Below are 72089 nucleotides of genomic sequence, written 5' to 3'. Positions count from 1 at the left end.
CATAAATAGGTTTGAGCTCTATTACAATATATAAGACCTATGTTTAATTTTCATCAAACAAACAAAATGGATTTGAGATGGGTTTTTAATGTGTAAATATAACGAACGCCTTTTTCATAATCTTTTTTATGTGAGAATTATTCAACTTTATTTTTATCATTTAACCTTGTTATGGGTCGAAAATTGAGAGATATAATTCGATAACGTCAAACAGGGCGTTTGCCTTCAAAAGTTTACCCGCTGAAAAATTTTATAATTACAACACAAAATCATAGCCGTCTAAATTGTCATACCCTTTTCTGTTGCTTGGTAGTAGTATGCACATTTTTACTACTGGAAATGTTTATTTGTAAACTTTTAGTCAATTTATGTTAACTAAATATTGTGTGGTTTACAGTCGTCGTCGTCGTCTAACTGCTGCTAACCCCTTAATTAAGACTCTAATGCTAATAGACTTACCGTCATAAAGTTGTAATGACCATCACTAGCTTTTGAAATCAATTTCATACTTATATTGGTAGTGGCTTTCACATTTACAAATAAAAACGCGAATAACATGTAGTTGATCATTTTGTTTGACAGTATGCCTGTTTAGAAAATAAATTAAATTTATAAAGGACTTATGTGAACGATATGCTTTTTGTTGCACATTAAAATTAATAGCAAACTTTTAATTTCAGACGTAACTCTAATTCTTTTTAAAAAAATAATAATTATAATTTGAAAGAGGATTGAATTCGCAAGTGTTTATAGTCAATACTAAATTTAAATGTTATCACATTCATGTCTGTTCATAAACTGTTTTTTTTTTTAAATTGTATAGATCATTGAAAAAAGTTATGCTCAAAACAGCAAAAAATAAGTTTAAAGCGGATCAATTTAAATATGTTAATATGACTTTTTGAGAATATTGTATTTTTCAGATGCCAACGGCAACAGATCTATCTCCATACACATTGTCTTTTACACATGCAAATGGTCGATCTAATTTAAGCACCTTTAAAACGGTGCAGTTTATTTGAGGCCACGGTTACGAAGGTCAGTGTTCGGTCACCTTAAGCGTGATTACTGATATCGCTATATTTTACCGGCTAAATTGAGGCTGAATAACGCCCTTTGGCTAGAACAACATCTGAAACTTTTAAACGTGTGAAATTTCGAACAACGCCTTGGGTGTATTTCTAATTATGGTATAAACATCATAAAACCTGATAAATCGCGTCATAAACAGTTGTCCTAATTTTGCGGAATTTTACTTATTTAATATAATGTCAAATTTCTTCGGTGGTTATGTGCGTGGTGGTAAGCCAATGTGGGTTATAACGAGTAGATTTCTAACCAACATCTATACAGTTTTTAGCCTGATTACACTATAAAAGCTGTCTAAGCCCCTACTTTATATGAAAAAATACAAAAAACAATATGTAGGTGAATACAGCTTTGATTTATTAATTTATTAATTTAATTATTTTGGATTTTTAACTGTTTGCTTTTTTTTGGCAAACGAAGATGTTCTCTTGGTTTTCATAATATTATATAAGTAGGCCTACATAATCAATGCAATTATCAAATATTTCAATAGTCTTTGGACTCCAGTATAGTGAATTGTTCATAGTAAGTTGTATCGAAATAATATTTTTTATTCTAACCGAAATTGTTTTTGAGAAGAAAGTCACGGACATTTCCCCAACAACCACCTATCTTGTGAAATTTAAGGTTTAAAAAGTAAAACAAACACTATACATATTCTTAGATAAAAAAAAGTATACGCTTTTATGATATGTATTAAAAACGGCCCACGACGAAGGCCAAAAGAAACCGGTTCTGTAACACCGTGACCGGATTCAAACAACCTGTATCGATCACGTGACTATGACAGTGATTACAGTACTATGATTAATAACAAAGGAAAAGTATTAATTCAACACATTGAGTCCTCTGTTTCATTTTAATATAATTGATTTCAGATTTAGATTACAAAACATGGAATAATTATCATTAAAAATTAATTAAAAAAAACCACTTTTTCTAATTCAACTAAAAAGTAGAGCCAGAAGAGGGAAAGTACCGAACCTTGTTTTTATCAAATTACAATTACTAGGTTATGTCCCTTTTTTGTACAAATCAATAGGGTTCTAAAATGATCAATAAAATTTTTATATGGATCAATTGGATCAATTTAATAATAATAATAATTGAATATTGTATTGTCATCGGAAACAAAACTTCCCTGAAAATTTCAGCGCGCTAGCTAACTGGGAAGTGCCCGAAATTTTGATTGCAAGATTTCATGGAAAGACAAACAAACAAACAAACAAACAGACGCGAAAGCAAGTTAAAGAAAACGTGGGAATAACCTCCTTTGCTACAAGTCCTAGGGTGCGCATCTAATATATAAAGCTCAATTCTGTATGTAAAAATAAGTTTGTCGTGGATATTTCAATGGATTTAAGTGTTAGATTAGTATAGTGCTCACGGTCTAAATTTATGAGTTAAAAAATTAATACTGAAAGTGTTGGGAAATAATTTTCATTTTTCAAACTGATAGTAATAATTGTCGGCATGTTCATTAAACACAATTTCAAAAAAAATATCAACTTTTACAAAAATTCTAATTATGTCTGAAAATTATTTATATTTAGTCCTTTAGCACTTACTTTCCTTTGATAAATTAGGAAAACACAATTACTTCCCTTTATAAATCATTGACGCCTACGTTCGTTTAAGTGAGTGCAAAAGACTATGAATAAGTTGGGGTACTATAGTCGTTTATTAAGCTGAAACAGGCGATTCCGCCCCGGGCTAGACTGTGAGCACTTTGCGTTTATGTTCGCGTTAGTGTTTTCTTTTTGTTTAGGTTGGGTTTGCGTTAGTGGCTGCGTTTTGATTTGGTTCGTTTTTGTTCTTTCTTTTTTTCGTTTTCGTTTGTGTTTTTTTCTTTGGGTTTGTGTTTGTATTTGTGTTTGTGTTTGTGGTTGGTTTTGCGTTTTGCGTTTGGATTTGGTTTGTTTTCCTTTGCTTTTTCGTTTGTGTTTTTTTCTTTGGGTTTGTGTTTGTGTTTATGGTTGGTTTTTTGTTTGGATTTGATTTGTTTTCGTTTGCTTTTTCGTTTTTTTTCTTTGTGTTCGTATTGGTGTTTTTGGTTGTGTTTGGGTTTGTTGTTAGGTTTTTGTTTTCGTTTGTATTTGTAATTGTGTTAGCGTTATGTTTGCGTTTTGTTGTTTTGGTTTTGGTTGGTTGTGGTTTGGGTGGGCAATGCCGGGTTTATGATGATTACTAAACACACAGACACAAGCAATGGTCTTTAACAGAAAGGTTTTTCACAGAAGCCAGAGCAGGGCCTGGCCGGGATGGCTAGTAACATATAAGATTAAATTGCATAGCGTTCGATTTTGTTTTACCAAATGAGCGAAAATAATGTTACTGTCAATAGTAAATAAAAACTTAATTTAGGAGCCCTTGGTGATAATTTCGAAGATAAATATTTAATGTACCGTGAATGCTAAGTTTAATTTTTCAGATAATTCTAGTTGAAATAATTTACATAAGTCATCCTTGATATTAAACTTCAGCCACCACAAATTCAAATGTAAATTATATAAGAATCTAAAATATTTTTTTTTTAAATATTGAATATCCGCACTTTTGAACATCAAATGTATTTATATTGTAATTATCGGACTATTGATACGTACCACACGCAACGAACACCATCCAACAAACTGAACCACAACACCGCACACCCCACCACGCAAATAACACTTTGCCACCTTTTCACATAAGCCTAATGTAAAAAGCATGTGTGTGGAAAAGAGTCACGAGCAAAATGACTTCTAAGATTATAATGAAGGCTATATCAGTGTTTTAGTAGCCAAAGCAAGTCCCTGTAACTAAGACAAACATTTCTGTACCTCTAAAAACTGTTTTGGTTACCAGTTTTTTTTATGTGCACGCTCTCGAGATATGTAAGGTGCCCATAAATAAATCAATAAAAAATGTTCCTTCATGTTATTTGTAATACTTGAACGCAATTGAATTGACAAGTCAACTCGTACATCAATACGGCTATTATTTTTAGTTCATGTTCTACGTTTTTAAAGCCCTCGAACACGATAAGCGCAACACCCCCATCCGATCTATTTTTGCTGTTATATCTAAGCTAGGTTTGTTTTTATCACTAACCCAATATTTGTGTTGTGTATACCTATACAATATTTTAACAGCAACCGACACACCTTAATATTAGTACAATTGCTCTGTTCGGTTTCATTTAGAGATTTAAAAAATGTATTTGTCTATGCATAAGATCTTTATATATAAAAATGAAAGTATGTGAGTTTATTTACGGGTGTGTTTGTTCTTTATGCATTAAAACACCTTTACTCCGATTGCCGTGTAATTTTGGTAAGCTAGTTCGAAAACTGCGGAAGAGGTGCCTATAAACAAAAATTAATTTGCACAGGAGGCGCCTCGGCAGGATGCGACTAGGCGCTTCAAGCTATCCTCTAAGCCAGGGGTTCCCAACCCTGTGCCCGCGGGCGCATGGCGCCCCCTGAACGATTCGTTTGTGTCCGCCTTTCACTATTCGGCAGAGACAGATTTTTTTCATAAACATTATTTTAAAATAAGATTTATTTTTATTCATTTGTTACAGTTTTAATTTTTTTTGACTGCCAAGGTTTATTAAATATGTTCGATACTTGTCCCAACTTGTCTAGCGGCGAGCCAGACTGCATTATTTACGCTAGCCTGCAACGGCTAGTGCCATTTGCACATCACACCTTGTACACGCAGAAAACCCGAAGTGAACAAATGGAACGAACGCCACGAACTGATCCGATAAACGCCGATAAAAGCGGCATATAAAATTGAATCATTTTTCGGTTCGACATATTTAGGCGAATCATTGTTTTCAAACTTGGCCCTTTTTTTCTAGTTCCGCCACTGACCACACCCTTACCCCTACCCCTACCCATACACCGTACACCGTACACCGTACAATGTACACCGTACACCGTACACCGTACACCGTACACCGTACACCGTACACCGTATACACTACACCGTACACACTACACCGTACACACTTCACCGCACACACTACACCGTACACACTACACCGTACGCATACACCATGCATCCTACGTATACGCATACATGCACCTGTACCTGTACCTTCACATATACAGGTACATGTGTAGGTACAGGTACATGTACAGGTGCAGGTACAGGTACAGGAACAGGTACAGGTACAGGTACAGGTACAGGTACAGGTACAGGTACAGGTACAGGTACAGGTACAGGTACAGGTACAGGTACAGGTACAGGTACAGGTACAGGTACAGGTACAGGTACAGGTACAGGTACAGGTACAGGTACAGGTACAGGTACAGGTACAGGTACAGGTACAGGTACAGGTACAGGTACAGGTACAGGTACAGGTACAGGTACAGGTACAGGTACAGGTACAGGTACAGGTACAGGTACAGGTACAGGTACAGGTACAGGTACAGGTACAGGTACAGGTACAGGTACAGGTACAGGTACAGGTACAGGTACAGGTACAGGTACAGGTACAGGTACAGGTACAGGTACAGGTACAGGTACAGGTACAGGTACAGGTACAGGTACAGGTACAGGTACATATCGAATTAGAGGTAGATAAATTGATAACAATTGAGATAAACATGTAAAATTGTTTCTTTACAACAAATACGAGTGGTTTATCATTTTGAAATCCATAAATGCAGTGTTTGATATATTAAAAAAGATCAAATTAACATGTGTTGAAAATCAGTACATGGTTTAAATGTTATGTAAGAGTTAGTCGAAAGCCCGCGAATACAAAACATACGCTAAACTAGGAAGTATAGATAGAGGTAAACTGTAGTCGTAAATATATTACCTCTAGAGATGCAGATACTTGAGTGTTTACTCTTGAATTAATAATTTATTGCAGCTTTGAAGGACACTTATATCTTTCATGAAAACTATATAGGTTCTATTTTATTCGACTGTACCCCATAGAGTGATTAGAAACTGCCAGAGAAAAAGAGCACCATTTAGTTAGTGTAAGATTGCTTTCGTTCCTAGAACTATTTATACAATTGTTATCATTAACTTAAACATCATGGCCATGAGATCATCGCAAATATTACTTTTATTTGCCTTTTGTTTAATGAATTTCTCATCGAATGCGGCTGAAATTTTAAAGGAAACCTTTCAACTGGATGGCTTGGACAATAACAAAGTAAGTATAAAACTGTGTGCGTAAATCGTTAAATCGTAGAACGAAATATCCTTTATTTCCCCATTCAAACATATAATGGACTTAATTTACGTGAATATGGGCAGCAAGGCTTAGTTAAATCTAAAAAAAAAAATAAAATACATATTTATTGTTTGTTATAATCTTTAAACTATAAGGCTCAATAGATAATAATGCTATATTTCTAATAAATTTAGTCAAGAAAATTATTGAACATGGGTATAGACTGTATGCGTATTTTTGAAACGTTTTTAATATTCTGTATAACATGTATGAGCCTTTATTAAAAATCTCAGTATTTTAAATTAAATTTAATTAGCATTACCCGTAACTTATAAAATTAAAAGAATTATACGTGTTCTTGAAAAAAATTACAGTGCAAGTTGGAATCAGGAATTACTTTAGAAATGTGTCACTTGCCTAAGACATCTCTTTATTTGGAAACGTCCGATCTAGTTCCTGAAGGAACTGTATGTGTCAGTCAAGAAAATGGAACACATTTAACATGCATAACAGGAAATTGGGAAGCGCCAGGTAACACATTAATGCAAATAAATGAATATTTAAGAACAAAAATCAAGCTAAACTTGACCAGTATGCTTAAATGAGATTGATGTATCTGCTATATATTATTATACAATAATTGAGAGAAGCATATAGGTTGTAAATGTAGGTGTCAAATTTTTACTGAAATATATTAATAGTCGTAATTTTAGTTAGAGACACGGAGAAAGCTCCGAACACATTTCATGAATATTTTAGCGTAAAAATAAAACTGTTTTATTTTAAGATTTGAAACATGATGAAATTTGAAAAAAAAAGTTTTAAACATTAACTCTAGTAAATAAAAATAAAAACATTTGGCTAACGTAGTTGGCTTAGAGATCATTGCATTATGACTAATCTTATATCTATTTTATCTCATTGTATTATGTTGGTATATTGTTTTGCGTATAAAAGTAGGACCAGTAGTTGGAATGAAGCATGTTTATGACGGAATGGACGTTAGGAAATAGAATGGTTGGTAGTGGAAAACTATTAATCGGCTACTGTGGTTTTATGATCTCGTTTTTTGTTAAGAGCAGATTTCACATTAAATCTGTAGAAGAGGATTTATGTTTGATTTTTTATCAGTGTCTATAATATCATAAAATGTTTACTTTAATTACATTGTATTAAGTACAGTTTACTTTTGTGCCCGCCTATCGCTTGGTGAATTTATTGCGTTGAACCACCCTTTCCCGACAAATACTCGAATGGACATTCGCCTACATAGACAACACCTTAAATTTTTTTTTTAATCTTAAAGATAAAACGTATGTGGGATTTTTAAAACTAATTTTTTTTGTTGTAAATTGTAATATAAAAAGTGTAAAATACAAAAAAAAAACGGATTTCTACCAATATACGGAAATTAAATTTTATATTTTTTTATTATTTTATCTCAGACTGTTTTTCTAAAAGGTACCTACTTTATTAAGTGATCGCCTTAGTACAGTATTTAAAAAAAGTATTTTAAAAGGAACCACAACTGCTATAATTCCTCCCCTCTATTTCATAGAATACGTCAATTATGCCAATGTCTATTTTCAAAGTAATTTATATTTGTGTGCCAAATAATGTTCTTAATTTTTTTAAGAACTCAAGAAGATTCGTGGTGTGTAAATAATGATATTTTTATTAAAATGTTAATGCTTATAAAAGGAGGATGACTCGCGGTCCGATTTCAGTATTCGACTGAAATTGAAACTTATAAAATTTCCTCTCTTTCAATATACTAGCATTGCGGGTGAAATGGGGAGTTTTTTTATTTCTAGATCAGTAACAGATTTATTTCCAATGCTTATATTAGACGACAGACATTTTTCAACCTGAAACTGGGTCTTTTACTAGCTATAATTGCTCAACAGCCAGACCCCAGCGAACCACTATACTTTTATTTATTACCAAACAACAGTGCCAAGCTTTGGCCTACTACGTTGTCCTGCTTCAGCTGCGACAGGGTTACTTTGCTCATAATCCATAACTGTTATTTCTATCTTCCGTATGCATAAGCTTAAATAGAAAAGTTCTTAATCAACATTTATTGTTACAATGTCCATATTTAAGTAATTGTCAATAATAATAAATCATGTTTTAAAATCAATATTTTCACTCAACAGATAGCCTACGAAACAAAGTTCTTGTGAAACATAGACATAAACGTTTTTGGCTTTTGCCTATATTGATTGCGTGCTATTTCTTATGCAACAAAAACGATGATCCTCCTTGTGAGTAGGCCTATATCTTTTAAACCAGCAATACCCTTAAAATAATGAAAATTATATTTTTAGTAAAAATTTAAAATAAATACATAATTCATTTCTTTTAGATACATTTCATAGAAATCTGTTATGGCGTAGTCGAGAAGTCACGACTGCTAACCCGAACTAAGTTTCGAACTCGGATCTCGGACTCGAGTTCGTAGTAAGTCTCTAAGTCCACACAGCTCTGACAATCGCCTTACTAACGTTAGTGAAAGTTAACGTTGTTAGGCAAATACTGAACACACTATTCCTTGATATGCAGAGGTCTCATGAAAAGGTGAACTCTACCTCAACTGCCCCATTGGACGCCTAGTCCGATACTTAACTGTAGTTATTTTTTATATATTTTAAAATATTGATAATTTATTTCTCTAAGCCAACAAAGCGCCTTCAATATCATGCCCTCAAATAGACGGTTCAAATTACGACACAAATAAGCTCGAGACGTCGATTCCGGTATCTTGGGAACCAGCTACTGCAAGTGATAACGAAGATGGAAGTTTGGGGTAACTAAAGCAGTATGGTGGCTTAATGTATAACGTATCTTTCTAGAAATTGTAAATTTGAAAATTACTTAGCCTGCAGTTTTATGTATTAAAAATGAAACGCGTTTCAGAGCTTTAAATTGCAAGTTTACTGAGCTGAGATTTCAAGTATGATGAAAGGCTAATATTTTATATTAACTTTTATCGGCTATGTTTAGCTCAAAAAATGTATACCCAAGGGACAATTTTAAATTGTGTGTGTTTGTAAAACGTTTTAAGACAAAAGTCTGACGATATATATGTATATATATATATATATATATATATATATATATATATATATATATATATATATATATATATATATATATATATATATATATATATATATATATATATATATATATATATAAAGCAAAGTGGTCAGGTGCCCGATAGGGCACTTCCCGGCGCCGCAGGCGCGTCAAGTTTGGCACGATGGTGCCTTGGAGAGATAGAACACGAGGGACGGTGACGGTTTGGCAAAAATTCTACGGAGAGAGGGTCAAAACTGACCTCGACTGACCGGCGCCTAATATGGGCTATATTACGAAAAAAAATTTCCTCCGACGACCCCCCTTGATATTTTGTGAGGTGGTAGAAGAACACCTAGGGGTGTCACAAAAAACTCGGCATATCTGGGAAAACTTCGTAAAGCGGTCAAAACTGACCAGTTGTATTTCCCTATATAATCTTTGTATTTTATGGGAAAAACAGAGGGTCATTTCAACGCAGACTTTAGGGTACTTAAGCTCAGTATATCTGGCTAATTTTTTGCATGCTCCTAGGTCAATGGCTTGACCTTTAGGGAAAACTGTCGGTTACACTCAAAGCCCTAGACGAGGGCTAAAAAATGACCGCGAGTGAAATTCTCTTTATATGAGCTCTATTACGAAAAAAATTTTCCTCCGACGACCCCCCTTGATATTTTGTGAGGTGGTAGAAGAACACCTAGGGGTGTCACAAAAAACTCGGCATATCTGGGAAAACTTCGTAAAGCGGTCAAAACTGACCAGTTGTATTTCCCTATATAATCTTTGTATTTTATGGGAAAAACAGTGGGTCATTTCAACGCAGACTTTAGGGTACTTATGCTCAGTATATCTGGCTAATTTTTTGCATGCTCCTAGGTCAATGGCTTGACCTTTAGGGAAAACTGTCGGTTACACTCAAAGCCCTCGACGAGGGCTAAAAGATGATCTTGAGTGAAATTCTCTTTATATGAGCTCTATTACGAAAAAAAATTTCCTCCGACGACCCCCCTTGATATTTTGTGAGGTGGTAGAAGAACACCTAGGGGTGTCACAAAAAACTCGGCATATCTGGGAAAACTTCGTAAAGCGGTCAAAACTGACCAGTTGTATTTCCCTATATAATCTTTGTATTTTATGGGAAAAACAGTGGGTCATTTCAACGCAGACTTTAGGGTACTTATGCTCAGTATATCTGGATAATTTTTTGCATGCTCCTAGGTCAATGGCTTGACCTTTAGGGAAAACTGTCGGTTACACTCAAAGCCCTCGACGAGGGCTAAAAGATGATCTTGAGTGAAATTCTCTTTATATGAGCTCTATTACGAAAAAAAATTTCCTCCGACGACCCCTCTTGATATTTTGTGAGGTGGTAGAAGAACACCTAGGGGTGTCACAAAAAACTCGGCATATCTGGGAAAACTTCGTAAAGCGATCAAAACTGACCAGTTGTATTTCCCTATATAATCTTTGTATTTTATGGGAAAAACAGAGGGTCATTTCAACGCAGACTTTAGGGTACTTAAGCTCAGTATATCTGGCTAATTTTTTGCATGCTCCTAGGTCAATGGCTTGACCTTTAGGGAAAGCTGTCGGTTACACTCAAAGCCCTCGACGAGGGCTAAAAAGTGACCGCGAGTGAAATTCTCTTTATATGAGCTCTATTACGAAAAAAAATTTCCTCCGACGACCCCCCTTGATATTTTGTGAGGTGGTAGAAGAACACCTAGGGGTGTCACAAAAAACTCGGCATATCTGGGAAAACTTCGTAAAGCGGTCAAAACTGACTAGTTGTATTTCCCTATATAATCTTTGTATTTTATGGGAAAAACAGAGGGTCATTTCAACGCAGACTTTAGGGTACTTAAGCTCAGTATATCTGGCTAATTTTATGCATGCTCCTATGACAATGGCTTGACCTTTAGGGAAAACTGTCGGTTACACTCAAAGCCCTCGACGAGGGCTAAAATGTGACCGCGAGTGAAATTCTCTTTATATGAGCTCTATTACGAAAAAAATTTCCTCCGACGACCCCCCTTGATATTTTGTGAGGTGGTAGAAGAACACCTAGGGGTGTCACAAAAAAACTCGGCATATCTGGGAAAACTTCGTAAAGCGGTCAAAACTGACCAGTTGTATTTCCCTATATAATCTTTGTATTTTATGGGAAAAACAGATGGTCATTTCAACGCAGACTTTAGGGTACTTAAACTCAGTATATCTGGCTAATTTTTTGCATGCTCTTAGGTCAATGGCTTGACCTTTAGGGAAAACTGTCGGTTACACTCAAAGCCCTCGACGAGGGCTAAAAAGTGACCGCGAGTGTAATTCTCTTTATATGAGCTCTATTACGAAAAAAATTTCCTCCGACGACCCCCCTTGATATTTTGTGAGGTGGTAGAAGAACACCTAGGGGTGTCACAAAAAACTCGGCATATCTGGGAAAACTTCGTAAAGCGTTCAAAACTGACCAGTTGTATTTCCCTATATAATCTGTGTATTTTATGGCAAAAACCGGGAAAATTTAACACAATTTTTAGGTTACTTAACGTCTGTACATCATGCTAAGTTTTTGCACACACTACTATAGATGACTAGGCCGTATGGAAAAACTGTTGGTCAGACTCAAAGCCCTCGACGAGGGCTAAAAGATGATCTTGAGTGAAATTCTCCTTATATGAGATATATATATATATATAAATAAATTGACGAACTATCCCCTTAATATTATGTGACATCGTATACCGACCCTGGAGGCTAACAAAAAAACTTTATTCCCGTCGGAAACAGCAATTATAGTTGTTAAATATGTTCATATACCGTTAGTTCTTATATAAGCATAGCAACTGTTTGTAAAAAAAAAAACAAAGACATACGTCATACGTTCAGTTTTCAAGGGAGGTAACGTTTTTTAAATTATTATTTTTCAAATAATTGTATACTATTTTAAACAGAAACAGAAAATGACGAAGTATAGCATTTGTTTTAGTACAAAATTATGTTTTTAATTCAGTTACGTATCCTATTTAAATAAATAAATAAATTTCAAAAGAAAATGTAATATAAACTATGAGATATACTGTTTATGGAACCTGTGTAGTTCTAATTCCATTTTAGTTATAGATTGCGTACTTTCCAATGTTTCTCTGAGAACGGAAATTAAATGACAACTGTTTAAATTAAAGCACTGCACACCCAATCCATCGCTAAAATAAGTATTCAAAATCAAATTCTCAAATGTTTTTTAAAAACCTAAGCGAAGCTAGGCAGTATGCCTAGTATATATATATATATATATATATATATATATATATATATATATATATATATATATGTGTGTGTGTGTGTGTGTGTGTGTGTGTGTGTAGTACCAATCCTGTATTCTTTGACCTGTGAACTTTTTTTCTAAAACTGAGTTTAAATTTAAATGTAAACAATGCCTACGCTCAGATCATATTTATCCTGGCTCGAGGTTTGTTACCGCATGAAAGCTTTGAGTGCACGTTAAACGCTTACCGTCATAGTCAGGTAGAACACGATTCGGTGACCGCGCCGGTGCCAGGGACTTAGAGGGGCGCAATCGAGAGCCCCCGGTTACCTTACCGCAGGGGCGCCAAGTACGGTCCCTGAATGTTTCAAACGAAGAGGATTTTTTCTTGAGCGCGAAGAAAATTGACTAATACAATTTGTTAGCGTTACTCATGGTGTGTCATTAGATGCTCGATCTTACTTTCTGATTGGATCGTTTAAAAATAGATGCTAATTGCATAATTTGCGAAGTGACGAAATGTGCAGAAGGATTTACTCGCGTTATAAAGTTATTTTTATAAGTGTGAACTTTATTTTTTTATTTGAGTTGCCCTCCTGAACCGAATTTTTTACGGTAATATTTTTAATATTTTAAGAACTATATTCTTTGGAATGGTTTGAATTTCGTTTACGGCCAAAAGGAAACAACTCAGTGTGAATAATCTAACCTTGGTTAATTTTCCATTATTGTCCGGTCCCCGGCTGCTGATTTTGCATGTCTACCTTGGGCGTCCTTTCTTTCAATTTCCCTGGAAGTTCCACTCAAGCGTCTGGCAGAGCTGACATAGTATTAGTCACTCTTTTGCAGGTCCGAAGCCCATGCAGTCATTATCTAATTTTTTTTCCCATACAGATGGTACACGGTGGAAAATCCCATCGCACGCAAATGTTTCCAATCTAGTGTTATGTGTTTGACCAGGGGTTCCCAACCTTTTTTTACTCTAGAGCACATTCTAAAATATCGGTTGGGTGGCGGGCACCACCTATTTTAAATCGACAAACCTCTTTCCATAACTTGTCATTTTCCCATAATTTATTTTCTTATATTCATAATGTATTAATAAATAATAAACAAAAATGTTTCAAAATAAAAAAAAATATTTGGCATTTTTTTTCAAATTGCATACACACTGAGAAATGTGATTACAAAACTTAAAGAAAGTAAACAAAACACATAAATACAAAGAAAACATTTGATTAAAAAATATAATAAAGTCAATGTGATTTTTGGCATTGCATTTCATTGGCCAAAGCTTCATAATTAGGAGCGAATGACGATAATCCTGTTAGCAGACAATCATAAAGATGCTCATCGGTGAGTCGAGATCTAGGCCCTATATCTTGATTTTATTAAGTTCATGATTGAAAACAATGATTCGCATAAATATGTCGAACCGAAAAATGATTCTATTTTATATGCCGCTTTTATCGGCGTTTATCGGATCAGTTCGTGGCGTTAGTTCCATTTGTTCACTTCGGGTTTTCTGCGTGTACAAGGTGTGATGTGCAAATGGCACTAGCCGTTACAGGCTAGCGTAAATAGTGCAGTCTGGCTCGCCGCTAGACATGTTGGAACAAGTATCGAACATATTTAATAAACCTAGGCAGTCAAAAAAAAATTAAAACTGTAACAAATCAATAAAAATAAATCATATTTTAAAATAATGTTTATGAAAAAAAATTCTGTCTCTGTCGAATAGTGAGAGGCGGGCACATACCACTCATTATGTTACTAGTTATTTTTTTAAACAGAAAAAAATCTAAAATATTTTTTTTTCTAATTTTCTAAATATTACATTATCATAAGTTCCGTTTCACTTTCAATTTCCGAAAACGTTTCAGGTAAAATGTCCGGTTCCTGTAGAAGTTCGACTAGATTTATGTGTCCTTTTGTAAAATTTCGTTTGCAATTAAACTTGAATTTTCGGATCAGATTAAATCAGATTGAAAATGGAGTTTCCGAATTTTTAATTTGAAAATAAATTCCGTTTGCGGAAAAATATCCTGTCCGGAAAATTTTACAGGAAAGGTAAATTTTTTAGTTTTCGTTACATTTTCCTTATCCCTTTTAAAATTCCAGTTCCTTTTAAATTTCGTTAACTTATAAATGTCAGGTTTTGGTTAGAGTGGTTTTTTTTTAATATTTCCATTTCTGTTTATGGTTAACTTAGCACCCGTTGTTTTTACCTCTCAGTAGGGTGATTATCTAGATAACAGATTATTCCGAAAACGCTTATAGAAAAACACTTATCAATATATTATTTAAATATTATTTTTAATCTTGATGATATTGAATTTTTTCTGTAATAATATTGATTGCGAATAATGTATATATATTTGGCTCTTTTTTTTTAAATCAGTGTTTCTTGAAGAGCCCTACTGAAGCATATATTCCAAAATGTTGTAATATTTTAAAATAAAAATAACCAAACGACAGAATAACACAAACGCAAGGCAACCAACCAAACACGCAATTCGGAGAAGGAACACATCTGATTACCTACATGGCCAAAGATAGCCAAGGATTAACTGCTACGTGTTCATTTTCATTTTCGGTTCAAGGTAATCTAAACTAAAAAACATTATATAGCAATTTTATAATTTAATAAAGTGTAAAAACACTAATTAATTAAATTACTAATTAATGTATACCCATTAAAATGGTTGTATTTTCTTTAGAACGTTGACTAAAAGTAATGTTTCTTAACCTTCCATCAATCGATATTCTTAACAATAAAAACCTAGACAGTAGTTTTTATTTTACAGTTCGTCGATGTCCCGCAATTTACACATATTTACTACATGGTGAGGTTGAATGCATACCAATAGAAAACAGAAACATCTTTGGTAGTAATTGTACCTATCAATGTAAAGAAGGCTATAAGTTAGATGGTTCTGCTACTGAAGAATGCCACGAAAACCAAGAATGGACATATCCAAAACCATCCTGTCAAGGTGAATTTGTTAAGCCTTTTATTACAAGCTTTTATTTAACTTGTTTCCTCTGGCTTCAGTCTGTCTGTCTAGATTGAAACGGCTGAGACTTGAAGACAATGCAACATGACATTAAATTTGAGTTAATTAGATGCCCAAATCTTCTTCTTCTTCGTTCTTAATTTTTAGTGTTGGAAGTGATCGGGTCTTATCTGCCAGGGGGTTTGAACTCGAGACGTTTTTTTTCTAATTTATCAACCATGAGCTTTTTGCCGACTCGACCACGCCTCCATCACAATTAAGTATACGTGTCAACTGGTTATGCGCCATTGAGGAATTGACTCCGATTTTAGCCTGCTTTTCTTTTTGGATTTGCTTCCATTACCTTCGTCCAACCAAGAACAAGCTACAAGGCAGCAGTTGTTTGATTTTAGAGTTGTCTCTCCTAGAAGAGTGGCTGTCCCCAGATAACGTGCCTCATATACCCAAGACTTTGAACTCGAGACTTTTCGGTTTAGGAACTGTGTTGCTGGGTACAGCATAATGAATTCAGCTTTAAAAAGGCAGTGAAAAATATTAGGAGAACATAAAAAAATAAAGAAGACTACATGAAGACTACAGGAAGTGAAGTGGTGGACCACTATCCTGGATACCACCAATGAAAGGTCTTCAAAGTGACATTGAAAATAATAACACTGATCATAGACCTACACCTTTTGATACAGTGGCATTATACTAGCATTTAGTACCGACAGCAGTGTTATTAGTTATTAGCACCCACATATTCAGCACTAAGTACCCATAGCATTGATATTGAGTACCCACCACTAAGGTTGAGTACCCACAGCAACGTTATCCAGTACTAAAAGCGCCAGAGCTGAGTACCCACACCATTGACACCAAGAACCGACTGAAGTAACACTAAATATCAGAGCTTCAACACTTAGACTAATAGCTTTAAAACTCAGTACACATGGCTTCAACTCTCAGTACCCACTGTTTCAGCATTGATTACCCAAAGCGGCGGCACTATGTAACTACAGCACTGTCCATAGCAGTATCATTCGAGTATAACAGTAGTAGCACGTACTTCCAAAATCAGAAACATTGGGTACCAACATAAATAGCTGAGTACCCACACCAGTGGCACTGAGTACCATTAACATCTGCATTGAGTATGGAAGAATATACAACGGCTGAACGCTGTCATTTAGGACATTATTTGTTCGCGTGTTATGTGTGTTTATGGGACGGAGTGGTCTAGCGGTAGAGAGCTGGACTGCTAACGCGTAAGTCTCGAGTTCGAATCCGGGTTGAAATCGGTAGACCGTCCCTGAGTCCATCCAACTCTGATGGGTACCTAACTCACGTTAGGGAAAGTAAAGACGGCTGGGCATAGTGCTGACCACATTATCTCTCCATATGCCAAGGTCACAGAAACATGTGAACTCTACTTCACTTGTCCCATAGACCATCAGGTTTAAAAGGGAAACTTTACTTTTTACTTTACTTTTGTGTAAAGCAAATATAGGTCAAATAAGAAATATATAGCCTACTTCTTAATTAGTTGACCTTGAATTGGATTTCAAGAGAACAGCATTACCATGGGCAACAAAGTGGACTACATTAGCATAACAAGTAAGATACCAAATCTTGAGCTACAATATTATCATATCAGTCCTTGATCACATTAGAAGCAAATCTTTGTGCCGCCACTAACATGAAAGCTCTAGCTACTGTCCCACTTGTAGAAGACTTAGTCAACCAGACACGCACTCTAGGAAACAAGTCAGCAGAGTGGAGAACTAGGTCAAGGGCAGCTGAGCAGAAGGCAACTCTAATCCAGAATCAAGTTACTAATCTTTTCAAAGATGCTAATGAGACTTTAATCATAGTGAAAGTCTTTGATGTCAAGATAACAGGGTCGAAACAAAAATATTTTGACTCCATAGCCAGAGCCAGAGCGAGCCAGAGCCAGAGCGAGCCAGAGCCAGAGCGAGCCAGAGCCAGAGCGAGCCAGAGCGAGATCCAGATCGAGATCCAGAGCCAGAATACTGTACCAAAATTAGAATTGTGTACGAACTTGTATTATATGAATAGCTTCTAGCTTTCATTCTATCATCATTGACTAGATTTATTTCAACATATCTCACTTCATAAAACGAAGGAAAAGGAAAAACTTTGGACATTGTTAAACCCGTGTTTGCTTGATAATTGTATATTGTTAACCCCTGAAAAAGTGATGATATCTTTACCATCTTATACAAAAGGATGAGCGCTCCGTGTTAAATAAACATTTGTTCTGACATGAATTGTTATTAAATACAAATCTAACTTTTGTCAAATGCTTTACTAATGACAAATGCTTTTTTTAAACCTTGTTGATTTATAGACTAGATGTATAAAGCGATTAGTAGTTAAAACATGTTTACGTCCAACATTTAATTTTAGAGATATATACTTTTTTTGCCCGCCATCATTTATTTAAAGGGGTATTGTAAAACGGGGATGTAAAAGGTCAGATCAGATGCGTAGCGATGAGGTGTGGGGGGTGCGGATCGCACCGGGTGACACCATTTGGGGGGGGGGGGGGGGGGAGGGTGACACTAAGGCAAAAAATAGCAAAATATATAGAGAAAAATTTGGGAGGGGTGGTGCAAATCGAAAGTTTGAAAGTTTGTCCCCGGGAAGGGTCGCTACGCCCCTCTGGGGTGTGACAAATTTAAGTGCCGCTCCGGGTACCACCCGACCTCGCTACGCCACTAGGGCAGATACATAATGTATTTACTGTACATGTTAAGTAGTTTTGCAAAATATGCTGTTTAATTTTATGAAAATGAGAAACCTTTTTTTAGGGGAGAGGTGTGACGTAGCCTAGATGTTCATAACGAAAGTGTGTAGGCACGGAGAGATTGTGTGTGAGAGTGGCCCCCCTTTGGAAGTGGTGTGCAAGCGTAAAGTGTGTGAACAGTAGTGTGTAAGGAATGGGTGGTGTAGCGTCGGCTTAGCGTAGCATGTCCTCATTTTCTTTTGCTGTGAATGTTCACTGTTCCTTTGTAGTAGTTTGGAAATTATACTCGACTGTTACAATTTCACATATGTGGATTGTGTTTTTTTTTTGTGTAACACCTGGCCCCAAACGAGCCAAAATTAACGGGAAAGCTGAGTGTAACATATATATATATATATATATATATATATATATATATATATATATATATATATATATATATATATATATATATATATATATATATATATATGTGTGTGTGTGTGTGTGTGTGTGTGTGTGTGTGTGTGTGTGTATATATTTTATACTTCGCTATGATTATCATAATCAGATTCTAATCAACTGTAGTGTCCTCCCTGAGTAGTGCCTCTGAGTGATTTTTTAACAAATACCACACCTGCGTGCTGCTCACGAAGCACTCCCCTAAATTAATTGTATGTAGGCTAAGGGTAACTAAACACATGTAAGCTGATACATGTGTAATGGAAAAATAATGTTAATGCAATTTTTAAATATTAATTAACTATTGCGATCTGGATCTTCCTTAAAACGATCAATTCATTTGATAGCCCTTCTCACTTTAATTAGAGACAGTTAAACAATTATCCTTAACTCCGTACCCCTCAACAATTGAAAATATTACCTGACGATAATTTTAGATCTGTTGAATACAATACCAGAAACATTCTCTTTTTTAACAGCTGTAAGATGCAGTACGTTACCAACAGTACACAACGGATTATTTGAATGTGATGACCCACAGTATCACTACAAATCTATGTGTGCTCTAACGTGTAGTGACGGCTACGAAGCAGACATAATAGACTCAATTGTGTGCCAGTATAACCAGCAGTGGTCAACACCAGGAAGCTGCAAAGGTAAACTCGTATCCTTATACTTGTATGCTTGTCTATCTTTCTCTCTGTCCGTCCTTCCGTCCATGCCTGTTGGCTGCCTGCCTGCCTGTCTGCCTGCCTGCCTACCTGCCTGCCCGCCCGTCCGTCCGTCTGTCTGTCTGCCTGCCTGCCTGTCTGTCTGTCTGTCTGTCTGTCTGTCTGTCTGTCTGTCTGTCTGTCTGTCTGTCTGTCTGTCTGTCTGTTTGTCATTCTGTCATTCTGTCATTCTGTCATTCTGTCTGTCTGTCTGTCTGTCTGTCTGTCTGTCTGTCTGTCTGTCTGTCTGTCTGTCTGTCTGTCTGTCTGTCTGTCTGTCTGTCTGTCTGTCTGTCTGTCTGTCTGTCTGTCTGTCTGTCTGTCTGTCTGTCTGTCTGTCTGTCTGTCTGTCTGTCTGTCTGTCTGTCTGTCTGTCTGTCTGTCTGTCTGTCTGTCTGTCTGTCTGTCTGTCTGTCTGTCTGTCTGTCTGTCTGTCTGTCTGTCTGTCTGTCTGTCTGTCTGTCAGTCCTACTGTCTGTCTGTCTGTCTGTCTGTCTGTCTGTCTGTCTGTCTGTCTGTCTGTCTGTCTGTCTGTCTGTCTGTCTGTCTGTCTGTCTGTCTGTCTGTCTGTCTGTCTGTCTGTCTGTCTGTCTGTCTGTCTGTCTGTCTGTCTGTCTGTCTGTCTGTCTGTCTGTCTGTCTGTCTGTCTGTCTGTCTGTCTGTCTGTCTGTCTGTCTGTCTGTCTGTCTGTCTGTCTGTCTGTCTGTCTGTCTGTCTGTCTGTCTGTCTGTCTGTCTGTCTGTCTGTAAGTCTGTAAGTCTGTAAGTCTGTAAGTCCGTAAGTCTGTAAGTAGAATGGGTGCATTGCAATCATGCAGTAAACTGATGCGACAAATACCCGAATACCCGAGTGGTTATTGGAAACAATTAGCAGTGTGTTAACGCTGGCATCTATAACTATACAGAATGTGAGAAATTTTACGTTACAATAAGCAAACAACAAAGTAATTATAGAGAATTAGTATTAAAAATTATCATACACAGTAAACTACATTTTTTCAATAAGGAAAAATGTGTTATATTTAAATTAAATCCTTTACAAATAACACATGTATATGTCGCTTTGAAACCTACCTTTAATGTAATAATGTATCTACTTTAGATGCAACACCTCCTACTGTTGACTGCGGACCAGACATTGAAGTTTTCGCGGGACCCCAACTGGCTAAGGTTAATGTGACCTGGGACCCGCCAAAAGTACAGGACAACTCTGGTTTACCAGTTACTGTAACAAGCGATGTACAATCAGGATCCTTGTTTGATGTGGGCACCACACCTGTCGTGTTTACTGCTATAGACAGCTCTAACTTAATCACTCGCTGTTCTAAATTGGTTCACGTTAAAGGTGAGATAAATATAATAATAAAGTAGTGTTTATTTGGTCTTTTTGATAGATCACCAAGTGGTAAAAAGCATTGTGGTCAAACTTGGCATAATAACGGGTAGCTTGATAATTAAAATAGATGCGATTTTTTAAGAATTATGTATATTTATTAATTACTAGCTTCGATGCGATCAAAGAAGAAACGAAATAAGTTGACAATTGCCACGATAACATAATATTCGATTTGCATAATTTCATTTTGTTGAGACGTGGCTGTCATTTTAATATCTAAATATTAAAAAGGATGGTTTTATTTTTATTCATATATTCTAGTGTTTGTGGAAACGCTGCATGTTTTGTTTTCTGTGTAGTATTCCGGCCTATCAGTTTTTTTTTTACACTTGATCTGGCCACATATGGAAAATGCATGAAAGCATGGCTTAACTATGCATGCTGTCTTTAAAACTAAAAGTTAATTTAAACATTTCACTTCAGTGTAAAAGAGATTGCAAAAACGAAATTCAAGACCCACACCTTTGATGTAGTCAGTAACAGTTTTGCTATTTAATTTGTCATGAAACCATAGTGAACCACATCTATGTGGACCCAGATCAAGATAGCCACTTCGAATGACAAATCAAGAATATAGACTACTTGTATACCATACAGTTTTCCTATTTCAAAAGCAAAATATATTTAGATTTCAAAGTTAATGATATATACATATTTGTTTTCGTAAGATAGCAATTAATACGCTTTCTAGTCAGACGTTGTGATGATTACATTGAGGGGAACAACTCATTCGTAAACTGTTCTCATGGTAGGTAACGCTTATGGATCTGTCTGTACTACAACATGTCAACAAGCGTATGAGCTGGTGGACGTATCAACACAGACTTGTCTAGAGAACCAGACATGGAGTGGTGCCAAACCAGTTTGTCAACGTAAGGTTACATTTAGATTACATATGAAACAATGTGTAAGTTACATGTTATTGTGCCCCAGTATAAATATATACATTTACAATATATTTAAATATATTATGTAATCTATATAAGAGTTAATTTATTAGGGCTAGTACCTAACTCCAAATCTTTTTTATTAATATTAGCAATCACTTTTAAACTGCAGTGTAATTTTGACATTGTTGTTTAAATAATTATGTAAAAACTCAGCCAATGCATTTTAAAAGTATGTTTACAAATTAATTTAGCATTTATTCCAAATTAATTAAAAACTTAAAGTAAATTGTAATGCAAGTGTAGCAATATTAATTATAAACATACTTAATACTAACTCTGCTTCTTTAATGTACTTAAAATTAATGTTTAAAACAGAACTACAATAGTGCGAATAAACGAAATTCACCATCATATTATCACGTGACTTTGAAATACACAACCACAGAACGAAGAAATAAAATTTAAAACAAAAAATAAACAATATTCATGTTTATACTCTATACATATACACAATACAAAATGTAAACCCACAGAGAGTCTAAAATATAAAAAAAAAGTAAAAAAAACAGCAAATAAATGCGACTACAGCGGACAACAGGCGTATTCACATACAATGGAAAATAGTCTTGAAACACGCGGTCTGTCCATTAAATATTCACAATGGCCGAAATTAGAACTAATACAATTTCCACACACACACAAATGACAGCATATCATAAAATCAAAGCCATTGACTAACTTAGACTAACATTAAATGTGTAAGCATTTTTACAAATACACTACGCCTCAATCAAAACTAATGCCCTTTATTTATCGTGGAAGAAACTCTGGCTACCATTACGGTAGTGACTACCATTAAAAAGAAAGATAGACTATCGTGTGCATCCAAACCAAGTTCGCCCTACTTTCACAATGCACTAAACATCATTTCATAAAAATGTATCTTCTAATAATGAAACAACAATGCACATACTAGTATCTCAATAAAATTAATAAACTAATAAAATATAATAAAACCTAATAAAACAACTAATAACATATTCATCACTTACTATTATAGTACCACTTCCACAAACAAATCCATCATTCACCGCAAACTACAGCTATTTGAAAGTAAAACAGTATATAGAATACCTCAGCCACGCGCATATAAAGTTAAGACGTCTATCTAATCTCCACCCAGCTCGATCATGTGTGGACCCACCACCTGTAGCAAAAGGCAACTTCACGTGTCCAAATGGTCAGAGATACCAAGATGTTTGTTCACTGAACTGTGACCAAGGTTACACTGCCCAGCCACCCCTGACTATCACGTGTAACATTAACGTTGAGTGGTCGCAAACTGGATCGTGTTTAGGTGAGCAATTTTTTTTTAAATCAAAGAACTGTTGTATGCAAATAGATTATGGTTTTTTTTTGTTGTTGCGAAAATGCAATATCACATTGCTTGTTGCATGCAGATAAATTGCAGATTATGTAAATTTATTCACAAACCATAGAGGAGCAAAAGAAAATTTAATATATATTTCAGACAAAAATATTTGTAAAGGCTTTTACTTAATTAAACATATTTCTTTATATGTAGACACTCAAGCACCAATATTTCCTGATGGTTGCCCAGCAAGCTTTGAGGTTGAAGCCGCCAGTCTAGGAGAACCTACATATGTGAACTACACTCTACCAAAATCTACAGACAATTCTAATGAACCTGTTGTTTTACTTGGCAACCCAATCTCCGGCTCAGCTTTTGACATTGGCACAAGTACAGTGACTGTAACTGCCACAGATAGGCAGGGGAACTCAGTTAATTGCACATTTGATGTCATCGTTAAAAGTACGGAGCTGATTATACTTAAAAAAATAGTTTGAATACATGTAACATTTTAAATAATATAAAATGTAGTAATTAAAAAATAACGACAATAAAGTATTGATTTTATTGAAAATTTATTGACAGTGGTAAACAACTAATCATGATAAAAGTTTGACTTTTATCAATTGGCTGCAGCTCTCTCTAATGTACTCTGTTTTAGTCAACTCTGTTCACTTTAGCACAGCAGATATTGTTTCTCATTCCACTGTCCTTTCCCAAGATTGTTTACATCGGCATCATTATCTTTCCTCTTTGAGTTATTGTCTAACGTTTGTCTCGCGATGCTGACCTCTTCTCGGGGCGTGCTCGATCCAGACACGTTGGTGTCAATGATAATTCTGGTTTTGGTTTGCCATAGGTTTCATTGAAAATTATGTTGGACTATCTTATCTTAATGATTTGAGACGTAGACCTTTATTTTTAACAGTGCATTTTGTTGACATTTCAATGTGTAATAGTTAGAAATTTAATACATTAACATTAGACCTCTAACAGCTTTGGCAATGGCAAAAAAAAATATTGTGTCACCTTTTAAAAATGCTTACAGAAAGCTTTTGGTCTTTTATAAAATGTAAACTATTGTTCTATTAGCCACCTCCTGTGAAGCACCCAACATAGACACATCCGGCAAAGTCCTCATCAACTACAACTGTCCCAACCAATACGTGTATGGGGCCAGCTGTCTCCTCAACTGTACAGATGGTAACCCAATCACAGGTCCCAGCTCCATCAAATGTGACAAGCTGTCTACAGGACTTCAGTGGGTGTGGCCAGGGAATATCAAGCCATATTGTAACGGTAAATGACTATATATATATATATATATATATATATATATATATATATATATATATATATATATATATATATATATATATATATATGTAACACATCACATATGGTTACCAGCCAGGGGAGGGAAAATATGAAGTTTTAATTCATTGAGTTGCGGCCCCTGTGGGGCTGTGGCCCTGTTGACTTAGTTGTTTTGTTCATGCTCTGGTGAGCGATGTTACCTGTGTTCCATGTCATGTGACATGGGACTGTGGGTAGTTTCGTGCCTAGCCGTGTCAGTCACACGCAAGCCTGCTGTCTGTGAACACAGTGACCAAGATGTAGACCTAATGAAGGGCTACAGTTTTTATCTTGGCTAGTTTGTTTTCTTGGCTACGACTGGGGACTCAGTTGTCCCGTCCAGCCTTTTAACAGCTTTCAGGACGTCCTCCACCTTTGGACTGGCTTCCCCTGCGAAACCAAATGTGCCGCGAAGTTTGAGCGCCAGAAGAGGTGAAACCCCCTTGCAGAAAGTGTGATACACCTTCTTCTGGGCATCGGCCTCAGTAAAGATACGCTGCTGGTTTAGCCTCGTCATCTCTGACCACAGTCGGCAGAGAAATTCCGACGCTGACTCCCTTGGATGTGGAGTGAGTCGGCTGAACTGCAGATACCTGTCTTCGGCACATCGGGTGTCGCCAAAAGTGCTTTGTAGTAGGCATAGCACTTCCTCTGGACTCGCAGCTTGCTTCACCCGCTCATAGGCAATCCCTCTCAGGCTGCCTAAGACGCGTGGCAACGGGTTCTGAACGCTGGTGTTCCGCAGCAAACATTACACTTGGGTTTCCCATTCCGGGAAACTCACCTCCCCTCCTCCAGTGGGTGGAAAGCCGGTGAAAACGCTCAGCTTGCTGTGTGCTGGAGCACACACCTCCACCGTCACGGGCCGCTGCGCACTTGTCTTCATCGCCGCCATCTTAGCCGTCAGTTCGGCCAACTCCTGCGATAACTTCTCCAACATCGGATCAATGTTTTCCATCCTACCTCCCAAGGTCAAGCCCCACGTTGGGCGCCAAATGTAACCCTCACTCACTGGGGATGCTTTTAGCCACTGAGGTGTTGTGGTTAAGACGGGCTGACCCTGAGATTAAGAACACACTGACACCGACAGTTGTTGTCAAGTACTCCTTTATTCACAGCATCGAGCCATGACGGCGATGCAACACGGTAGTACGACGAGAGAAAATACTGAAGCAACAAGAAACCAAGAAAACAAACTAGCCAAGATAAAAACTCTAGCCCTTCATTAGGTCTACATCTTGGTCACCGTGTTCATAGACAGCAGGCTTGCGTGTGACTGACACGGCTAGGCACGAAACTACCCACAGTCCCATGTCACATGACACGGAAGACAGGTAACATCGCTCACCAGAGCATGAAAAAAACAACTAAGTCAACAGGGCCACAGCCCCACAGGGGCCGCAACTCGATGAATTAAAACTTCATATTTTTCCTTCCCCTGGCTGGTAACCATATGTTTTACACACACACACACACACACATATATATATATATATATATATATATATATATATATATATATATATATATATATATATATATATATATATAAATTGTAAAGCAAAACGTAAGCGGGGGAGGTTCAACTTCATTCACCACAGTCCGGTCACTTTAGGTCAATTATTCTACACAGCGTATACCTAAGTGTGACATTAATTTCGCGCTACACAATTTAGGCCTGTCCCGTTTTAGGTGGTGAGGGTGGGGGGGACCACCTCAGAGTGAACATAGCGTCAGTTTTTAGATGACTGTTCTAAACATACATATACAATTATACATATACGAGCCGACCCTCTGCGTATCATACACCGCTATTTAGTTTTTTTTTTTTTTTCTACTTTTCAGTAATTTATAATTTGTGAATTCGACAGTACCAATGCTGCCATTGAAAATATTTGCTTAAAAACACTAACCCCCCCCCCCCACGTGAAAGCAGCCTCCTCTTAGTTACCTCCTCTAAGTTTAAAATCGTTTCAAACTCAATTATCTGCCCCTAATAGCCGTCACCAAACCCGTCTCTATGATTGTAAAATGTAAACAGAGTGAACACCGCTCACCAGAACATGTGGGGGTGGGGTGGGGGTGGTAGTGATAGTGATAGAGATGAAGAGAGGGGACTGCAAAGGCGCGCTTGCAGCTTGTTTTCTAACTGATCCCAGAAGAGAATTATATATATAGATACTGATTCAGAAATATGTTTAAATAAGTAACAGTGGTATTATGACAGTAACACAATTTTACAGACGGGATCAGTGTTTCTTCCAGACTTTTTTCTCCGGTTGGGAAAGCACTTGAAATTTTTTTTTTTTTGGGGGGGGGGGGCGGTAGACTTTCTTCGGGGGAGGGGGAGGGGGGCGGACACTGTTAAAAGTATATATTTTCTCTATAAATTATATAAATTTCATTTCGTTCGGGGGGGGGGGGGGGGGGGGGGGTCGGTAGAATTTTTTCGGTCTAAGCCCCCCGAAGAGATGCCTGGAAGAAACTCAGTACGGAATGTAACCCACCCCCCAATACACCTTGTCTACGCCTTTGATTTAAACTACTATTAGATAAACTGCTAAAGGGCTATTTGTGTATTCAACTCCTAACGACTTGCAATTAGTCAATAACATATTAAATTTTTATTTTAGAAAAGTCATATATGTTGATTATTATTCTAAGACAATACACAAGGCCTCAATATTTATAACTCAGCTCAATCCTGCAAAAAGCTGACCAGCCCTACCAATGGCGCCTTGGCATGCGATGTGATAGGTGGTGTTGGAAGCGAGATTTGTTTCCTGCTGTGTAACATCAACTTCACCTACCCAGCATCAGCACCTGATCAGTACACCTGCACTAAAGGCACATGGAAGCCAAGTGATTTTATTCCAGGATGTACAGGTGAGAAATTTTGAAATGTGCATACTATTATAACCTTTTAGTAACAGTAGCTTACATTTAATGTTTGCACTATCATTTTTACGTTTTTGTAAACGGATTCTAGAGGAAAAATTATAATTGTGCAAAGAAACTCGAAATTAATGTTTTAATTATTCTATTTTTACTTCTTCTTCGTATTAAGTATCACTTGTCAAAATTCTTCAAAGCTAACAATACATTAAATTTCTACACAAGGTGAACTAGCATTTTTTATTTTTACATTTTTTTAAATAGATCATATCGTCACTATAGGGCTGGTAAGTAGGTCACCAACCAGTTCTATGGCTCATGCAGGTTTTATTGAGCCGTAGAACTGGTTGGTGACCTATTTACCAGCCCAAAGCGCCAATTATTGTTTGTAAGTCATGTAACAACTATAATCATTCGGGAGCTGAATGCATTAATTTAAAATGTAGATACGAAGTTAATTTTTAACTTTTAAATACAACTTGTGGTACTTGGTCAACAAACGCTATTGACAACCTACAATTCAATGAATGACTATTTGGTCGTTTGTTTTTTTGCTTCTTTCTAGGAAGAGTGGTAACAAATTGGCGTATTCAAATAAGATTCAGAGACATAAAAAGCTTCAATCCTGATTAGTATTATGTATTTGTAACTCAAAAGCTCTATAATTGTTATTGTAAAAAGCATGCCAGCCACTATACTATATTTATGTATTGTAGTTTTTAATGTATAGTACATTCACATAGTATGCTTAATATATGATGGAGTATCATTATATCATCTACCAAAATATAAACTCTGCTTCTCTATTTCAGTTCGTCGTCAGCCAGGCACAGCATTAACAAAGCCAGACTTTTATTACTTTACTCAAGAGTGCAGCTCCGACAGTAGCGAAATTAAACACAATTTTCTACTTTTGTTGGAAAATGTGGTTTCAGATGCTTGCGGTGCTGATGGCTGCACTATAGACACAATAGAAGTTACGTGTGGACCTGTAGTACAGAGAAGAAGGAGAAGAGCGGCTAAAACAAGGATGGCTCGAGAGACTGAACAATTTCAGTATAAGGTCTATACTATCTTTTAGTTCGATTATGTCTTCTTTCTTTAAAAATTAGATATTAGCTACAGCAATGGCTTTATATCATAGTGATTATAAAAATTTAAAAGTGTGTATTGTATCTTAAAATCATTTCATCCTGAATATTTTGAATCACTTAAGATTCAAGCTGTAATAAGTCTTGGAGAATACAAAGATCAAAACAGCCCATCAGAGACACAAACCTATTACAAGACACTTGTAGAAAACATCAACAGTAAAATTGTAGACGCTTCCGACGCTGGAAAATTAAACATTCCTGAAATCGGAAGATTTGATACCTTCATATATGGAGACAGTGTGTTTAGTTGTGAATCAGGAACAGTCATTGTGTATAGCACTATGTCTTGTGGTAGGATTAAGGAAATAACTTTGTACTCAGTATAGCTGTTAGTTTTAAATTTTATAATGAGATTGTTTTTAATTACTTTGGATTTATTTTAGTATATTCTTTGTTAATTTATAAAATATTCCCTAAAATTAATCCAGAATAACATATATATATAATGTTTAGTATGTCCTTTTAAATACAAGATAGATGAAGGAATGTATGTGGTGAATCAGCTTTACTTTCCCAGACAAGTTTATTAGTTTTTGTACTTGATCAAACAGCTGGCTGTGGACCTGGCTTTACCTACAACAACTCAACAAAAAAATGTGATCCATGTCCTCAAGGAACCTACCAGGGCCAGGACATATCTTATACTTGTACCTCATGTCCTGAAGGTACAACAACAAGAAAGAGTATGTCCACATCTGTCATGGATTGTCAAAGTATGTGCATTTATATTGTTTTACAGAATCTGCATTTTATACTAACTACTGCCAGATGATGCTTCAAATGTCTAAAATGTTCAGTCAGATAATTTTAAAGGTTAAAAAAAAATGGAAATGATGTATATTAAAGCGCATTTTTTTTTCCTTTGGTTAGGTATGGTATAGGAATTAAAGTTTTTGAGAATTTTTTCTAGCCATTAAAATTCCAGAAATTGATGGAAAATTAATTAAACTAAAATATTCAAATTTATCGTTTAACGTTTTTTTTTGTCGTTTATTTATACATATATATATATATATATATATATATATATATATATATATATATATATATATATATATATTTGGGATGATTAGCTTTAATGCCTCAACAAAAAGCAACAAAAAGATTTAAGACATACATAAGAAGATATTTGATAACATACCATTCCATCTAAACATATTTATTAATGTTTCATAGGCCTATATCCGCCATTCCCTATTTTATGTTGGGAGGGGGGAATGGAGGGGGGCGAGTGGAGAAGGAATGGGATTAAGCATTTACAAAACTGTGTGTTATTATGTTCTACTACATTTAAGTTTTAATAATTTCTTTGAAGTAAAGTTTAAAATGTTAACATTTTATGTCTTGCAATTCCTACGCCATGTTTTTTGTGTTACAGACCTCTGCTTACCTGGCCACTTCTCATCCACTGGTATCCAGCCATGTAACTCTTGTCCTAAAGGAACTTTTGCCTCTCAGTATGGCATGAAACAGTGTACACTTTGTCCATATGGGATGTCTACACTGTCTACTGGAGCAGCAGCAATTACAGAATGCCTAAGTAAAATTTATGTTTAATAAATGTTTAAATATTTAAACTGTCTACGACATGCTACAAATTAATTCGACATTGTTTAGCACAATTCGTTTTTATGTTCACATTTAAATCTCTCATATTTTTGTTACATTTTCAGCCCATGATATCCGAATGAATGAAAATACCTCGAAGCCTGCCATCCAAATATACGATGATTTACCAAACAAATTCACATTTATGTTATGGATCGCTGATGTTTCGAACATGGACACCTCTTATTTGATAATATCTCTAACAAATTCTTCAAACCAAACTTCAGCATCCTTAATTATTGACACCATAAGTATACAGATACAGCGTCAAACTAGTAGTTCTACAAGTCACAGAAAAATCAAGTATTTAAAGTTTTATAAAATGACTACATACAGCACACTAAACTTTAAAGTTTAATGATACTATAAAAATATGGTCATTGGCTAGCAGAGCTATGTAGATACCTCGGGGCAACTCCATATATCCCCATTCATATGTCTAAATAACACGACACAAAACGCAATTGAGGTTAAAACATTGACATATTTTAGGCTTGATTCGTGTGAAAATTGAATTTCGGTGGTTAGAAGTTAGGGGACAGGTTGTGGGGGGTGGGAGGGGGCGGGTCTACCCCTTTAGGTGTAGCGTGTAACTGTGCATTTTACAAGGTGTCTCAAGTATAACCCTATAATGTATAAGCTCCTCATATTTTGGTAAAATAGTAATTGGAACAATAATTTTACAGACTATAAATTAAAATAAAACACAACTTTAACACAATTTATAAAAATCATTATTGGCATAATTATCCTAAATTATATTACACAATGTATCAAAAGCAATAAATAATTATTGTTCTTATTATGTTCATACAATTTTTAAAAAGTATGAAAAAGAATAAATTGTAAATAGTGCCCATACAAATTAAAAAAAAACAACATTATAGGAATGATTACTCTACAAATGAACAAACATTTCATCATTATGAAAATGGGCATAATTATCTTAAATATGACCCAAAGAGATTATAATAATTAAAATAGGCATAGTTCTCCAATGGATGTCCTTAAACTGTATTGCAATGAGCATGTGCATTAACTCTTTAAAGATGCCCCTACATTATATACCATAATGTAGGTATCTTAGCTTTATGATTACCTTTCATATGTATTATAATGAATATAAGAATAATTACCTTAAAGATTCTCCTAAAATATATAAATCGAAAAATGCGGTCTACTTATTTTATAATGACTTGGACTTTAATGGTCTACTTAATAGATGCCCTAAAATATATAATAATGAATCATAACAAGCTGCTCAACAAGATACATTCCAAGTATTTTTAAAAAAAAAATATCTCTGTGAGATAATCTCGTGATTATTTCTAAACCTCAAACATCAATAAAGATGACTATACAGTGTATACTCTAAATCTAAGAGATGCCCTATACTGTAAGTTAAAGACTGCATTTACTAAGGATTTGACAATTACACTCCCCTTCATCGATGCTAAATGCAATTTGATTAGGTTGAGTTTGGCAATTTAAGATTTTCGGCTCGGATCTAATTGAAATATTAGATAACAAAAATTACCACAATGTTTTATAAACTAAAATAAAAGCATCACATTTAAATGCATAACCCCTCCCCTACAACTTGATGCCTGTCTGTCCCGCTTCTCTGCAAGCCACTGGGTATATGACTATAGTTTACTGTTATATTACTGATAGTTAATTATAAACCTTAGGGTAGTAATAATAGTTTTGTCTATGTTGTCACTCACAGGAAGTGGAATCATGTGGCTGTTGTGTATTCATCAAGAAATGCAACTCTCTTCGTCAATGGTCAAATGATGGAAAGTGTAAATGTCACCTCAGTGTCAGATCTGAGCAAGAAGGATATTTACTTTCAGAGCTCTTCAAATGTTAAATGTAGGAATAAATCTCCTTTCTAAAATATTATAACAGTTGTATAATATCAGTATAACATTATACAGAAATCTAGTTAAAATATACATGATTTGCTCAAAAGATTAAAAATGTACCTATAAACTTATTGAAACTTTTTGAAAATTAATATTTTAAGTAAGAGTAATTTTTGTTTGGTTAAGGATCATCTTCGGAAAATTAAAACTGTTATGTTGCAGAAATTTTATAAAACACACATTAGTAGAAATGTTAAAAATGCTACAAAAATTGTAGCATTTATTGTTTGCATTGTTTTAAAAGTATACCTTATCTTTTGTTTTCTTGAACAGCAATACTTGTGAGTGGCATCCAAATGACAACAACAGCCTACACAGAATCCCAGATTAAAGAGTTCAGCACTTCATGTAACAAACAAGTAGACAATCATGTGCTTGCATTTAAACCATGGGAGTCTCTCATCATGACTAATAGTACTTGTAATGGTATGTATCTGATTTTTTAATTTTTTTTTAAAATGAATATTGTTCTTTTATTTTTTAACAAATCAGTTAAAGAAAATAGAAATAAAAGTACAGAGAACAATGAATTATATTTATCATACAGCCCAAATGAAATCTGTTTACATTTCGCCACTAGTATTCCAATGTGTTTAAAAGTAACATATATTATAAACTATTTTGCCTAATTTGTAGTATGTTATTAAATATAAACTTTTTTTTTTTTAAATTTGAATGCTATACCAAAAGTTTTGCTTAACATTACTAATACATTTATTTTATTGTAAGTGATACGTTTTTCTTTGCTTATAATGCTGCAAACATTTCTCCATCAGACAAAGACCTGTGTACTGGTGAACCCTGTGGAGCATATGGCACCTGTATTGCTGGGACTGATGTACTCACATGTGTATGTGATGACCCATGGACAGGTGACCAGTGTGAAAATGCCCCAGATTTCTGTGTTGGACATCACTGTGAGAATGGAGCCACTTGTGTGAATCAGCCACAAAACAAAGGCTACACATGTTCATGTCCAATCGGATTTACAGGACTACTTTGTAACGCACCTAATGGTAATTTTTAAAAATGCTTTTTAAGATTGTTTAAAATATAGTATTATAAATCACGGCTTAAAAATTTATGTTTTCTATTAAAACTTTAATAGCAACTAGAGATTTGTTGTTAAATTATTGGATAACATAACAATATCATTATTATACTTTTGAAATGTTCGTTTTAAAATGGTTTTATGAATGTCTTACTAAAATCTGTACAAACCAAAGTTATCACAAAATAATTTATTTCCATTTTTATTATTGGGGTTTTTGTTGCTATCTTTTACAAGACCCTGTGAATGGAGGCTGGGAAAACTGGAGCCAATGGTCAAGCTGTTCAGTGACCTGTGGGTCTGGTGTTAAATCAAGATCAAGAGAATGTGACAGCCCTAAACCAGAAAATGGGGGTGAACTCTGTCAAGGTTCAAAGACTGAGACTCAAGTTTGTGACACTGGCTGTCAAGGTAAATTTACTTATATCATTTGTCCGCACACAAAACTACCACTAATTGCAAAATTATTCATAAAAATATATTGACTTACCTGTATTTCTAAGTTATTCTTCAGAAACTACCAATAACACTTTTCTTTTCATTTATTTCATAAGCAAAACATTTATATGTCTTGACCAGACTGTAGTTGGGGTGACTGGACACAGTGGACATGTGATGTAACATGTGGCTCTGGTACAGCAACACGTTCTCGTACAATTGCCCAAGTTGCTGTTAATGGTGGTCTGCCATGTCAGGGTCCTAAAACTAGCAGTAAACTTTGTACCTTGTCAGTTTGTCCAGGTAACGCATTTTAAAACAGAAGTAGTTAATATATTTTAGACTAGGTAAGTGGAAGCACCATATTCTAATGTTTTAAAATAAACAAAACCTACATCCGCTAAGGTACTGTATAATGTTAAAACTATTTTACCCAATTTGATAACTAATAAAGTATGTAAGAAAATAAATATAAATTGTTATATAAATCAGGTCTAACAATATTTACTTTTGTATGCACGCTAGTTGTTGGAGGTTTTGGAGCATGGGGTGTGTGGAGCCCCTGCAGCCGTAGCTGTGGAGGTGGTGTGTCAACCAGACAAAGGTCATGTGACAACCCAGCTCCAAGTCTGGGAGGAAAACCTTGTGACTCTACTCATGCAATTCAAACACACCCATGCAACAATGAGAAATGCCCAGGTTTGTAGTATAGTAATTTACCCAATGTACTTGTTGCCACTGATATTTATGTTATTTCGCTTTAGATAAATAGTCGAAACCAAACAGCCGCTGTCCTGTGTAACAAAAATGTTTAGAGTATTAAAAATAGTCTTTATAATTTTTTGTATTTTCTAAAAAATACCATATGCTTATTATAAATAGATGGTCATAAAAATGGCGACATACACAAAGGTTTTTAATTACTTTGTAGATAATCAATTTTCATATGACAGATAAGAAAATGTAGGGGAAATGTGTATAATCAGTTCTCAAGGAAGAATAATAACTTTAAAAATCTCAAGCTAGAAACTCTTTTTTTTTTTTTGGAAGCAAGCTTTATATTAATAGGATCCAAAAACACCAATTCTTATTAGGTTTTATTTATTTTTTATTATTTATTTACAGTTGTTTTAGGGCTATATGCCGTGTATGGGTTTGCTGTGATGGATTTACCGTTTATGAATTATGGAGTTGCCGTATATGAATTTGTCATTCATTTGCACTTGGTATGCAGTAAATCAGGATCTGACAGCAAGAATGATCGTTCGTTGTTTTAATCTAATTGTTTTTTAGTTTGCAAGAACCCAGAGCTACGTGAGGGCCAGAAAGAATGGAACTGTTCTACAGACAGCTCTGGCCTGCAGACATGTAACATTGTCTGTCTACCTGGTCTTGTTCTGATGCCATCAACTGACAACATTTTCCAATGTGGACCCACCAGTAACTACACCTGGTCACAACAAACACGGGATAATCCAATTGGTCTTACACCAGCTTGTTCAGGTACACATTTCAATAAAATATTTATTTTTTATAAGTGTTCAACTATATCAAAATAGCATTTCTGGATAAGGGGTTTTGGGGTAAATTTGATAACTTAAACTTTTTAAACAGTTATATACAATAAAAAAAAGCATTTTTAGAATTTACTCTAAATGTTTATTTACAGGGTTATTTACAGTGGCGAATTAAAGGGGATGAGGTGCGAAGGGATGGGTTAGCAGTGGCCAAGGGGCCCTTACATTTTTTTCTAATAAACCACCTAACACTGTAATGAATGCTCCCTACGCGTGGTACCTGTTGACATCCAAATACTGGTGGATTTCATGTTAAGTGGATGACCAGAGGATAGAAGTGTGGTTTTCGATGCGCACATATTGGTTATATAAATATAAGCCCAGGTATTGGCTGATCTATTGTAACAAGGTTGTTGCTAATTGAAAATTTCGAATCAGTTGATAGCTTGATAAAGGAGCTTGTTTGTAAATATATTTGGCAACCTTCTGGGGTTCCTGCCCAAGTTTAATCCACCCCTGGGGTTCTGAGCTGTTACAACAATTCTTAAGTTGTTTAAAATACGATTTAATGATATGTCATACATTTATAGTTCTTTAGAGTATTTTATATTCTTAACTTTATCCAACATTAATCTGTAAACGAAAAAAAAAGTTAAGACATAATTATTAAAAAGGATCAAGCAGTTTTACAATTGAACAGCATTTAATATGTAGGCCTATCTAAACGAGAACAGCTACTAACGGCAGAATCTATTTCCTACTTAAACGTGTTCAATACCTCTCACTTTTGCAGACAGGAAGATCCCTGAATCAGTGTCCCCTGTCATTACAACCACCTATGACATAGATTGCAACAAGCCACCATCATCTGTTGATCTAGAAAGTTCTGTAAATAATCAACTATCACAACAGGACTGTGTTAAACAAGGCACTTGTACATTCACAGTGGCGTCACAGTCAAACTGCAAGACTAGTAGGAAGAGATCCATTGGTACAATATGGACATGCTTGAAAAATTTCCTAGAATTTTATACCTGAACTTAGTTATAGGAAAAAGAAAAATTATAATATCAACAGTCTAAAACATTCAGGCTTTTTTCACAAGCTATATTAATGTGTCATAGAGATAAAAATTGCTTATTACAATCATCGGGACAATGTAATATTGAAAGATTGTAACTGTCACAATTATTACCAGGTATTTCATCAAATTCTAAATCGCGATTATGATTTTGTTATATACCCCTTTAAATAATTTGATTCTTGTGCCATTTTCTAGAAGAAAAAGTCAGTATTAATTATAGAAATATATACTTATATTTCTAGGTGTTATTGTAATGCAAGTCTCCTTAACTCCTGTTGGTTATAATGATACTGAGAAAACATACTTTGGAAATATGTCTGGTAAAGAACTATTACATTTTATTTAAATAATCATTTTTATGCTGTATAAATTGATAACGACTTTTAGATTTAGTGCAAATATTGATTTTTGACAATTTATTTCACAAATGGGTATTCAATAACTCAACTGTCAACTACCATTTTTTTAAAGAACAAGAAGCGAATGCACAAATTACTAAGCTGGAGGAAATTGAACAAACTCTGCAAAACATCATGAAAACCAATGCAACAATTTTTACTGCAACGATTGATGGTGTGAAATACGTTGGCAAGGCACAAACTGTGGAGACAACAATAGTTTGCCAGTCAGGATCAGGGTTTGTGCGTGGATTTTGTGGTAGGTTTTTTTTTTAAATTAATCGTTATATAACAAGTGTTGCTGTTCTGATTTTAATGGAATGTACGGAAGTATTTGTGGTTGTTTTTTTTTTTTCTGCTTGACCACGTTACAGTCATATGACTATTAAGTGGAGAGTTGTATTTTGTTATATAGAGACAGTGAAGTTTTATTCTTATATACTCATCAGTGGACTGTCCAGCAGGATCCTATTCCCCAGGAAATGCTTCATGTCTGTATTGTGATAAGGGATTTTACCAGGACCAGCCTAAGTCATCAAACTGTGTAGCTTGCCCCTCTGGTAATATTGACATAATAATTGTAACATCTGTATAAAAACATTTTATTAAAATAATCCGACGCAAAACAGTTGGCTGTCATCTACTAAACTTTCGAGATTTTGGTAGAAAGTGGGAAACTCTTACCCTTAAAGGAAAAAAAATGAATTTAAAAAATGTTTAAATTTTATTTTTATTTTTAAGTAGAAGCAAACATTTTTTTTAGTAAACTCGACAATAACTTCATGGCTTCGATGCTCAATTACTAAAAATAGAAGCACAATAAATGAAAACAAAAATTTACAGAACCGTACATAGGGGCCTACATAAATTCGACCTCTGTTCGTTCACTCAACACTGTTCAAATTACTTATCTTTGGCTGAAATGTATATTTTCCAATATATAGACAGAAAAGGCATTGTATAGCCAGGAGACGTTTTAAAAAGTCTAGAGGAACATCTGGTTTATCTGGTTTGAAGTGTGAAATAGATGTATCCCTGTCTGTTGCTAGCTAATGCTGGTTGTTTTTAGTTTTATAACACTGAAAGAGTTGATCAGTGGTTGCTATCAATTATTCAAGTATTATAATAGTTATGTGGCAAGTGGGTTTTGTTTTCCGGGCAAACTATCAACTTTATAAGATCATTTCACCATCATGACCAGAAACAACATCTCTTTAGGACTGAAGCGCTTTTTGAGATCCTCAGTCATTGTGGTTTTCCATATTCTGAAAACAAAGATGCAAAAACATTTTGATGATATAGAAAAATGAGTATATAAAATTAATTCAATTTTACAAATTTGTTGTTTTTTTATAAAGAGGTAAAAAAAAAAGATAATCCGAAATGGGAGGTTGTAAAAACAAACCCAGTAAAATTAAGCTCTAAACTAATCTAAAATACTTGAGTATGCTTTGGACGACAAACAGATTTGTCATTTACGTTTGGAATTGGCAAAGGTTACCAAATAAAACGTAATTATTAATACTGTAGGGTTATAATTTTAGCAACCCTAATATTTTTAAAAAGGAAACGCTTATCCTCTAAAGCAAAGCACACAAAACAGTCTAACAAGGCACTGTCTTGCCGTTTATTTATTTTTTTCGCTTAAAAAGAATTTGAGTAGGCTCAAAGAATTAATCATTTAGAATGATTTCAACGTCTGTTAGCGATTTTCAGTAGTTCAGGTATTGCGAAATAACAATATTACTGACAGCAACCTGGTGCGGATTGCCCACGTCTATGCTACTTCTTGTACCAACAAAGAGTAACTCCTTCTTTTCAAATTAATATTTTCTTTTAAAATAAGTCTATGAAAGTACTTTTTAAATGCAGAATTCTCAACATGATTTCACTTGTATTCACTTTATATGCTTGTGAATTATCCTCACTCATTACAATTAATTAAGTTAGTAAGGTGTTGTTTAACATCTTTTAACAAATTAAAATCCTAAATACCAGGTACTACAACCTCAGGAAGAGGCTCGTACTCACCAAACCACTGTACAACAAACCCAATCAGCTATGCAGACATTTATCCTTTTATGATAGAACCTACAGTTGGTGATACAACTACCAAGGGACAAAACTCAGATAATTATGTGCATGATGGTAAAATAAGTTTTTGTTTTTATAGCTAGGAATATGATAAGTAAAATCATTTTATAAAAACGTAATAACGTACTGTTTTATCTTATTATTCTATAGTCCAAAGTATTAGAAATCAGTTATACAAATGTTAAAAAATAAAGTTTACAAAACTGTCATTTTATGAATTAAATGAAAACAAGATGATATATAAAATATTTAAAATTAACCCATTAAGAAGAAAAGTACTTTAAACTGCTTTAGCAATGCTACAACTTTATACCTACATATATATTAATATATACACACACACACACACACACACACACACATATATATATATATATATATATATATATATATATATATATATATATATATATATATATATATATATGTATATATATATATATATATATATATATATATATATATATATATATATATATATATATATATATATATATATATATATATATATATATATATATATATATATATATAAATTCAACATAAGACTGGGGGTGAACCGCGCCAGGCGACACTATTTAGAGGGGGGGGATGTGAACCCAAGGCAAAAATTGAAAATTTACAGAAGAAAAATGTTATTTGCCAGTTAAATTAATAATTAATTCAAGTTCAATATTGTATTTTAACTACAAATTGACAATCCCAACAAAGTGGAGGTGATGGGCTGACATCATGACGTAAAGTTGCTAACTATAGTGAAAACAATGCTACTTCAAGCTATATTAATAACTGACTATAGATATATTTCGTTATTATTAATTTAAAGCTATCACCCTAGGTTGGGGTTGGGGGTGTCACCAACTTTTTCATTTAAAGAGGTAAACATATATAAAACCTGACACGTCATCCAACGTCGGGGTTGGCTTGACACCACATCTAATAATGTATTATGAATATGATGCTCTTTCCAAGTTGATTTAATAGGTGGATTAATTTAATGTTTGCTTAAATTGACGCCATTATGCAAATGGGAATAGGGGGTTACACGACTTGCAACTACATAATATATATATATATATATATATATATATATATATATATATATATATATATATATATATATATATATATATATACTTTTTCTTTTTGCGGGTGATTATGTGACGGCCGACCTATTTGTTTAACGTAGTTACATGATACTTACTTTATAATATATATATATACATCTCATAAAATTAAGACCTTCTTCGCTTTTTTGTTATATTTTGTTTTCATGGAGTTTATAAAGATATAAATAATACATGAATTAGGGTACAACTAGTAGCAAATATAAAATGTATAAACTCTATGTAATAATTAACATGATTGCAGATGCAGATGTTCCCGTAATTGTAGGAGCTGTCACAGGCAGCATAATCTTCATTCTTATTTTGGCGATAATAAGTTTCATCATTACCAAAAAGTTAGTTTGTAGAGCATCCTACTTTTTTGTTCTTTATGGTGATAGAAAGCAAATTTAAAATGAATCAAAATAATTTAAAATTCTAATTGTTTATTTTTGTAATCATTTAGGTTTGGGAAGTCTCTCTCTAAAACTGCACCGGAAGATTATACACATCTTAACATGAGCACAACTCGCAAAGTGAAGTGATTTCAAATAATAAAGATCTTTCATAAACAATATTATCATATTTAAATTAAAATGTTTATGGGGTTACTTTTTTTTAAATAGTTAAATTATCAATATGGATTAGTTTTGCCTAAGTAGTACTATACAAAAATAACTTTCTTGATTAAACATGTATTTTGGTAGAGTTACAAAACGAAAATAGATTTGAAATAGGTGTAGGCTACTTAGAAATATAAGTATTTGTTTATATCAAACTAGATTTTACCTCGTTAGTCATCTGAAGGCGTAGATATATTTTAACCATATAAACAATATTTGCTATTAATAGTAAGTCAACTTCTAATAAAATCAGAACAAAATCCTTCATCTTGAGATAAACAACATAATAATATTCTATATAAACAGGATGTTTTTATTATATTACATATTTTAACTTTAATAGTATAATCTATACATAATAATTTAATCAAAAATATTGTTCGTATCAAAAAGAAGATTTTTTTCTTTGAACATTGTTTGTTCTAATTTAAGTGTTTTTGAGTATATTGGTCTTCACATAGACTTGCATTTATTTAAATAAACGTTCATAGTACCATTATGTTTGTAACTTTTTAAAAATTTAAACATACGTTTACTGACGTAAGTTGGTTCTAAAGTGATTATGAACATTAAATTTCACTCCGCACATTGACACACTGGCATTGATAGGTTGCATATTACCCAGTGGTGAGCAGATTGAAACCTGGACAAATTGATGTCCAGGCTTTGTGGAAATTCATTTGGATTTCTGTGTGGTAAATGAAAAAAAAATATATAGAAATATATACTTTTACCAGTATCCACCCCCTATGGGACGGAGTGGTCTAACGGTAGAGAGCTGGACTGCTAACCCGGAAGTCTCGAGTTCAATTCCGGGTTCAAGTCAGTAGGGAAAGTAAAGGCGTGCTGACCACCCTATCTCTTCATATGCCGAGGTCACAGAAACAAGTGAACTCTACTTCACTTGTTCCATAGACCGTCCACCCCCCCCCCCCCCCAACTTGTTATCAACTGTGACTGGGCTATAAGAGACCTGCGTGTTTACAAAGCTCTATGCTTAGAAAAGGATGTCGCGAGCTTTGCTACTCTGGCCACTTAGTCTTATGTTAATTAACTTGGCTAACTCAAAATTAAAAAATGTTTACTCTAAAGTCAAAACAGAAAGTGTTAATGATACATTCAATATACACACATAAATAAAACGTTTTAATCAATCGATTTATTCTAGTTATTTAACTATAAACTAAATTAAAATTCAACAATTCAAAGTGGTATTAGAATTGAAAAAATACTGAAACTGCCATATGTAATGTGAAGAGGGCTGCGAATATTAATGTGGGGCTGTGTAAACACTTGAGTAATTTAGAGTGTGTCTACTTGATATGTCTACACAACAGCCATCTACACAAGGGTGTTACACAACAAACAACTAATAAAGCTGTATTTAAAATAGACACATGTACTTCATTTAGTCTAAAATAATAAGTGGTGAACTCAATATACCATTTACATTTTAGTTATATATGTTTGGGAAACAATAAATTATATCATTGTTTATTTAAAGTTTTTTTTTCATTATTTATTACGACGTACATTTTAATTTTTTTTTTAATTCAACAATCAAATCACAATTTTTACAATTACCGAACAATATGTTTACAGTTTTCACCTACTTATATGCGTCTCTTTATACTTGAATTGTGGTAATTTGTACCCCAAGTAAAAAAAAAATTATGAAAGTTACAAGTTCACATGGTTATTATTTTAAAGTAATCTCTAGCTATGGACTTAATTTTTTTTTCAAAAGAATTTTGCCGGCGACAGCGTGTGTTTGATTTTAGGGGGAATAGAGAACTCGGATAAAAAAAAGTAGAAATATAAATAACTGTTTTCTTATTTATAAATACATTTGACGACAATTTTTGAGCCCTCTATTTGGTCCCCACCTCTCCCCCATACCACAGTACACTTTGGAGGATCGGTTGAACAGTCACATGTACTTTTTGGCTATCAAAGGAGAGCATCGAGTCACAGAAGTCATTAAAATTTGATGTTTTGCCTATATTTTACACTACAGTTTGCGTAGTAGATTATAATGTTAGCGGAAGAGCGTGGTATAGTAGTACAATGACTGTAAAATAAAGATAATCCTATCGCAGCTAAAGTACTTTTTTAAAAACCAAATATCATGGCAAAAATTGCACGAAAATTAAATTAAAATAAAAAAAAATTAATTATGGTCGGCTGTGTGCCCCGTAAACGGCATGCCCCCCCCCCCAACCCCCACACTGCGGGGTCTCAGAGGCGTAGCGAACCTTCCCGGCGCCAGGGGACAAACTTTTTGATTTGCAATCCACCTTCTCAAACTTTCAATTTGCACCCCCCCCTCAAGATTTTGTTTTGCACACCCCCCTTCAAACTTTGGATTTACACCCCCCTCTCAAGATTTTGATTTGCACCCCCCCCCCCCCTTCAAACTTTCGATTTTCACCCCCTCAACCTTTCAATTTATTTTTCCAACCCATTTTGGCGCCCCCCCCCCGCCCCCTCGCTACGCTACTGCGGGGTCTGGAGGTACTGTCGTTCCGCCCCAGATCAAGATAATAGGTTAAGATATACTGAGTTGATTTGTATACAGTTATTCTTTGCAGCATATATATATATATATATATATATATATATATATATATATATATATATATATATATATATATATATATATATATGTGTGTATATATAAACGCAAAATTTATATTAGACTTGAACGTCACTACACCTCTGTCATTTGATACGAGCAGGCCTACAGCATGAGAAAGTATTGTGGTTAAATCTACAGTTAAGTGTGCACTACACAGTGAACTTCCTGGACTCTATTGTAGTGCGATATCCTGTTAGTGTATGATATCAAAAGACAACTATGTTTAGAGTTAAACATTTTAGATTCAGACTTTAGAAAAACTCGATAACAGCTAAAAACCTTAAATATTGTATGTTGTTATATTATTATTAATATATTTAAATGTGTTTAAAATACGTACAATATATACAAAATTTTATTCGGATTGAAAACATACTGTTCTGAAATTTTCATAAAATCGGTCATTGATTCAATGGGATATTTAAATAGATTTCTTTTTTTTTCTAACATATACAAAATACTCACATAGAGTCGTAACATCTACAGTTATATTTTCTTAGCCAAGCTATGCTGCAATCTCTAAAAATGGAATTCGTGTTTATATTAACAATGTTCATCTCAGTCTTACAGAAATCTGACGGATGCAGTAGTTGTAAGTATCCTACCCTTAAAAGACATTTTGTTTGCATATTTAAGCCTGGTATGAAGCAGACAACCATTTAGACTGTCGGTCGATCGGATGTTAGTTACAATCCAGTACAAAATCAGAAGGAAATAATAAAGTTATGGGTTAAGGCTTGGTTTATTCAAGGATAATAATACTTTTTACTAAAATCTAAGATATAATTTATAGCAATAAAAATTCAACGAAAAGTGAATTAAAACTATATTTGAAATTGTTTTTTTACACAATGCCATGATTATTATAAAAGAGAACAGTTCAGATCTCTTTAGTTCATTATGATTGCTGTTTGGAATTAATTTTAGAAAAAAAATATTCTAATATCGTCGTTGCAATCTTTAAAGCTATCGCATTGGTACGACCAACATTTAACATAAACTGGTGTTTATTCTAAGCGAATCAAGCTAGGAAAACTGAACATAAGATAAATGGAAATTTAACTTGTTTAACAAAGTTAGACTTGTAAATAAACTCTAGCTATTTCTTTCGCCGAACATCCTGTAGACTATTATCCTGTTTATTGGACAATCATTCGCAGATAAGGAATTAAACGGAAACAAGAAAGTGTTAAAAGTTAATTAAAACTTATCTTGACGGCACGTTCTAGCTATTTAACATTCACTTGTAAATCTTGAATCGTTTTTAAGGAAGTTTGGGTTTTACCGGATTAGGAGGTTATAAAACTGATATATTAACTGTGGTCCTATTTAGCAATTAAAATATAGTTATTTAAAACTTGATGCGACAAAAAAGGATCGTGTTTAAAAAAAAAACAGAAATAATATTGTCTAAAAGAATTTCATAAAAAACTTTTTAATAACAAGCTTCTATGTTATAATGCACTAAAAAGGAGAAAATAAATTATACACTACTATTTAAATAACTATAAAGAAAAGCGTGTGTAACACATATGATTACCAGCCAAAGGGGGATAAAACTATGAAGTTTTTATTCATTGGGTTGCGGCCCCTGTGGGACTGCAACTGAACTGTTGACGTTTTTTTATGCTTTTGTGAGCGAAATTACCTGTGTTCCATGTCATGTGACATGTGCCTAGTCGTGTCGCACACGCAAGGCTGCTGTCTGTGGACCAAGATGTAGACCTAATGAAGGTAGTGTAGATATTTAAATTATGTTTGTTAAAATACTTACTTATGTATTCCTGCTAGTGCTGCATGTGCACACTAGTTAGGGTGATGTATTAAATTAAGTATTTATTTTGTAGTACTACTTATTGGTACTTGTTGGCAGTACTGTGTACTGGCCGAAAACATAATTTATTGTACCCGTGTATATTGTAGCTTACACGTGGTGTTGTCCTGAATGTAACTTTTTTTATTTTACATTTGTTTTAGGGCTACAGTTCTTTTTCTATTTTGATCTTTTGATCTTTTGATCTTTTGGTCTATCTTGGCTAGTTCGTTTTGTACTACTGTGTTGCATCGCCGTCATGGCTCGATGCTATAAATAAACGAGTACTTGACAACAACTGTCGGCGTCGGTGTGTACTTAATCTCAGGGTCAGCCCGTCTTAACCACAACACCTCAGTGGGTAAAAGCATCCCCACTGAGTGAGGGTTACATTTGGCGCCCAACGTGGGGCTTGACCTTGAGAGGTAGGATGGAAAACAGCGACCCGACGTTGGAGAAGTTGTCGCAGGAGCTGGCCAAGTTGAGGGCTACGATGGCGGAGCTAGAACAGACAAGTGCGCAGCGGCCCGTGACGGTGGAGGTGTGCATGTCAACACACAATAGGCTGAACCTGTTCACCGGCCTTCCCCCCACTGGAGGAGGGGAGGTGAGTTTCCCGGACTGGGAAACCCAAGTGCAATGTTTGCTGCGGAACACCAGCGTTCCGAACCCGTTGCCGCGCATTTTAGGCAGCCTGAGAGGGATTGCCTATGAGCATGTAAAGCAGGCTACGAGTCCAGAGGAAGTGCTAAGCCTACTACAAAGCACTTTTGGCGACACTCGATGTGCCGATGACAGGTATCTGCAGTTCAGCCGACTCACTCCACATCCAAGAGAGTCAGCGTCAAAATTTCTCTGCCGACTGTGGTCAGAGATGACGAAGCTAAACCAGCAGCGTAGCTTTACTGAGGCCGATGCCCAGAAGAAGGTGTATCACACTTTCTGCAAGGGGGTTTCACCTCTTCTGGCGCTCGAACTTCGTGGCACATTTGGTTTCCCAGGGGAAGCCAGCCCAAAGTTGGGGGACGTCCTGAAAGCTGTTAGAAGGCTGGACGGGACGACTGAGTTTCGAGTCGAAGCCACGGCAGCAGCTAACAGGGCTGTCCAGGTCGACGCAGTAACGGCAGCTGTTCGCCAAGAGACGACGCCGCCGCTGATGCTCAAGGAGGAACAACTCGACCGTCTGGCGGAGAAGGTGGCAGATATTCTATCCCGGAAACAACGGCCCTCCAGAGGAGCTTGTTACGGGTGTGGGTCCAGAGAGCACATCGTCCGCGACGGGCCGAGTAAAGCTGCCAGGCAACAAAGTCAACAGCAGGGAAACAGTGGGGAGTGGAAGCTGATTCAGGGGCTACCAAGCGCCCAAACTAAAGCTATTCCACGAAGCTTTAGGCCCAAGGCGAATCCAGCAAAAGCGGTGAGTTCAGAAGGGGAGGTACGCAACCTCACCAATAAGCAGCCATCTGCCGCTAGACAGCAGCCGACACTAAAACCGGTACGCCTCCGAGACGTGGTTGTGACCCTTGCAGCGGGTCAAACGTTGGAGCTACGGGGAACAGCACCGTCCACGGCGCAGGTGATCCCTAGACCCCACCACCAGCTACCGACAGGGTTGCGTGTTTTACACACTAGCATTGACGGAGGGCAGTTGTGTGTGGTCATTCAAAACTGCCGGAAACGAAGAAATCTGACCGTGACCTCCGCTGATGTCCTAGCTGATCTAAGCACAGAGGCGGCGGTATTGGAAGCGTTGATAGGGCCGGCATGTGAAACAACCATACAGGTGGAAGGTGTAGATGTCCAATGTTTGCTGGATAGTGGATCCCAAGTCACTATCGTGTCGCAGAAATTCTATAAGGAGAGATTATCTCATATTCCTCTCCAGCACCTGCAGACACCGGTTACAGTAACTGGAGCCGGGGGACAAGAAGTGCCATATTTGGGTATCATATCTGTCACGTGTACATTGCCTGAAATTATCGCAGGTAGAGTACAGGCTGTGCAAGTCGCGGCATTGGTCGGTGGTGATAGCCCTCTCTCGGAGCGGATGCCTATAATTTTGGGAACGAATGCGTTCAAGAGGCTGACGCACTCTAAATTGGCAGAACAGCGTGTTAAGGGGGAAGCAGCTTTTATGATGGGGCATCAATTGGACAGAGCCCACGAAAGTGGGAAACTAGGACACATTCAACTGGTCGGTAAAGGTGTAATAGTGCCACCATTCGGTACGATATGTGTCAACGGGAGGCCACAAGTTAATACCATACGCACTTGTGCAAGTGTGCTGCTCCAAGAGCCCACGGAAGTTAAATTGCCCGAAGGGTTGCATGTGGTTGCGGCCAAGGTGAGCGTGGATGATCTGTGTGGAGTACAGGTGACACTATGCAACATGTCAGATCATGATGTGGAGTTAAAGCAGAAAGATATTATAGCTGATGTTTTTATGATCCAATCAATGTACAACATCTCTAACCTTTTGGCTGAATTTCACGAGGTACAGCAGTTTCCAGTACCGGAGACACCTAACCTTTCTAACTCAACCCGCTCAGTCTCGGTAGAGGCAGGCGGAAACAATGACTTGAATTTCAAGTTTGGGGATAACACAACTCCAGAGTGGCGTGACCATTTCACTAGAAGACTGTATGAATTTAGTGATGTTTTCATAAACAATGAACTTGATTTAGGGTTGACCACTGAAGTAGCTCATGATATTGAGCTTGAAGCAGGTGCGTGGGTAAAAGAACGGCCCAGACCTATTCCACCAAAGGATTTCGCCGAAGCAAAACAGCATATTCAAGAACTATTGGATGCTAAAATCATCACGCCCTCATCCTCACCGTATGCAAGCCCTATTGTGCTGGTGAGAAAGAAATCAGGTGCATTACGCATGTGTATAGACTATCGGAAAATTAACGCTCACACTATTAAGGACAGTTATGCCATCCCAAAAATAGAGGATATGTTCCTGACTTTGAGCGGGGCCAAGTTTTTTACAAGTATGGACCTGAGTAGGGCCTATTACCAAGTACCGCTGACGGAGAGAGCAAAACTTATCTCTGCATTCACCACACCATTTGGACTGTATCAGTTCGAACGAATGCCTATGGGCTTGAAGAACGCTCCCCCAACATTTCAGAGGATAATGGAGAAAGTCTTTGCAGACATGAATCTGACAGAACTGATTGTGTTCTTAGATGACATCTTGCTGCACGGTAGAACTCTGGATGAGTTAGAGGAACGTACAATCCAGGCATTACACCGTCTCCGGAGGTACGGTCTAAAGTTAGATCCTGACAAATGTGTGTTTGGGACATCCGAAGTTCGGCATCTAGGACATGTAATTACAGATAAGGGAATCAAGCCAGATCCGGAGAAGATCAAAGCGTTAATCAACTGGCCAAGGCCGAGAACTGTCCGGGATGTCAAATCGTTTATTGGCTTTGCCGGATATTACAGGCGATTTATTCCAAACTTTGCTCAAATTTCTAGGCCATTACATGATCTAACTGTAGGGTACATGCCTAAAGGAACCAAAAAGGGAAGCCACAAACCGGCCACCATTCATTTAACGTCGGATATATCGCACATGTGGAGTGAGGCTCAACAGCAATCATTCGAAACGCTAATGAATGCGTTGACCGAAGAGCAAGACGGCACGACACGGGTGATTGCTTATGCTAGCAGATCTCTGAACAAGACAGAACGCAACTACCCGGCCCACAAACGAGAGTTTCTAGCTCTTAAATGGGCGATGACTGAGAAGTTCCATGACTATATCGTTGGCTCACACATCAAGGTGGTCACAGACAATAATCCCCTGTGCTACATTCTTCGGAATGCCAAACTGGATGCTACAAGTCATCGCTGGCTGGCGTCTCTGTCGATCTATGACTTTGACCTGCAGTACAAAAAAGGGTCGACTCACGTAGATGCCGATTTATTGTCCAGACGGCACCAGGACGAGCCGGCAGAGGAGGATGAGCAATTTCAAGTTTTGCTCGAAGACACAAAATTTTTGAGGGACAAGGCGGAAAAGTTTGAGTTGCAAGCTGCTGAGTCTATTCACATCGGCACACATCTAGTATCAGCCATAATTGCAGCCAAGGGTGGCGAGAGCCAATCGAATTTCTCAACGGATATGAGAACTGACGGGGAAGGTATCACGTACATACCGGCTGTCGAACAGGTGGTAAAGGATCCGTCAGCCATCAGAGATGATATCTTAGAACAGTCAGACGGGAATTATCACTCCATTTCTATACAAGAGTGGAGGAGTCATCAGTTGGCCGATACTATCATTGCGTGGGTCATTAAACATGTAGAACAAGGAGGCAAGTTAGAAATGTCAGCGGACAGCACACCAGAGGAAAGAGCATTTGTCAGGGAACAAAAGAAATTAGTAATGAAAGATGGAGTCCTATATCGCAAAGTAGCAGATGATGAATTAGGAAGTAGATTTCAATTAGTTATCCCAAGGTCACATCGGAAAGAAGCAATGCAAGGTGTACATGAAGATCTATTTCATACCCACCTGGATGATGCGATTAAACATGCTCGAATGCGGTTTTACTGGCCACATATGTTCCGAGACCTTGAAAGGAAGATCAAGAAATGTGGGAGATGTCTTAGGAGGGGTGCACCAGTTCAGAAAGCACAGATGGAAACAATAACCACTTCGTTTCCGTTAGAACTGCTTTCAATAGATTATCTAACTATTGAAGCAGAAGGTCACAAACAAAATGTTCTAGTGATTCTAGACCACTTTACAAAGTTTGCAGTGGCAGTGTGCACCAAAGACCAGACGGCGAAAACGGTAGCCCGGACACTGTGGCATGATTTTTTCATGACGTACGGTTTTCCAAAGAGAATCCTCACCGATCAGGGGAGGGATTTCGAAGCTAAAATTGTGAAAAACCTGTGTGAAATGGCGGGTATTCGCAAGTGTCGGACCACACCCTACCATCCCGCAGGAAATCCAGTAGAAAGGTGGAACAGGACGTTGCTAAACATGATCCGAAGCCTTGAGGAGGACGAGAAGGCGACGTGGAGGAAAAAACTGCCGGCCGTTGTACACGCGTACAATAGCTGTATCCATTCAAGCACAGGCTACAGTCCATATTTCCTCTTCTTCGGTCGTCATCCTAGGCTGCCCATCGATTTAGCTTTCGGGATTGATGTGGGAAGAAAGAAACAGGGAACACCGACGCAGTATATACAAAGCCTAAAAACCCAACTGAAGTCTGCCTACGGACGAGCAGCCGAGAACATGGCCAGAGCGGCTGACCGGAACAAGGTCAGATACGACATTTCAGCCCACGCTGCTGAGCTGGAGGTTGGAGATCGGTGCTTAGTTCGCCGTTTGGGCCCTAGAGTCACGTCAAAAATCAGCGACAAGTGGGAGGCCGAGATCTATGTGGTAGTGGATAAAGCGGATGACGTGCCAGTGTACACTGTGCAGGAGGAGACAGGAAAAGGGCAATGTCGGACATTGCATCGGAACTTCCTATTGCCGGTGGGAATGCTAGATATGGATGCTGGCATAAAATTGGCAGAGGAAGAGAGACGGCGGCAAGAACAACGACGGAAAGAGGTCATACCAACCCGGGAGGCAGATGAAGAGGAGGAACTGGCAGTCAAGGTGGTCCCAACTAGACTTCGGCCGGAGGCAATGCCCTTCGTGCCAGAGGTGGTCGCCCGGGACGGGCAAGACAAGGTGATGGTCAGGCCAGCCCCACATCTGGATGAGGTGAATGCGAGGGACGAGGCATCGGACGAGGATGACTCTTGGATCAACCCAGAACCACCAGCGGAGCTGCGGAGGTCAACCCGTCAACGACGACCCGTCGAGCGACTCAACCTGGCGCATCAAGTGGTGACCAGTACCAGCACTGGAGCCTCTACCGGTTTGCCGGGAATAATCTATTTGAGTTGAAAGGACTTAATGTCTGTGTACTTGTGTACTGAACTTTTTTTTTAAGTACTATTAAGTATGTATGAAATGTAAATGTAAATGTGAATTCCATTGTACATTTATTTGTGAGGGGGGCTGTGTAACACATATGGTTACCAGCCAAAGGGGGATAAAACTATGAAGTTTTTATTCATTGGGTTGCGGCCCCTGTGGGACTGCAACTGAACTGTTGACGTTTTTTTATGCTTTTGTGAGCGAAATTACCTGTGTTCCATGTCATGTGACATGTGCCTAGTCGTGTCGCACACGCAAGGCTGCTGTCTGTGGACCAAGATGTAGACCTAATGAAGGTAGTGTAGATATTTAAATTATGTTTGTTAAAATACTTACTTATGTATTCCTGCTAGTGCTGCATGTGCACACTAGTTAGGGTGATGTATTAAATTAAGTATTTATTTTGTAGTACTACTTATTGGTACTTGTTGGCAGTACTGTGTACTGGCCGAAAACATAATTTATTGTACCCGTGTATATTGTAGCTTACACGTGGTGTTGTCCTGAATGTAACTTTTTTTATTTTACATTTGTTTTAGGGCTACAGTTCTTTTTCTATTTTGATCTTTTGATCTTTTGATCTTTTGGTCTATCTTGGCTAGTTCGTTTTGTACTACTGTGTTGCATCGCCGTCATGGCTCGATGCTATAAATAAACGAGTACTTGACAACAACTGTCGGCGTCGGTGTGTACTTAATCTCAGGGTCAGCCCGTCTTAACCACAACACCTCAGTGGGTAAAAGCATCCCCACTGAGTGAGGGTTACACGTGGTTCACTTTAGTATCTATTGAATACCTTTACTAATATTTAGTGTATAATTTATGTTCTCCTTTTTAGTGCATTATTACATAAAAGCTTGTTATTGAAACGTTTTTTATGAAATTTGTTTTAGTACTTTACATGTTTTTATTTACAATAGAGTTACATGACTAAAAACCATTGCGCACCTATTGAACGCGAGTAGTGTAGTGTAGTAGCGTGTGTAGTAGTTGGATAGGACTGCCTACTAATTTGGTTACATTTTTAATTAATTCATAAAAAATTAATCAGGCGACCAATTAAGTACAATTGAATGTCATAAAGCATTGTCTTTATGTCTTGACCCACGTACCCACTACGAACCGTATCTGTCAGAAGTGCCTGCAATTCCGCTCGGCCGTTTCGATATAGACAGACTGACGACAGACTGACGAGGAAGTGAGTTAAATAAAAGCTTGTAAAAATAGATTAAATGTTATTTCTTTCTTTTCAAGTCCACTGCAATGTATCGTCATTTCTGATTTTTAAACTTTTATTTTTAATATTTTAAAAAAAAGTGCCAGACGACTCAGACGACTAAATCACGTTTTTTGGCCATTTCAACAAAATTGATCCTTTTCTCCCGAGCTAATTCGGTTGATACCGTCGGAACATGCTGTTTCAATAGCAGATTGATTGGCGATCATTGATACAAGATACATATTATACTTACTTTCTTAATCCTCGTCACTCCCGCGTCAATTTTTTTTTCAAAACTAAAATGTTTTTGACAGGGGGTTACGTATAAGATACAATTATCACTTCATTAACATTTTCTCTCCAAATTTGTATAGATCAATTTTTACATAAAAAGGAACCAAATTAGAGTGATCTGTATAGAAAATTAGGACCGCGCGTCTCGTTGAATTTCGGAACAATCCTTCGTACGCTTTAATATTTGTTAGGACGTGGGCAACTATTAATGTTTGTATTAAACATTTTAAATAGTTATTTTTTTTCGACGAATTATATTGTTAAATTTTATCATATATATATATATATATATATATATATATATATATATATATATATATATATATATATATATATATATATATATATATTATAAAAGCTGGCATGAGGTCATTATCTATAGTAAATTTAATTTTTCCATTATTTGATTTAACGATACCAACCATTTTTAGCTTCATCGAAGCCACCTCCCAATAAACCACCGACTATAACATGCCCAGTGGTGAACTCAACATTTTACACGGACAAAGGTCAAGTTGTACAGTACGTCACATGGAGTCCTGCAACAGCACGTGATCCAGAGACGGGAAATATTGGGTAAATGTCCTATATAAAGAACATCATACAGGAATATACTATAATAGATTATTATAGTTTAGCGTAGAAAGCTTTAAGTAGTAAACAAAAATGTGTATACAAAAAATATTCATATATATATATATATATATATATATATATATATATATATATATATATATATATATATATATATATATATATATATATACTGCTTATAGCGTAAAACAAACTCAAGGAGTATCTCCTGGAACACAATTTGCTGAAGGCTCGTACATGATTTCATACAGTGCAACGGACAGCCAAGGCGCAACTGTTTCTTGTTCTTTCTCCTTTGTCGTCACAGGTAAACTTTGGGCATGTATGATCAGTCGTGGAATAACTTACGCATCCTGTCGGGGGTGGGGATGGGCTGCACACTTATTACCATATGCAACATGGGATATGATTGGGAGGAATTTAGAGTAGCATAACATTTTTCTTATTAAAAATGTTTACTAACGAAACACCCGTGCCATTTCTTTCATCATCATATTTTCCAGTTTGTGCGCATGGGGCAGATGAGTAGAGTAAAATGTGTTTCAGTGATTGCTGTATTCGGGGGTGGAGGATATGTGGTCAAAACCATGTCCAGGTGCCTTAGTTTCCATAACGTGAGCCAGGTATACATAAGAGTGGGGTGCACTCAAGAAGTTTCTAAAGACTCGAGACTTTGATCCGAGACTTTCAGGCTAGAATACGATCACGTCGTCCCTTTTTATTTCTTTGGGTATTTAATTACATTATTTTTTTAATTGGAGAATGAAGTAGTTAGTCCGGAACATTAGAATGTCATTTAGATCCTGTATTTTGTTACAATGTGTGACAACCCAATCATGTTAAATAAAAATTGGTTCGAAATTCACGTTTTGTTTCAAAAGCCTAACCATTTTAATTATTACTAAATTCATTTCATGATTACAAAAATGATATAGTAAATAATACTTTATATAGCTAAATAGTTCGGTAGGAATTGATTAAAGAGAGATATTTAAATATAGTTCGCAGATGCCCAAAAGATTTTACAAGTATGGACCACGGCACTGCATCTTGTCAACCTTCCAACACCCCCAACATCTACGGCAGCCAGTGTTCATACAGCTGTGATGAAGGATATGAACTGGTTGGCTCCTCGCTATTGGAGTGTGGCAGTAACCAGCAGTGGAACAACGTTAAGCCTATATGTACAGGTAATGTGAAGGATTAATTATCTTATATATCCATAGAACAGCTGTAACACTGCCGCATTGGGGATGTGGTGTGATGTCACTCATTGCTGTGTAGTGTTTTAAAGGGTTACCCTGAGAGATAACACAATCAATCTTGCTGTAAGGTCCTGATTTATTGCATACCAATACGAGTGTTAACACCAGTCCTATGAAGACACGCCCATATTCCATGTACGGCAATTCCACATACAGCTAATAAACGGTAAATCCATGTATAGCAAATCAATACACGGCATATAGCCCTAAAACAAATGTAAACAAACAATGGGATACATACCTTAATACACGACCACCTGTAGGTTATATTATGGGTGTCATAATATAGAAGGTTACTGCCAGTATACATTACTGCCAACAAATATTATAATTATAAATACTTCACCTAACTGGTCCGCAACATGCGGCGCTAGTATGATAAAATCAAGTAATATAAAATCACAATAACTTCATTAGGTCTATATATAACAAGTTAACCTATACCCATGTCAGCTACTGAACGGTCCTTGTCATCTGCAGCCTGGGGTTTGAATGCTGTGGACACAGGTAAAACTACCTAAAGTCCCAGAGGTCACATGACATGGGGACACGGGGGAACATCGCTCACGGAAGAGCATAAAAATTACATCAATTGTTGCGGTCCCAAAGGGGCCGCAACCAAATAAATTGTAAATCACCCCCCCCCCCCCCCCCGACTGATATGTGTTACACAGCAATATTGAATTTCACTCTTTATTAAACACTACCTCTATGTTTCATAAAATGTAATAAAAGGATATAAGAAATGCCACTCAAAATACATAAGGAAGTATGTTTTATGTAAGCGATTGCAAAGGATTTAGTTTTAAGTAAATAAAGTTGTAATAAAGAGGTCATTTCTTTGTCTAATTTCTTTCACTAGCTATAATTCTTATCTTTAAACATTACTGTGGTGATTTGAATTGTGTGAAACATGAGTATCTGGAGACAAGTACTGTAAAATATGTGTGTGTGGGGGGGGGGGGGGTTATGCGGTTGTGTGTGTGTAGTGTGGGATTGTGTATTTGTGGTGTGTGTGTGTGTGTGGGGGGGTCATTTTTGTTTTGTTAGACAATGATTTTTTTTTGCTCGGGGGTCGGGTTGGGGAAGGGGGGGGGGGGCACTTGAAATTTTCGGGTAGCGGACTAAATTTTCCGCAGGGGGGGGAGGGGGGTTACGGGTAAAAGTATATATTTTCTATATACATTCTATTTCTTTAGAGGGGGGGGGATAGACGTGCTTCGGGGGTGAGGGCGGGAGGGCGGTGCCCGAAGAAGAGATGAAAGGACATGGTATCCTAGAAATCATCCCTCGCTCTTATATTGGGTAAAAGTTAGTTTTGGTCTACGAGTTATATTGGTAGAGCGCTAGACTGAAAATCCGAAAGTCTCGAGTTCGAATCCTGGTTGATGTCTGTATGATGTCCGTTAGTCCACCCATGTCTGATGGGTACCTGACTCATGTTAGGGAAGCAAAGGCGGCAGGGCATAGTGCTGATCACACTACATCAGCATTGGAAGAACATTTCATTGTTCCAAAAAAGAAATACAAACAACAAACTTGAATAAGAAATATAGTCCTCATTACCAAAAAAAAAAAACCATGGTTTTTTAAACAAACACTTTATCTGGGTGAATAATAAAAGTAACAATATTTATTTAACGAACATTTATTTAAAAAATTGCATATTTGAAAAAATCTAACATAAGTAGATCACTTTTGTCCTAGTTCTAATCCTTATACAACTACTTTTAACATTTTACGACTATAGCGAAGCACTACTGTTAAGGTGTGTATACAATTTTAACATCTTTATATTATTCATTTCATTAGCAGCTTGGTATTATTGGGTCTGAAATTGTGTAGCTGTGCAGTATCATTTCAAAAATACATTTGTTTAAACAATATATTTATTTATACTTTAAAAGCGTCAAAATTTTGTTAACGTGTAATTCAGTTATATCATGTGGAACACCGCCTACTGTACCCAACGGAGTCCTACGTTGTCCCAGCACTTCCTATCAATCGACTTGTACATTGTCCTGTAATGCTGGATACAAGACAGATACTTCCACAATAAGATGTCAGGCAAACAAACAATGGACTGTTCCAGGAAATTGTATCGGTAAGTCATACTGCAGGTATACTGTATATCTATTTTACCTTTATAAATGGAAATTGATTGTCACCATATAAATCTAATATATAAATGTAAAAGAAAAATGTATCTACCTGCCAGATATTGAGCCGCCAACGATAAAATGTCAGGCACAAATTGACGTCTTTGCTGGTCCAAAGTTATCTAAGTCCAAAGTTTCCTGGACAACGCCAAATGCAACAGATAATTCTGGGGTCGTCCTTGACCTTACAAGTGATGTCCAGTCAGGGTCTCTTTTTGACATAGGTCAAACACTTGTAACCTTCACAGCTAAGGATGCAACGAACAACATGGGAATTTGTGTTACAGCGGCTAACGTAATAGGTAAACTGTTTCATATTTTAAAACAGCTAACCCGAAAGTTTCGAGTTCGATCCTGGGATCAAGTCTTTAGCACGTCCATGAGTCCACCCAGATCTGATGGGTACCTGACTTACGATAAAAAAACTAAGGTGGTTGAGCTTAGTGTTGGCTGAGGTACTTGAAACTGATTAACTCAACTGTATTCGCCCCGTGTTGCCTGTGCGATAAACGGGAAAATTTGATGACGATATGGGATGGACCAGCAAATGCTGCTATCTACGTAGATGTGGCAATGTAATAATTATAAAATAAACATTAAAATTACATTTATAAACCATTATATACTGTATTATCCATTTACAGTCAAACGCTGTTCTGATAACAGCGCGGTAACGAATGGTATTACGAACTGTTCCTATGGAAACGCATATGGCTCTGAATGTACAACCACGTGTAACCAAGGTTACGAACTAGAATCAACATCAACACAAACTTGTTTGGAGAATCAAACATGGAGCGATGTAAAACCTTTTTGTAAACGTAAGTTTCACTTTGTTTGTTTTAAACATTTGAAACAATAAGCATTTTATAATATTAAATTAATAAAATCAGAGAACATAATTTAAAACATAAAAAAAAAAAAATTCCGTAAATGTGTATTTTCATTAAAATACTAGAAAGACTGCCTTGCTAAACAATCGCTTTTAGAAAGATACATATAATCTAATCATAAATATATATTTTTTTACAATATTGCTAATCCAACATATTTTATCAACCTACCACAACCATATACATACTATTATACCAGTTTAACAAATAACATACACTCAATGTATGATTAATAAACAACCAAATATAGTTTTAATTACACATTTATTCTACACTTGTTGTCCCTGTCAAGCGTCGAGCTGGCTATTAAGAAAAAAAATATAAAGGGTCGTTTACATTTTATTTGCATCTAGGCTAAGTCAAGAACTAATTTGCAATTATTATCAAATAAACACCAATTATTACCTTGATAATTAGTTGTTTAGGCTAGTAATTTATTAAAGAGTATTAAAATGTAAGGCCATATATATATATATATATATATATATATATATATATATATATATATATATATATATAGCATATATTTATGTAACCTAATATTATCTACTAGCAAGGGTTTATATATATATATAAAGGCAATTATACATATATATATATATATATATATATATATATATATATATATATAATATAGCCTATATTTATGTAACCTAATATTATCTACTAGCAAGGGTTTGCAGTACGCCCCCGCAAGTAGCAAATGGAAACATTGTTTGCCCTGATGGACACACTTACCAGTCTGTATGTAATCTAAACTGTAACCAAGGCTACCAAGCCTTACAGCCTTCAACTATTCAGTGCGATATAAACATACTGTGGACACAACCTGGCTCTTGTCTAGGTAATTTTTATTTTCAGAATACTTTACATATTAATGTATGTGAAATTGAAATGTAACGATTTGAATAATATTTTTTTTGACCTTTTCGTTGTAACATAACTGTAGCAGATGCTTTTCACGGATGAATATTTAAAATATGGAACACATATTGTTCTATTTTATTCTAGCTTTATTTTACGTATTTTATGTCTTCATACTATTAAGAATGCAATAATAATATTATTAAAAAAATCTAAAAATTGAGTACATTCAATACCTAAGTCTTTGCCTTGTTTGATTTTTAAGTCATAATAAGCTATTTCCACAAGTTTAATATGTGTATACATATTCATGTGCATACATATAAAAGACATACAAATACGCATATATATATATATATATATATATATATATATATATATATATATATATATATATATATATACGCAAATTAAAACTCAGACGTCGAGCCTCCAAGTTTCCCCACCGGATGTCCAGCCAGTTTTGAAGTTCCAGCTGCCAGACTTGGAGAATCTACGTACGTCACCTACCAGTACCCTAACGTGACGGACAACTCGGGTCAAAGTGTAGTTGTGGTCGGCTCTCCTGTGTCTGGTGCCAGATTTAACATCGGTACAACAACTGTCAATATAACTGCCACAGACGCACAAGGCAATACCAAATCCTGCACTTTTCAAATAACAAGCAAACGTACGTTTATTTTAAATACACAACAAAATGTTTTTGTAGAATAGCTACTGATTGGTGTTTACTTTGTGTTTTGTATGCAGTGCATCAAAAAAACTCTCATCATTTTTTTTATTAATTAAAATATTATATTTTTTTACGGAGATAACTGTTTGCATGGTGTTTCTAACACAGGTTATTATTTAGGCCTATAGATATCACCTTCTAAATGGCATTAATTATAATACCATCACTGTAATTTACCATAGGCTGTTTGCTTTCGTTTTTTTACTTTCTCGTATATACGAAGTATAGAGAAAGTATTGTAATCGTGCAAAAAAATATTCGAGATTTTTGCAAATCTCGACGTTTTACATCTCACTGATACGGAAAAACATAATTTTGCAATCTTTTCCGTATGTCTGTGTGTCTGTGTGTGTGTGTGTGTGTGTGTGTGTGTCCGTGTGTAAACACGATAACTTGACTACCGTTACAGCTAGGTTGATGAAATTTCATATTTAAGTATTTTATCAAAATCGTAGATCCGTATCAACTTTTGAGCGATTTCCGATAACCGGAAGTGGTACTTTTTCTACTTTGAATTTTTCAAAAGCCTTAAACTAGAGTACTATTTCAGATAGATAAATGAAATTTGATATGTAAGTAAAAGATCTAATCCTCTACCTTCTGTCAAATTTTGAGTAATTTCCGTTGACCGGAATTACTTATTTACGCTATTTCCAATTTCTCAAAAAAACGCATGTAAATTTATAAAGTACTAATAAGATTGCGCACTATTATGCACATCTTTATTTATCGTTCACTTGGTGTGCATTTCTTTTTTCTACGAGATTATATTCTATTTTTTAAAAAATTGAGTAATTAAAATGTATTAAAAATTATGTCTAGAAGTCTATATCCCGAGTTGCCATCCCGCATAGTGTTATATTAGAATATTCGAGAAAGTTTAGGGGAGATCACTCCCGGTTTATTTAAAATCTAATCTTTAAAGCAATTTTTTTTTCAAAATATATATTCAAATATTATTTATGTAACTTTGTGACAATTATAATATCGGCTGCAATTTACTTGAAATAAAAACAACTGTGTGAAAAAAAGGCAATTTAAAGTTATTTATCATTTTTTTAAATCGTTTTTTTTTCTTTCTAATAAGTCTAAAGCCCTTGTAATTTAAAAACATTTATGTATGGCAAAAAACGTATATTCTACAACATCATATTATCTGTCAAATGTATATGGATTGGTAGTTTGGTCTAGCTTTGTAAAATAATTATGATTTTACAGCCAGAGAATGCCCTGCGCCAAACCTGGACAACACAGGAACAATCTCCTACAACTGTTCAAACGGCTACGTCTACGGAGCAGAGTGTACAGTGAACTGTATTGAGGGAAACCCTGTCATAGGTCCAGGTTCTATTGTGTGTGACATCAGCAGTAATACAAACGGTATCCAGTGGGTGTGGCCGGGAAATTTTAAACCTTATTGTAAAGGTATGGTGTTTGATTATGTAACTTTATGTCTTTGTTAATGATTGTTATGTCCCTTGTATTATGTATATAATGGTTACGTCTCTTAAGTGTCAACTATGTCTTCGGTGATGAGCAGTTGATGTGTACCTGTTAGGCAGTTAACGAAAGGTAGAGTCAGAGACGTGTCGTCTGAGCTGTCTGTAAATAAGAATAACTTACTTTGTTTAAATAAGAGATCTATCCCTATGTAACGTAACAGGTCGCTGTATGTATTCGTTATACGCTGTATATTTATATTACTATATATATATATATATATATATAGTAATATGTATGTATATATATATATATATATATATATATATATATATATATATATATATATATATATATATATATATATATATATATATATAAACAGCCCAGACCTGCAGCCGACTGCCCTCCCCCACCAACGGTGCTATGAGCTGTGAGAAGTTGAGTCCAGCCGGTGAAGTCTGTGCCATCATGTGCAATACAAACTTCACTTACCCGGCCTCTGCACCTACACAGTATACATGTTCCCCATCTATGGGCATTTGGAAGCCTAAATCTTTTGTACCTGGATGCAAGGGTGTGCTACTAAACACTTTGTTTTTTTGTTTAGTGTTATTTAATAGGACTAATATGTGTTTAAAATTATAAAAAAAATATTAGATGTTTCCGTTAAAAAAAGAAAAATGTTAGTACACTCGTTGATAGCTTAAATTTTCTTTTTTTTTTAATAATTAAATTACGAATACAAGCCCGGAAAATCTTTACAAATTTATTACTTCAAAAAATGTTTTATAAGCTACTTTGGCTAGGTATCTTTAGAAGCTACTGTTAACCTACTCCAGCATGTATTGCCTTTTAAAATAAAATGTTCGTATAACTGCAAGCGATTATAACGATATACACTTAATGATCTCATTTAAATTTTCCATTCTAGTATTTTTTTTTATAAACTTCTCAATATTGTCACACGTTCATTTGTTGTTTTTTCAACGAACAGCACACATCAGACCTGGAGAACTGATGACAATGCCGAACATTTACTATTTTTCTGGAACCTGCAATAAGAATAGAACAGATATAAAAGAGAAGTTCATGGGAATTTTATTGAGCTTGGGACTTGAGGACATATGTGAGAACCGTTGTTCCGTGAACGGTATTGACGTCACTTGTGGTCCTGTTATCAATGCTAAGAGAAAGAAGCGTTCAGGAATGCCGTTTGAATACAAGGTTAACACATTAAAAAAAGTTTTGCATAGGAACCTAGAAATATGAATACGGTGATTTTGTTTTATTCACGCTGCAGGTTTGAAAAAAATTAAAATTCAAAATAAGAAAACAAATACTAACTGAACTTTAAAAAGATAGCACAATCGTGGTCAAGAGGATCAAGAAACCCATTCATTTTATAATCGTTCATAAAAATTAAAATTTTTATCTAAAACAAAACCTACAAACTACTTTCCTTTAAAGGGAATAATTACTCACAAAAAATAAGATTACATCAGGAAAAAAATATATTTCTTTTATTTTGCTTTCATGTTAGAATAAATGATTAAAGCGCATGGAATGTGCAATGTGGTAGGAAAACGAAAGTATTTACAACACTACCTTCATTTATTTAAGACACTGAAGGTAATGTTTAATTTTTGATTTCTTAAAATCAATAATAGATTAGAAGTGATTATTAAATATCTTGAAAGATTTTGGGGAGGGTGTAGATTGGGACGGGTTGAAAGTTAGGGTGATGTGTGAACTGGGTAGTGGATTGGGGCCAAAAGAGAGACGTCACAATTTAACCTTTTTTTAAAATCGTGGGTAATTGCAAATGTTATTGATCGATATACCAAAGTTTAAAAACTCATGTCACACTTTTAAACACATTTGTTTTAAAAATTGAAGTTTGATTACTTTTCGTCATAAACATCAAAACGCAAAAGTGTTGGGTGACGCTCAGACACCATACACATAAAATGGATAGTGCATAATATTCTGTACAAAAGCAAATTTTTTATTGGAAATTCACTCAGAGTCAACATGCATGAAACCTTCAGTTTACAAGTATTGTATAATTGTAATTATAGCGAATTGTATTAGCTAAGATTGGTGAAGCGGATGGAGTACCATTAGATTTCCTGATAAAAATCAAATTTCAACTCAATTAGATTAATAAGGGGGGCGGGGGGGGGGGGTGTCGCTTTGCTAACCTCGATTTAGATCAGGGGTCTCCAAACTTTTCAGCCCGAGGGCCGCATTAACTATGACATATCAGTTCGGGGGCCAGAGTTTCTTTTAGGCATCTCTTCGGGGAGGATGTGCCCCACCCCCTGAAGAACGTCTACCGCACGCCCCCCCCCCCCCCCAACGAAATATAATTTATTTAGAAATATTTACAAATTTCCCTCTCTTGCCGTTTTAGGTTCAGAAAATTTAAAGGACTAGTTATGTCTGCAGCAGATGCCAATATCTATACCCACTCTTCATCAGACAATAATGGCTGTGGCTTGCCTTTACTTTTAAGGAAGTCACCTATTTCCTTTCTTAACTTAAATACTCTGCTCAGAACTGTCTCGCAAAATTAGCCATCTTACTGATGTGAAATATGGTAAATTTTGCGATTTTGTGTTTGTCTCTGAACTATCTATGGTTAGATATCCTCTTCGGTAACAGTGTCATACATTCTCTGTAGGGAAGCCAGCTCTTTAATAAACACAAGAAGTTGAGGTGGAACAACTGTCAAGCGATTCATCCATTGCAATTGAAAAATGGCGAAGCTTGCTCACATATTTCGCTATTTGAGTCAGGACGTTTTCACCAATGTCTGCAACACGGCGGGCTATGGTATTTGCACCCATAGCTACATTTTCAAATTGTTTTGAATTTTCTGTACCAAGTTCCTCAGTCACCTCTAACAACATTTATTCAGTGGACAAAAAGATCGTAACGGGCCGGATGATATGACCTCGCGGGCCGCATCTGGCCCGCGGGCCGTAGTTTGGAGACCCCTGATTTAGATAATAACTATGCGAAAGTAAATGGTGTATTATATTTTTTATTATTTTTATTTTTGATAATTTTTGCTATCAGAATGGCTATTTGTCTAGGTTTAACCCTTTATCTACTGACGGTACTTATAAGTACCACTTTAATTAAATGCCTGTATTATTTTTAATTTAATAAGAATTTTAAATTTTTTTGAAGTAATTAATAGTATTATCTCCCCTGAGTCGCCGGTAGTCGGAGGTATCATTGTTTTTTGAAAATTACTGGTGTGACGCAATTTTCAATGTCTTGCTATATCGGTAGTTCACAATTTTTCTGTACATTTCTCACATACGTTCTTGATTTCCCTTTGTTTTACCTTATTTTTCAAGTTTTCGACCCCAAATATTTTTTATTGGCAACTTCAATAGTCAGGTAAACGCATTTAACTTCTAGTTATACAATTTTAATCAAATTGTCTTTATATTAGATCGATGTTTATAAGTGGACTTATAAGTACCGTCAGGGCACACGGTCATTTTTTTAAGATTTTTAGAAAATGGCAGATTTTTAATGTGGAGTTACATAAATATTGTCTTGATAATTAATTATCGAAATGTACTCAAAAAATGATATTTACACATTTATAAGAAGGTTAGCATATGGTTTACCTAAGAAATATTGTAATTACATGTTAATTTCTAGTAGTAAAAAATTAACAAGAATAAAGGTATCAGTTGCAGGCTTGTTTACAAGGTTTAGTTTACTTCATTTGTATACCAAAGCCTAGTTCTAGTTGTAAGATTTAATTTGTTAGTTATATTTACTGCACTAAACGGTCTTGCCTACAACAACTAGCATTTACGTAATGTATACATGTATGCTAGTAATAGTCCATACTTCTGCATATAGTATTGATCTATATGGTAAATTTTAATCAGTAAACAGAAAGGAGTAGGCCACTACGGCTATCCTAAACACATTGAGCTCACTTCTATTTATGAACTTTGCACTGTAGTGTAGACTTGTCATAACATTCTAGTAGGCTACAATTATTCTAGTATTACTTGCAGTTGCGTGCTGAATGACTAGGCTTTTGTTTGTTAATGCGGCTTATTGTACTAGCTATTGGAAGCTTCCAGCAAAAGCATGTTCATTCCGGCAACCGTTGCTACACCAGAAAGACCACAGACAAGATTGAGGGAGCATGACATGTCGACTACTTTTGTTGTGTTTGAGGTCTAACATGTGTTCCGATAGAAAATCCAGTAAAAATCGTACTCAAAATATACTTTTGTGCTGTATTTATGTGTGAAAATTACAAAAAGTGATTGTTATAATGATTGCCATGTTATTAGGTAATAAACTGTATCGTTTGTTCCTGTTTTGTAAAAAAAAAATTTTTGAAAAAAAATGTCCTAGTTTACTGACGGTACTTATAAGTACCAATATCTGTTTGGGCCATTAAAAATTTATGAAACGAAATTTCCTTCGATATATGATTTGAATGAGCCAAAAGCAATATAGTAACACTTTGTTTAAGTAAAAATCTCATTCAGAACATAATTCCGTAAATAAAGGGTTAAATAAATCCCGTAACACTTTAGAATATTTCTATAACCTTTCTTCACCCCAATGCACCCAGATAGTTCATCCTTCAATAAAACAAAAATACGTTCTGAATAAAGAAGTCACCAGATGGATAAAAACCTTCTGTACTTTTAAGGTGTTAATATATTTTCCGTGTTTTGAGGGGTGTGGTTGGGTTTTTAAAAAAAATCCCTATTAATGCTATTCGAGATAGCTGTAAATTAAACTATATTCAGCGTTAATAAGCACATACGATTTTTTCCCCAAGGCCAGTTCAAGGCCTGGCCGTACAGCTAGTGGTACCCTAAAGTGGAATTCTTTCAGAAATGTAGTAGTGTAATGTAAGCTTTCCTACATGCCATTATTTTTATTTTCAATATTTTTGTATATCTAATTACAGATTTCAGCACATATCACATTCGGCAAGCTAAATACCAGCTCGCCTTTACGTTACTTAGGGAATTTGGTCCGCACAGTGAATGAATATCTGGTGAACAAGTTAGATTCAGGGGATTTTTATGTTCCCAATCTGGGCATGCAATACATGACTGAAAAGGGTAAAGTCGTCGTTTTATGTGAACCAGGGACTCTTTTTATTCACAGGACAATGTCATGTGGTTAGTATTATAATATTGTACGTATAATGTTGCCTTAGAGTTTGATGGTTAGATATTGTGTTTAAACTATTTTCCGATAATACACTTCTAATTCTAAATGCATTTTGTTGTAAAATGTGTATGGTCTATTTGCTGATATAAAAAACACAAACTCAACTTAACTTAAGACATTATTAATTTTACAAAATTAGGATCTATAAGTATACGTTTAAAAACTCACGAATAAAAGTTGCAACCTCTTATTCCAGCCGGCTGTGGCCCAGGCCACATGTACACCAATGAGACCAACAGCTGTACAGCCTGTCCACCAGGGACATACCAGGACCAGGAGATTTCATTCAGCTGTAGACCTTGTCCTAGTGGGACTTACACCAAGCAGGGCATGGCTACGTATTTAAACATGTGTGAAAAGTCGCTCTAATATTATCATAGTATTTGAATGTGAAAAGATCAACCAGCATTACAAAAGTACCAATTTAATAACGTACATACACATTGTCCAGGTGATTCATTATTGGGCGATTCCCCTGACACTCCAGTGCTTTTTCTTCTTGGTCGACTATTTCCATTTTGCTTCCGCCTTTGCACTTTCTAATCTTTGGGGTTACAGTCCAACATAATTATGTCTGTTCCTGTTATTTGATGCTTTCTGCGTTTTATTCAATTTATCATCATTTACTTTTTTTGTAAAATAAAATATATCGCTCATTACGTATCAATTATTTGTTTCTAGTTTCTAGTTTAGAGTTTTAGTTTACCGTGAATTTAAGATGTATTATATAATTTTTGACATTATTTCGTAAACATGTACACAAGAACAATTCTTGCAACCACCAATAGGGCTTTTTTGTATAGTAATTCAGAAGCTCTGATGGTACATAACTCTCTTGAGGGAAAGTATAGGCAACTCACACACTATACTTGCATATAACGCTGTTACGAAACAGGTGACCTCTACTTTACTTGCCCCATTGTCCGCCAGGTTCGAAAAGGAAACTTTAATTCATGATCGTATATGATATTAGTTACGCCATTTGTTTATAATTTTCTCCATAGGCGCAAGAAGTACAGACTTCTTATTTTTCCCGAGTGCAAGAACTTCCGATTTAAAAAAAAATAGGTTAAAACAATTATCATTGACATGAACAACAGATTAATATTAATGCTTGACCTTGCGATTATAAATTAATTTTTCACCACAAAATTTACCAGTCAAACTCAATTCCCAACACGAAATTTCGGACGCAAAGAGTCGACTGTGCCCGATTCAAACCCTTGCGTCACGATTACGGACGCCCTCACAAACCAGGCAGTACAATGTGCGGTCGAGACGGGTAAACAGATGGACGGTGGGGTACAAGTACCCTGCATTCATTGAAGTGAACAATATACCTTACGAGAAACTAATAGACTGAAGCGACCAATTCACGCCATTCAAACCTGTGTCTAGGTCTGTCTGGCTAACAGGAGAGGCCTCATAAGACGGTGGAGTCCATATAGATAAAAATAAAGGGAAACTCAATACTCCCGCAAGGTTAAAGTTCATATATTAACATACACTGGCCTAGAAATCACAGGCCACAGCTTGATACACATTAATGAATGCTTGACCAGGCTAACCTCAACTATAATTATTTATTTCAAAGTATATTAGTTCCACTATAAGTTTCAAATTTTCGTTATCAATAATTTGATTATCTCTTCGACATATTAAAAAAATAATTCTGTTGGTATTTTAATATCAGCTAAAATAAAGAAAATATAGAATGGGGGGGGGGGGGGGGGTGGGAGGGAGAATGACATGTGAATGCTAAATCACTTGTGGTTAGCTATTTACGGTGGCCGGAAAGAACCGCAACGGAAAAAAGCGCAACGGAAAAAAGCGCAAATCAAAAAGCGCAACGGAAATAAGCGCACACGGAAAAAAGCGCAAAGAGAAAAAAGCGCACACAGAAAAAAGCGCAAAGAGAAAAAAGCGCAAACGGAAAAAAGCGCAAAGAGAAAAAAGCGCACACAGAAAAAAGCGCAAACGGAAAAAAGCGCAAACGGAAAAAAGCGCAAAGAGAAAAAAGCGCACACGGAAAAAAGCGCAAAGAGAAAAAAGCGCAAACAGAAAAAAGCGCAAAGAGAAAAAAGCGCACACAGAAAAAAGCGCAAACAGAAAAAAGCGCAAACGGAAAAAAGCGCAAAGAGAAAAAAGCGCAAACGGAAAAAAGCGCAAACAGAAAAAAGCGCACACGGAAAAAAGCGCAAACGGAAAAAAGCGCAAACGGAAAAAAGCGCAAACAGAAAAAAGCGCAAACGGAAAAAAGCGCAAACAGAAAAAAGCGCACACAGAAAAAAGCGCAAACAGAAAAAAGCGCAAACGGAAAAAAGCGCAAACAGAAAAAAGCGCACACAGAAAAAAGCGCAAACGGAAAAAAGCGCAAACAGAAACAGAAAAATGCGCAACCAGAAAAAACATAACGAGAAATGTGCAAAAGAGAAATTTAGCACAAAGACCTTATGGACTAGATGACACATTTATACATGACTGTTAGGGCTGCTGTGAGCGTGTCGTGTTTGATCACGTGATCTACTACCATTTAAAGCGTACCACTACCATCTGCATTCCCATCACCACGATACAGGCGATAATCACTTTACACAATGCCTATTATTTTCTTGGTCAATAATTATTCAACTACTATTCTCGTATAAACATAAAACTATCGACATTACACGAAGTATCTTTCACATTCTCCCTAGTCCGAACTACCTAGCTTGCATACTATAACAACCCGTTCCTATGGCAAAACTTCACTCTCTTTCATCCGCGTCATCAAACATGCATTCGTCATATCTCTCGTAACAACATTCATTCGCACCAAAATAACAATTTTGTATTTAATATTTTTTCACATCATGACGCACCTACCTACCTACCTACTACGCACCTACGCACCTACCTACCTACCTACCTAACTACCCACCTACCCACCTACCCGCCTACATACTTACCAAACTACCCACCAAAAAAGTATCGGCGAAGTTCGTAAGTTTCGTAAACTGTGCTAGACATCTTTTTTTAAATGAAAATTCATTGACATCATTGACATACGTTACATATATGTTACATTTTGCGACAACCTTAATTAGTGCGTTGGGCTTGTATGAAAACTCACTTCGAACTAACTCAATTACATGCTATTTATTTTAACATTACACGGTAAGCGTCACCCAACTGTTGTGATGTGAGGTGAGGACAGGTTCGACAATAAACCAACACGAAAGTACGAAAGAGACATAGATTGCCTATTAGAGAATGGACCCCTTAACTTTCCTAACCCCACCATTTATTATACCCTACCTAACCTCTAAATTTACTGCGTTAAATGTCACTTCCCTCCCAATCGTTCCTATTCTATAGAATTGTGTATACTATTTATTTACATTCTTTAATCTCAATATAACTAAAATAGACTTTTGTTTGAAGGGTAATGAAAACATGTAAACAAAAGGGACGCTACTCTAAATCTATGCGAATACTTATATGCAGTGGCGTAGGCAGGGGGGTTTATGGGGGGTCATACCCCCCCCCCCATAGACCCCTCGGTATATATATATATATATATATATATATATATATATATATATATATATATATATATATATATATATACGAAAAGTTTACGAAACTTACGAACTTCGCCGATACTGTTTTGGTGGGTAGTTTGGTAAGTATGTAGGCGGGTAGGTGGGTAGGTGGGTAAGTGGGTAGGTGGGTAGTTAGGTAGGTAGGTGGGTAGGTGGGTAGTAGGTAGGTAGGTAGGTGCGTCATGATGTGAAAAAATATTAAATACAAAATTGTTATTTTGGTGCGAATGAATGTTGTTACGAGAGATATGACGAATGCATGTTTGATGACGCGGACGAAAGAGAGTGAAGTTTTGCCATAGGAACGGGTTGTTATAGTATGCAAGCTAGGTAGTTCGGACTAGGGAGAATGTGAAAGATACTTCGTGTAATGTCGATAGTTTTATGTTTATACGAGAATAGTAGTTGAATAATTATTGACCAAGAAAATAATAGGCATTGTGTAAAGTGATTATCGCCTGTATCGTGGTGATGGGAATGCAGATGGTAGTGGTACGCTTTAAATGGTTGTAGATCAAGTGATCAAACACGACACTCTCACAGCAGCCCTAACAGTCATGTATAAATGTGTCATCTAGTCCAGGGGTCTCCAAACTACGGCCCGCGGGCCTGATGCGGCCCGCGATGTCCTCTCATCCGGCCCGCGGAGAACTTTTTGTCCATGAAAAAAAACGTTTGTTGGTGATGGCTGAGGAACTTTGCCCAGAAAATGAAGAAGAAACTGGCCCCCGAACTAAAATTTGATAGTTAATGCGGCCCTCGGACTGAAAAGTTTGGAGACCCCTGATCTAGTCCATATGGTCTTTGTGCTAAATTTCTCTTTTGCACATTTTTCGTTGTGTTTTTTCTGGTTGCGCATTTTTCTGTTTCTGTTTGCGCTTTTTTCCGTTTGCGCTTTTTTCTGTTTGCGCTTTTTTCTGTTTGCGCTTTTTTCCGTTTGCGCTTTTTTCTGTTTGCGCTTTTTTCTGTGTGCGCTTTTTTCTGTTTGCGCTTTTTTCCGTTTGCGCTTTTTTCTGTTTGCGCTTTTTTCCGTTTGCGCTTTTTTCCGTTTGCGCTTTTTTCCGTGTGCGCTTATTTCTGTTTGCGCTTATTTCCGTTTGCGCTTTTTTCTCTTTGCGCTTTTTTCCGTTTGCGCTTTTTTCTGTTTGCGCTTTTTTCTGTGTGCGCTTTTTTCTCTTTGCGCTTTTTTCTGTTTGCGCTTTTTTCTCTTTGCGCTTTTTTCCGTGTGCGCTTTTTTCTCTTTGCGCTTTTTTCCGTTTGCGCTTTTTTCCGTTTGCGCTTTTTTCTGTGTGCGCTTTTTTCTCTTTGCGCTTTTTTCCGTTTGCGCTTTTTTTGTCTTTGCGCTTTTTTCTGTGTGCGCTTTTTTCTCTTTGCGCTTTTTTCCGTGTGCGCTTATTTCCGTTGCGCTTTTTGATTTGCGCTTTTTTCCGTTGCGCTTTTTTCCGTTGCGGTTCTTTCTGGGAACCGCTATTTACAAACACACGTAAATGGTAGAGAATATAGTTCGTTATAAGCTTCTGTTGAATGACTAACTGCTAGACAAGCGACGAATATGCCTTGCTGGGAATTAATATTCACCATTTCTTGGTACTTGCTTATTAAATTGAAAGCAGAAAGTTTCCGTTACATTACTCAATATAAACAATACATAACTAGAATTAACATAACAATACTTTTACAGATTCTGTAAATCGAAAAAACATCTATTGTTCTCGAAAGTGAAATTTAGTGACAACCCAGACAAGTTCTACCTTTGCTCTTGCCAAATAAACAGATTTATTTTAGAAAAAAAAATTAAGATATGAAAGGATATGCTTCTTTCTTTTAATAATATAAATGATCATAAATGATACATATCTTCATCTTATTTTAAATAAAAATTTAAACAAAATAGTTTTAACTTTCAATATCAATGAGTTCTATTTATAGAACTACAGTTTAAAAAGACCTTTATGAGTTCCAGATAATTTAACTATTTTTAAACAGGCAAGCACGTATTTTGTATTTATTTCTACTTATTAAACAACAATACAGAAACAAACTAAAAAAGCATTGGAAATATTTATAAATTTAAAAAAGGGTACCTCAGAATGATAGTATATATTATGTATAAATAAATAACAAGCTGAAAAAGTTTAATTTAACTAAAGACGTTAAAAAGGATACAAAATGTAAATCGGAATTGGGCTCTATATTAAAATGTCATAGATAAGTACCAATTACACTAATCTAAAAATTAAATTGTAGTATAAGAACATATTTGCCAATATAACCTTTCTAAAATTAATTTAGAAACCAAAACCAACAACTATTTTGTAAACTAAAAGTTAGATTGTAATTTTCTTTCACAAAAATTGATAAAACACTTATTTTTAAAGCATTAATGAACATTTCTTTAGACAGTTTTGTATGTAGACTTTAAATTGTAATTTATGAAAAAACATATTTTCAAAGTAACTTTAAACTGAAATTTGATGATTATATTAATTAAATGTGCCTACGTTTTGGTAGATATAAATTAAAAATCACCACAGCAATGTAAAATAAAAGTTAAAAAAAAAAACATTTTATAAGAAGGAGGCCTTTTTAGTCTAACTTTGTAGAGGGGTAAGAATCCGTAGTATGCTGTATGTAATGTGATGCATCAGTTCTAGGGAAAACTCTTCCACATCTAAAAAAAACCCACAAAAAACAGTTTAAATACCAATATATTAGTTGTTAATTATGTATACGTTTATAAAGTTACAGATTTCACTAAAGAAAAAAAATATATTTTTTATAAACTCACTTTTTCAGAATAAGGAAACTTATGATTCCCAATAAAAGAAGGCAGACTGCACTGGAAATAACAGCTGCAACTATTATTGTTACATTTCCCCCTGCAAATATGTTAAGCTTATTCATTTCATTGTTAGCTTTTATATTTGCATTATATCATAAAAGAATC

The 72089-nt window shown here is 35.7% G+C and overlaps 4 protein-coding genes across 4 annotated transcripts in view; 2 read left to right on the top strand and 2 right to left on the bottom strand.

Annotated features, from left to right (window-relative positions):
* LOC131940265 (sushi, von Willebrand factor type A, EGF and pentraxin domain-containing protein 1) overlaps window positions 1-3815 on the bottom strand; it is a 13798-nt gene extending 9983 nt beyond the window's left edge. Inside the window, exons 1-2 of the mRNA XM_059298903.1 lie at window positions 3696-3815; window positions 460-587 (exon numbers count right to left, since the gene is read on the bottom strand). Of these exons, the coding sequence (XP_059154886.1) occupies window positions 460-587; window positions 3696-3714 (147 nt within the window). The 5' untranslated portion in view covers window positions 3715-3815. The remainder of the gene's footprint in view (window positions 1-459; window positions 588-3695) is intronic.
* A 16964-nt stretch (window positions 3816-20779) lies between these two features.
* LOC131940263 (uncharacterized) lies at window positions 20780-40760 on the top strand. The gene is made up of 25 exons (XM_059298900.1): window positions 20780-20878; window positions 21621-21801; window positions 23003-23176; window positions 23405-23653; window positions 24284-24490; window positions 27245-27433; window positions 28255-28505; window positions 28659-28887; window positions 29148-29309; window positions 29975-30136; window positions 30270-30507; window positions 31934-32079; window positions 32406-32558; window positions 32909-33148; window positions 33421-33594; window positions 33763-33924; window positions 34147-34320; window positions 34915-35124; window positions 35932-36129; window positions 36465-36542; window positions 36694-36879; window positions 37070-37180; window positions 38619-38768; window positions 40086-40176; window positions 40287-40760. The coding sequence occupies exons 2-25, from the start codon at window positions 21675-21677 to the stop codon at window positions 40363-40365; spliced, it is 4140 nt and encodes a 1379-aa protein (XP_059154883.1). The 5' UTR covers window positions 20780-20878; window positions 21621-21674; the 3' UTR covers window positions 40366-40760.
* A 2424-nt stretch (window positions 40761-43184) lies between these two features.
* Window positions 43185-66219, top strand: LOC131940264 (sushi, von Willebrand factor type A, EGF and pentraxin domain-containing protein 1-like). Its single transcript, XM_059298902.1, has 15 exons — window positions 43185-43273; window positions 43568-43673; window positions 52804-52948; window positions 53149-53273; window positions 53968-54156; window positions 56168-56335; window positions 56450-56692; window positions 57035-57211; window positions 57954-58127; window positions 58569-58817; window positions 60099-60305; window positions 60706-60897; window positions 61318-61547; window positions 65290-65506; window positions 65755-66219. The coding sequence occupies exons 2-15, from the start codon at window positions 43589-43591 to the stop codon at window positions 65925-65927; spliced, it is 2574 nt and encodes an 857-aa protein (XP_059154885.1). The 5' UTR covers window positions 43185-43273; window positions 43568-43588; the 3' UTR covers window positions 65928-66219.
* A 5422-nt stretch (window positions 66220-71641) lies between these two features.
* Window positions 71642-72089, bottom strand: part of LOC131940257 (sushi, von Willebrand factor type A, EGF and pentraxin domain-containing protein 1) — a 28644-nt gene continuing 28196 nt past the window's right edge. Inside the window, exons 31-32 of the mRNA XM_059298892.1 lie at window positions 71931-72021; window positions 71642-71813 (exon numbers count right to left, since the gene is read on the bottom strand). Coding sequence (XP_059154875.1) covers window positions 71729-71813; window positions 71931-72021 — 176 coding nt within the window. The 3' untranslated portion in view covers window positions 71642-71728. The remainder of the gene's footprint in view (window positions 71814-71930; window positions 72022-72089) is intronic.

Source organism: Physella acuta, unplaced genomic scaffold (genome assembly GCF_028476545.2).
Source record: "Physella acuta isolate Inbredline_101_S28 unplaced genomic scaffold, ASM2847654v3 ptg000314l, whole genome shotgun sequence".
NCBI lineage: Eukaryota > Metazoa > Mollusca > Gastropoda > Physidae > Physella > Physella acuta.
This window is presented reverse-complemented; position numbering and strand designations above follow the sequence as displayed.

Coding starts and splice junctions, on each gene's coding strand:
- LOC131940263 (XM_059298900.1), top strand. CDS start 21,675: ATGGTAGGTAACGCTTATGGATCTGTCTGTACTACAACATGTCAACAA. Junction 28,888..29,147: donor GTATAGCACTATGTCTTGTG/GTAGGATTAAGG, acceptor TTGATCAAACAG/CTGGCTGTGGACCTGGCTTT. Junction 29,310..29,974: donor ATCTGTCATGGATTGTCAAA/GTATGTGCATTT, acceptor TTTGTGTTACAG/ACCTCTGCTTACCTGGCCAC.
- LOC131940264 (XM_059298902.1), top strand. CDS start 43,589: ATGCTGCAATCTCTAAAAATGGAATTCGTGTTTATATTAACAATGTTC. Junction 57,212..57,953: donor TGTAAAACCTTTTTGTAAAC/GTAAGTTTCACT, acceptor ATTATCTACTAG/CAAGGGTTTGCAGTACGCCC. Junction 60,306..60,705: donor TTTTAAACCTTATTGTAAAG/GTATGGTGTTTG, acceptor ATATATAAACAG/CCCAGACCTGCAGCCGACTG.